Below are 72,089 nucleotides of genomic sequence, written 5' to 3' on the forward strand. Positions count from 1 at the left end.
TCAACCCAACTATTAGCCTAAACCCAACGCATGCACCAATAATTAGCCTTTTTAATTAAATAATTCATTTTATCTAATTAATTCCCCCACCTCCTTTTTCTAAAAAATCCATTTACTAGACACATCACCCTCTTATATAAGACACATTTCCCTCTTATCTCAGCCACATCATCCCCTTTGTTTATGTTTAATTATCTCTCCCAAATCACTTGCACAAATCAAGGCACAATTTAAGAAATCCTAACCCAATCCCAAGTTCACTCTCATGCCCCATCTCCATCTCCCACCTAAGAACACTAAAGTCCCTCTCACACCTCCTTTAGTTAAATATCCATCCACAATTCATATCTCTTTAGACTCATTCTCCTTGTAACACTCGTCACATGGATATGGATTTGAGAAAGAACAATCCATGTGTTGATTCTTCCTTGCATCATATCCCCCCTCACAATTTCTTTACTTTTTACCTTAGTCATCCATTTCCCTTACCCTTGGCCTCTAAATTGAATGTTGTATCCTTCACAAATAATCCACCTTTTGAGAAGAGTTATTATGCTATTTTGAGAGCCCAAAAGCTACCAAAACCCCATTGTTACGCTAGAATTTATATTGATCATCCATCATTACATCTATCATTGAAGCTTGATCACTCTATTGAATACAAATAAACTATCTTTGGACAATATCCAAAGAGTCAATGAGGCTGGAAGGTTTTGTAAAGTTTCTAGTTCTTATATTTGGCTTTCTTTTGGTCTTTTCATAAGTGTTGTTATTGAATCTTTATTTGGGAATGTTTAGGTTTTCTTTATGTTCTTTGGACATTAGTTTTTCATAGCATACATTTTGGCATGATTGATAGGACCCCATGATTGTGTCATTTTTCTATCTAACATTCATTTTGTCTTTAACAAATAAGTAATGAACTATCAGATGTTTTCACATTTAAGTGTTTTTGTTGCAAAAAAAATTAGCTTTTTTAGGTTGCAGGTGTAAGAGAATGCAAGGGTTGTAAGGAAACTTGCAACCAAAAATATTTATGTTTTCACATAACTCATAATAGGTCTAAAATAAATAAGCACTTAAAATCTACATTGAAAAGAACAGACAACATAAGAATAAAATATGACACAAGATATAACCTAGAAAACCCTCATTGAGGGAAAAAACCAACCTTCAAAAGTATCCATCACCATATATTAATCAACAAAAATAACATTACAATACAAAGTTGGAAGCCTTCAAATCTATATCCACACCCAAGTAATCCATGTGAAAAAACATCAATCCACACATCCCATACCATGCTACCAACATTCACAAATGCTACCTCGGCTAACCTATTTCACCTTCTCTTGCTTGAATTTTCTTTATTTTCTAGTCTCTACAACTAACCTTGCAATTTCTTTTATAGTAGCAAGCTCCTACAAAAGCACCAAGTGGTATTATATAAACCATGTGCTAAAACCATGTATTACCAAACTCCTGTTGACCCACATTTAATATTGGGAATTTAATTATTTTCACCAATATTAAATAAGTAAATCAAATATTATCACAATATTACAATAAAACTTATCAATAATATTCCATGTGAATCTCTCCATGTTTCCCATCTATCTAGGTGCTCCTAGGTTCGATATTATATAGTAAAAAAAATGATACAATATAACAATATTATGCACTACATGCAACACAAAAAATCTCAACAATCTCCCACTTGTTTTATACATTTCATAGGGTCAATCCTTAGCCAACATATTGAACATGAAAGATCCCACCTCCTATTATGCCACTAAAACCAGACATACATTGAAACTATCCAAAGAGAAAAGCACCCAACCTTTCATGTAATAATCATAAAATCATGTACCAACTAAAAATATCAAGAACAAATACCTAATCCAAAGATAATCACATGTATCTATAACTATTAAAAAGATCCATAGTTGAAACAACAATTCCTAACCTATCCAACTATCTATACCTCCAAAGGTATACCAAGTGAATCTCACATCACCAACATATCCAATTTGTAACCTGCAATCGCAAGCCTCAAAAATAATACCTACCACACATACACCAAGAAGATCCTACTAAAAAAGATAATGTAAAATCTATAAACAATTCACTCACAACATCTCATAAAAGTGAATAAATTTAGTATCACGGACATTCACAAAATAGAAACTAGAAACCTGCAGGAACAATTCTCATAACAAGTCTCCAACACTCTCCCAAGTTATCCACAGCCAACAAAGGAAAGATATAAATGAATAAACATACCATCTTCCACATGACATACATGAGCACAAACTAGTAATTAGAAGCTGCAACCAATCCAAAATCTAATGTAAGTAAAGATTAACATTCAGGATGATAACCAAGACCAAAGAGAAACCATCCAAATCATAACCCATATCATGTCCTTCTACAAACACCTCTAGATGTAAATTGTGCCAAGTAACATATCCTCCATACAACCTCAATAAAGAAGCCATAACAAAACCCAAACCATACCATATAACTAATCATGGATGTAAGCCTCTCAGAAGAAGATCAAACTCATAAATCATTCCTAAACAAATGAATAATCATTCATAATCCAAGAAATACACCCAACATATACCATCTTTCAAACTCAACCCACATAAAAACTATTGATATTAAGGCCAATTTGTCTATCAATAACTCAACACTTAGTCTATTGGTTACATTGATACCAAGATTTACAATTGCTACTATCGGTTACATTGATACCAAGATTTACAATTGCTACTATCTTATCATTCAATTTTTAGTGTTAAGAAAGTGATTCAATTGTTCCCAAGCCAAGTAGGTAGAATATAGTGTCTACCAATCCCTAGAGTTAGTTTGCAGTGTTTGTAAAGCTACACAGTTCTTACCGAGCTTAAAAAATAAAGTTTAGTGCAAATCAAGTCTAGCAGAGGATACCGAGATATTTATTGGAAGTAAAGAAGATCATAGTCTTAGTCAAGCTCTATATTGTTGATCAAGTTCTACAGTGTCTACCAAGCTCACATTGTTAATAATGTGAATCTAGTATTGACTGAGTCATAAAGTGTCAAGCATGTGATTTTGTAGCTACCGAGTTTCTCAATGTTCACTGAGTCACACAATGTTGAAAGAGTTTGAGCTACTTAGAAGTAATTAGTATGGACCAAGATTCAAGGTCAACTGAGTACCAAAGATTATGAAGTGTTGATCATGTTTTCCATGTATCTAACTATCACCAAGTTCATCTTTAGAACTTGAGTTACACTAGCTAGGTTGACTTTGTAAATTATGATGAAATTGGTATTGTAGTCGACTCAAGTAAGTTGTGATTTGGATTGATATATATGTAATTCATTGTATCATATCCAAATGCATATGTGAAGTAGAATATGATGAGTAGGAGTGTGAATTGAAGAAGGATACAAGTAGTACAAGGGACAACAAATATTTATCTATCACAAACAGGTGATCGTTGTAATTCAAGGAATCTCATTTAGCAAATCAGAGTTGCAAATTAGAGATCAGCCAGTGGTTCATCCTAATATCTGCATCAGTCAAATCCTTTAACAAGGTAGACATAACAATATTTTGTTAAATCTCTTAATTGAGTGCATACTTCATTGTATGTTTGTAAATCCTTTGACAAGGTAGACCTCATAGTCCTTATTGCTCCTAACAGGGAAGATCACTAGAAGTGGTCAATTATAAGCCTTAACAAGCTAACTTTAAACTACAATACTAGCTTGTGGGTATCATCCCCACCCCAATTTTACTTTCTAATTGGAAGTTTTTTGGGTCACCATATCTTGGTTCAAAGTGTTATGAATGTTTTATTTCTTTAATTTTTTCATGCATGCAATTAGATCATAATATTATAGGAAGGATTAACTAGTGAAGTAAGATAAAGTTTTATTGGTTCCTAATTCACCCCTCCCCTCTAAGTAACCTTGCCTATCTTATATTTCCAACAACTAGTATCAGAGCTTTAAGTTCTCACATTAGAGGTTTAACAGCTTGAGATAAGATCAAAGGCAATCGAGGTATACAGGTTAGAAAAGACTATTAACAATAGAAAGTTGGATCTAGAATTGGCCATTCAAAAACTGAAGAAAGCAAAGGAACAACTCTATCAATCATTAAAAAGAAGGAAAGAACTTATAATACAAATGAATGACAATCTATATACTAGAGAAAGAATTGAAGACATATGTCCATAAAGAAATTTAGATGAATTTGATGAAGCAATCAAAGACCTATTAGAAAATAATTCCAATCTTCAAGAAGAAGTCAAAAATTTGAAACAAGAACAAGAAATCCAATCAATTATATTATGTGAAATCATGGAAGAAAAAGACAATGTCAAAGAAGAGATGGAAGAAAAGAAAAATGAAATTTAGAAACTATCCCTTCAACAAACTTAGACTTTATTGATCAACTCAATAATGCAAAAGAAGAGCTTGTGAATCTAAGATGAAATAATGAAAGACTATAGAATGATCTTAGCATTTAAATAAAAACCTATGGAAGAATGATGAAATCTCAGGAAAGCATGAATCAATTGAATGAACAAAGTTAGTATAGACACAAAGGAAAAGTCATCTTAGCGAGGAGCTCAAAAGAATAAAAAACCTACTTGCAATCATTGTGGTAAGATAGGTCATACATCAACCAAATTTTGGAGTAATGGAAAGTGGTATAGTTGCAATAAGCATGGTCATAAAGCAAGTGAATGCATAGATAAACCTAATTTTGAAGGTAAATGTCACAATTGAAAGAAACAAGGATACAAATCTTCAGAGTGCAAAACCAAGAAGCAGAACCCAGAAAAACAAATTGTGAAAGAAATATTTGGATGGGATTACAATACATGGTGTAGATGTCACTACTATGGTGAATTTAGGCACATTGGATAAACTTGTGTGAAACATCACATGAGGAAAAGAGATATTACTAAAAGGTGTTTTATTTGTATAGAACTTGGACATCTTGTCAAGAACTATATGAACATAGGTAGAATTGAAGATGAAAAGAAAGCCAAAGCTAAAAATGTTAGAAAATAAATGAGGTAGAAATGGTTACCAAAATCTCTAGAGAATGCAAATCAAACTCATGAAGTGGATGACACCCAAGGCAATGAGTTGGGTGACTCAATCATTTCAACTTAGTTCCCTATGGAGATCACTAGAACTGTGATTTAGAAAAAGGAACCTAACATCAATTCCAACCAGTAAGAATATAGATCTATATCAAAATTCAAGATGCGTAGGGATTATCAAGCATGATAAGATGTAGGAGACCTTACCGAGCAAGGTTAAGTTACATATTATTTCAAGTTGCAGAAATAGAGTTGGTAGTTCCTACCAAGTGTCAGTAACTCTACCAAGCTATAGATTTCTCTTGAGCATTAAATACTAAACTGAGTGGAGGATAGCTTGTTACCAAATTAATATGAAGTATGAAGCATTAATGGCGATCAAAAAGAGAAAATTTGTTAAAAGGAAGAAATTAAATGCATTTTTCACTATAGATTTTCAAACCTATTTATGAAGAGAAAATTCAAAGCCCTTGAGTGATTTGATCAGTTGTTGTTGAAGATTTCTCATGTTTTCAGAAGCCCTACTGAGAAAATGGCATCACAAAGTAGCAAAGTCAAGAAAGGTTTTGAAATATTGGTTCATGGAGCTGACTACAAGGCACCAAATTTCAAGTTGAGTCCAAGAATTGAAGAAGTTCTTAACCTAGTTGGCATATAGTTTCAAATTCCACCCAAGGTAATACTCATGCATGAAATCTATTCATTCTACCACTATTCTATTCAGGAACTTAGAACCCTAGAGATAAATGAAGTGTTTAATAAATTGTGTGTGGATGGTGTATTGAACCTTGAACATCACCATTTGGAAACCAAGGGTTTGATGCATATTTCTCATATACCAAGAGAATTTCAATTCAAATGGATTAGATTTATTCTAAGTTGTGTTCATAATGGGAAATTATGGTCGGACCAACCCATTTAGATTATTAAGAAAATGATTCACAGAATCACTAGGCTTCCAATTCTAAACAAAGCCAAGACAACCAAAACCATAGCTTAGGTCAAGTGGGCTAAGTGGACTCTTGTTGAGTGGGACAAAAGAGGCATGAAGCTGAGTGGTGTAAAAAACATGGAGCTAAAGTTTGGCATACATGTGAGTGCACAAAATTTATAGTTCTAGTCAATTGAATAGTGTATCATGTGAAGCTATTGATCTTATATACAAGGTAGTAAAGAATAATCTATCCTTTGACCTTGTTGAGTTGTTGTTGAACCAATTCAACAAGAACATGGAGAGCATATGAGTGTCAAAGAATAACCCATGTAAGTTTGGTTCTATTTTTACATGTTTATTCTTCTTTGTTCAAATTTTTTTCCCTTCCAAAGGTTCAGTAGTATGGAGGAAGGATGTTCCTATTTTATATTAGATCAATGAGTATATAGCAGAAATGGGTGAGAATTTTGAGAATATAGCAGATAATTATTTTGAATCATTCAAAGAGAAGATGAAAAATAGGTTTAGGATACCTAGGAGTCTTGTGGAAGAATATGAGCAAGATAATTGTTTCATGGTTTATTGTGACAAAGTATACATTTAAGCAGTCAAACCTAGAGTGGCATGGGTTAAGCCTCTAGAGTATGAGGTTAACATTGATGACACCAAGGATATTATAGAAGTTATATTGAATGAACCTATGGATCCTAAAGCCACCTATCTTAGAACTTATGATGAAGCAAAGGTAAGAATTGAGCTTGAGATCAAGCTACCTCAAGCAGTAAGCAAAGGAAGAAAGAGAATAGAAAATTTAATGAAAAACACAAAGAAAGAAAGTTATACTCTCATGCTAAGAGAAGGAAAAGGTGATGATATAGAAGATGATGATTAAGAGGATGAGGTAGATGAATTTGAATCTGAGAAGGAAGTATCTCCCAAGAAGAAGGGGAAGGTCATCATAACTACACTTGCTAAATCCTCTCCTATTATATTTACTAGAAGGGCAACCAAATCTAAGAAGAAGTTAGGTGAAGACGAAGTGGAGAAGATTATCTTCAAAAGATCTACACCTACACTTCAATAAATATTGAAGAAAATGGTAGAAGGAACTAGCATGGCATGTTTCAAATTTCTCAAGTATGAGACAAGGAATGATGAAGAGAAAAGATAGATTGAGGATACTATTTTGACTAAGTTCAAAAAATAGAAGTATTCACCAAATGATTTTTCACATCAAATTATTGATGAACTTATGAAGGTAGTAAAACCTAGATGGGAAAATGAAAAGAAAATTGCCAAGGACATCTTTGAAAAAACTTTGTGGAAACTCATGTTGAGTCTCAGTGAGAAGAAAGTGGAGAAATCCTTGAAGAAAAATGAGAAGAAGTTCACTCTCAAGTTAAACACTTGCATGATATTGCTTAAGGATATTGAATCTATGGTGAAGATAGCTACAACTACATGGAAGAACATATATCAATTGCATTAACCTAGTGACTTTTTTGTACATTTTGATGACAAGGAAGGTGAAGATGAGGAAGAAGATATAGAAATAAAAGATGATAAGGAAGAAGAATAGGAAGCTACTAGAGGAAGCCTTCTAGAAATACAAAGCATTGAGGAAACTAATGCAGAGAAAATTATAGTACGAGTCATGGCCTCATTTCCTCATTCTTTGAGAAAAGCCTTAATGTAATCAGGCTTTGAGAAAGCTTCTATTGAGTTGGTTGTGGTTGCCACTACTATACCAAGCACCCAACCAAGTTTTGGATTTGTTTTGTTGAGTGTTACATTGACTGAAGTTCCCAACACTTCATCTACCAAACAAAAAGTTCCTCCATCATCAAGCTTGAATAAGAAGCAACAAGGTATTCCTTTTTTTAGTGTCATTTCTACATTTGTTGCTAGTCCATTAGTTTCTACAGTTATTTCTATTCCAAGTGTTTCCATAGCTAGTACAATGATAGTTGAGAACCAGTCTCAACCAAGTATTAAATTCTTAGAGAAGGTTAAACAAATTATTTCCACCATTCTAAAGGAAAATGGTAAAGAAGAAGTAGAAGAAATTGATCTAGATGAGGATATAGTTATTCCAAATTGGGATATGTCTACTCTCACCCCTAATCAAATGGATGCCATGGGTGAACTACTAAAGAAGAGAGATAAGAAGCATAAAATTAGAGAAAAAAAAAAAAAAATCAAGTTCTTGAAGATATAATGAGCATATTTATTGATGCTCTGAGTATTAAGGTTGATGGAAAACAACCCATTCTGAACCAGTTAGTAGAAATTGTCCACAAATATAATGAATACTCGAATGGATAGGATAAACTACTACAAAGAGATAAAATAAAATTTGAAAATAGAGTGATGGAAAAAGTTGCACAAAGAATTGACATAGATCAAGTAGAGTTATCTACTATTCTCAGTTCTCTAGAAACATCTATTAATAATGTTGTTTCATTATTTGTTAAACAAAGTGACACATCTATCTCCAAAAAGGAGATTAACAATAAAATATTCAAGATAGATGAAGATATGAAGGAAAGTGCACACCAATTTTCATTTGACCCAAGTCATAGTTCTGCACATTACTCAAAGATCAAATATCTAACAAATATGCAGGCAGAGTTATTGAAGGAAGAAGCTAGAATTTGGGTGACACTTGCATAAATTTAGGTATGATTCTTCCAAGCATGGATGCATTACAAAAATACATTGCATATGCAAAGACACTCATCCATGATAAAAAATTCTCTATAGATGATCACATGGTGGAATTATCAGTAGAAATTCAAATTGTATTACATGCAAGTAAGGTATTACATTAGAATTGGGACAAGACTATGGTACTTTTTCTTAAGGTACATTATGAATTCTTGTCACATTTTGGGATTAATATATAGATATTATAGACCTTTGGAACTTACGTCAAAAATGGGGAGAAGTAAATATTTTTAAAATGTAGAGAGAGAGAGAGAGAGAGAGAGAGAGAGAGAGAGAGAGAGAGAGAGAGAGAGAGAGAGAGAGAAGTAATATGTAAAGGAGGATAAATATACTATACTCCATTTGTATGTATATAGGAGATATATATATATATATATATATATATATACACACACACAAATATGTATATGTATATGTATATGTATGGGGGTGCAATATAGTAGTATGCAAATACCTATACTAATAAGTAGAAAATATCTTTACAAAAGAAATTTTTAAAAATTAGAAAAACAAAGTATGTTATTAAGCCACAATAGTTGGAAGTCAAAATTGATTTGAAGACATAGAGTGATGATAAATGAAGTTTTGACTTATAGTTTCGAATGATCAAATTTTTTTTTTGATAATTTTTTTTGTCACTAATGTCAAAGGGGGATATTGTTGACATTAAAGTCAATTTTTCTATCAGTGACTCAACACTTAGTCAATTGGTTACATTTCTACCAAGCACTATAGTTTCTACCAAGTTTATCATTTAGTTTTTAGTGTTAACCAAGTGATTAAGTTGTTCCTAAGCCAAGTAGTTAGAATACAGTATCTATCAAGCATCTGAGTCAATTTGCAGTGTTTTCCAAGCTACACAGTGCTTACTAAGCTTTAGAGACAAAGTTCAGTGCAAACTAAGCATAGAAAAGGCTATTGAGCTATTCAATGGAAGTGAAGAAGATCATAGTGTTAACCAAGCTCTATAGTGTTGACCAACTTCTACAGTGTCTACCAAGCTTGTAGTGTTAACAATATGAATCTAGTGTTGACTGAGTCATGCAGTGTCAACCAAGTGATTCAAAAGCTATCGAGTTTCTCAATGTTCACCAAGTCACAGAGTGTTAATCAAGTTTGAGATACTTGTAAGTGATTAGTATGGACTGAGCTTCAAGTTCAATGGAGTTCTAAAGATTTCCAAGTGTTGACAATGTTTGTCATGTATCGGAATATCACCGAGTTTTTGTCCAGAACCCAAGTTATAGTAGTTAGGTTGGCTTTGTGAATTATGATGAAATTGGTATTGTTGCCAACTTTTATAATTTTTAATTTGGATTGGTATATATGTAATGCATCGTATCATATCAAAATGTGTATGTGAAGTAGAATATGATGAGAAGGAGTGTGAATTGAAGAAGGCTACAAGCAGTACAAGGGATAGTAGAGATTTATCTATCACAGTCAAGTGATCATTGTAATTCGAAGAATCTCATCTAGTAAATCATAGTTGAAGATCAAAGATTAGACACTGGTTCATCATAATAGGTGCATCAGTCAAATCCTTTAAAAAGGTAGACTTAATAGTCTTTTGCTAAATCTCTTAACCGAGTGCATACTTCATTTTTATGTTTGTAAATCCTTTAACAAGGTGGACCTCACAATCCTTATTGCTCCTAATAGGGAAAATCACCATAAGTGGTCAATTGTAAGCCTTAATAGGTTAAATTTATACTACAGTACTAAAGCTTGTGGGTATCATCCCCAACCCAGTTTTACTTTCTAATTGGGAGATTTCTAGGTCACCATATCTCATGTCAAAGTGTTATGAATGTTTTATTGCTTTCATTCTTTCATGCATTCAATTAGTTATTCTAATTTGGGATATCTCTACTCTCACCCCTAATCAAATGGATACCATGGGTGAACTACTAAAGAAGAGAGATAAGAAGTAGAAACTTTGAGCAAAAAAGAAGAAAGAAAATCAAGTTCTTGAAGATATAATGAGCATATTTATTGATGCTCTTAGTATTGAGGTTGATGGAAAACAACCCATTCTGGACCAATTAGCAAAAATTGTCCACAAATATAATGAAGACTCAAATGGATAGGATAAACTACTACAAAGAGGTAAAATAAAATTTGAAAATAGAGTGTTGGAACAAGTTGCACAAAGAATTGACATAGATCAAGTAGAGTTATCTACTATTCTTAGTTCTCTACAAACATCTATTAATAATGTTGTTTCATTATTTTTCAAACAAAGTGACACATCTATCTCTAGAAAGGAGATTAATGATAAACTATTCAAGATAGATGAAGATATGAAGGCAAGTGCACACTAGTTGTCATTTGACCCAAGTCATAGTTCTACACATTACTCAAAGATCAGATATCTAACAAATATGCAGTCAAAGTTATTGAAGGAAGAAGCTAGAATTCGAGTCACACTTGCAAAAATTTAGGGCATGATTCTTCCAAACATGGATACATTACAGAAATACATTGCATACGCAAAGAAACTCATCCATGATAAAAAATTCTTTATAGATGATCACATGGTGGAATTATTAGCAAAAATTCAAATTGTATTACATGCAAGTAAGGTATTACATTAGAATTGGGACAAGACTATGGTACTTTTTATAAAGGTACATTCTAAATTCTTGTCACATTTTGGTATTAATATATAGATATTATAGACCTTTGGAACTTATGTCAAAAAGGGGGAAAAGTAAATATTTTTAAAATGTAGAGAGAGAGAGAGAGAGAGAGAGAGAGAGAGAGAGAGAGAGAGAGAGAGAGAGAGAGAGAGAGAGAGAGAGAGAGAGAGAGAGAAGTAATATGTAAAGGAGGAGAAATATACTATACTCCATTTGTATGTATATAGGAGATATATATGTATGGGGGTACAATATAGTAGTATGAAAATACCTATACAGATAAGTAGAAAATATCTTTACAAAAGAAATTTTTAAAAATTAGAAAAATACAGTATGTTACCGAGCCACAATAGTTGGAAGTCAAAATTGACTTGAAGACATAGAGTGATGATAAATGAAGTTTTGACTTATAGTTTCAAATGATCAAATTTTTGTTTTGATAAGTTTTTTTGTCACTAATGCAAAAGGGGGATATTGTTGACTTTAAAGTAAATTTGTCTATCAATGACTCAACACTTAGTCAATTGGTTACATTTCTACCAAGCTCTATAGTTTCTACCAATTTTATCATTTAGTTTGTAGTGTTAACCAAGTGATTCAGTTATTCTTGAGCCAAGTAGTTAGAATACGGTATCTATCAAGCACCTGATTCAATTTGCATTGTTTTCCAAGCTACATAGTGCTTACTAAGCTTTAGAGACAAAGTTCAGTGCAAATTGAGCATAGCAAAGGCTATTGAGCTATTCAATGGAAGTGAAGAAGATCATAGTGTTAACTGAGCTCTATAGTGTTAACCAACTTCTACAGTGTCTACTGAGCTTGCAGTCTTAACAATATGAATCTAGTGTTGACTGAGTCATGTAGTGTTAGCCAAGTGATTCAAAAGCTATCAAGTTTCTCAGTGTTCACCAAGTCATAGAGTGTTAATCAAGTTTGAGCAATTTGTAAGTGATTAGTATGGACTGAGCTTCAAGTTCAATCGAGTGCCAAAGATTTCCAAGTGTTGAAAATGTTTGTCATGTATCAGAATATCATCGAGTTTGTGTCCAGAACCCAAGTTATAGTAGTTGGGTTGGCTTTGTGAATTATGATGAAATTGGTATTGTAACCGACTCTGGTAAGTTGTAATTTGGATTGGTATATATGTAATGCATTGTATCATATCAAAATGTGTATGTGAAGTAGTATATGATGATAAGGAGTGTGAATTGAAGAAGACTACAAGTAGTACAAGGGATAATAGAGATTTATATATCACAGTCAAGTGATCATTGTAATTCAAGGAATCTCATCTAGTAAATCATCGTTGAAGATTAGAGATTAGACATTGGTTCATCATAATAGGTGCATCAGTCAAATCCTCTAAAAAGGTAGACTTAACGGTCTTTTGCTAAATCTCTTAACCGAGTGCATACTTCATTTTTATGTTTGTAAATCCTTTAACAGGGTGGACCTCACAATCCTTATTGCTCCTAATAATGAAAATCACCAGAAGTGGTTAATTGTAAGCCTTAATAGGTTAAATTTATACTACATTACTAAAGCTTGTGGGTATCATCCCCACCCCAGTTTTACTTTCTAATTGGGAGGTTTCAGGGTCACCATATCTCCTGTCAAAGTGTTATGAATGTTTTATGGCTTTCATTCTTTCATGCATTCAATTAGATCAAAATATTATATGAAGGATTAATTGGTGAAGTAAGATAAAGTTTTACATGTACCATATCTCAAGATCCATATCAATGAAACACAAGCATAAATATAATGCACTTGAGATAAATAATGAGTTGAACTTCTCAAGTAGTAAACCACAGAGTAGACCAAGAGTGGGGAATGAGAATGCTCATCAAGATATCCAAGTCTTCACCTAAGACTAATCTAAGAACAATCTCTTCTCAAGTACTTATCAAGTGAATACCACTCAAACTTCCAATTAAAACTATCAACCATCCCAAAAAATACATCTCCAATCACAAGAGGAATCAACAAACACCATCTCTAAGCATCTATGAGCACCTGTAATAAATTGATCCATGCCAAATCCAAATACAACATAGTAATATTATGAAGTATCTATAAAATGATCAATGTACTCAATACAAATAAACTAAACCAAGATCAATGTCAAAGTTCCAACCATAGCCTAAGGAGCATAAACATGACCAGATGAGATAATTGTCTCAACCAAAAGAGATAACATGGCCCATTTGAACATACCATAACATGTTAAAACTCTAAATGTGTATCAAGAGTATACCATGACATAATAATAAAACCATCCTAGCACTAAGGATAACATGTCAAATGAAAACATAAACCACACCTCTATTAAGAACCCCATGATTCCTCAAGATGCAACCATCTCCACACACCATGAAGAACTATCACTAATAAGTGCACCATGCAAATGTCAAAGACACTTCTATAAAAATAGGATCTAAGTCATCCTCCAACATTTGTAAACACTCAATAAATATATAAATACCAAAAAATCCCACTCAATTGTGGTACCAAGTCATGTATTGAATCATAAAATCCATCTCCTATATGAAGATCCTCTAGGTCTACACTCATACAACCAAAGTGTTAGTACCATGTGAAACCAAGATCTCCAAACAAGAAGATACAAAGAAAACTAGAAACTAATCCTACATTGCCACCTCACCACTATTAAAAGCTCTCATTAAAATATGTATACAAGATATCCATGGAATCATGATGAAAAACCATCCTCTAACCTTGATAAGTAACCAGGGCATCAAACCATCAAAGAGCTAAAAGTGCACATCATGAGCTCCTCAAATGAAACCAAATAGCCATGATCCTCAATCAAAAATATGTATTACCATAACCAAATTAGGAATCCAATCTAATGAACACTAATTTATTACATGTATATACAATCATGCCATGCCAAAATTCATGGTAACATGATCACATCCATGAACCAAGCATCTAATTCTCAAATTGTCCAACCTGTTAGCATAAAATAGTCAACCATAATCCTCCAACATGATTGTACTTGGTAACAACATCTCACCCCTTCTAAATCAATACAAATCAATAAATCATTTAATAAAGGGAATGGATAACTCAAATAGAAGCCATAAATATGAATATACATCAATAATAAAAGATCAATGGACAAAGACAACCCATATATAAGCCATAAATACAACCTATAAGTATAGATCACTTACAACACTACACAACTTGTACACCCAAAAAGTCATCATACATATCCAAACCAAACATTGATAATCATATCATCACGAGACCAATCTAAAATATAATCTAAGTATACAATGACATCAAATCTCAAATCTTCAGAAACATATACCATTGTGATGTGAATATCAGGATTTAACTGTGTGATTTTGAGTCAAACTCGATGACCCATGTTTCATGAGTAATGATTCAACATGAATCCATCTCTCATGAGAATAAATGGAACACTTAGCACTCATTGGATCTAGGTAATTCTCATAGGGGTGAAGCACAATTTGACTAGCTTTGGAAATCATCTCCTACTTAACATATACCATGTCATAAACTCACAATGTTACCATAGTCAATAAATATAATAAAATGTTTAGATCAATATATCACCTAATAAGCCATCCCAAACTTGCATCAAATATGAACTAATGTGTAGAGCTCTCCAAGAGCTTTTCATTGACTATTCAAAGTCCAACATTCAACTCCATATGCCCAAGTTATGACCAAGACTATGCTAAAAATAAACAACATGTAACTTTTGTGCTCTTAAAACCTAACAAAATATAAAAATCATAGAATCAATCCTATATCAAATTGTAGTGCTTCGAATTAGCTTTACAATGACTATAAGAAGTCTAAAATCTAGTATCATTAGTGAAACTTATGGTCATTTTACCAAGATAACCTTTACAAATTTGAAAGAGTTTTTTTTTGGCGACGAACATTCTAACAAGATTAAATTTGATGGTCATCAAGACCTAAAATTAAAAAGCTTTGCATTATCTTTCAACATGGCCAAACTAGGGCATATTATATATAAAAATTCATGAAAATGCCAACTTGGATCCAATGGAGAGGCCTATTTTTTTCCAAGAGGTAATTTTTGCAAGCTCCCCCCCTAAAATCCTCATTTAAATGAAACATCTAAAAAACCCTTCTGACCAATAATTTTACATGCCCAAAAAATGCCAACAACTCATTATAACAACAAACCAAAAACCCTTAGATCTACAATAAACAACCTACAAAACCCATCTATCTTTCCCTTTGTTTCATTCTTTTATGTATTCCCACGGATTTGATCTAGGACTACAACAACAAAACCATATCTATGATACCACTTGTAACAAAAAATATTACTATTTTCACATAACCCATAATAGATATGAAATAAATAAGCACTTAATATCCACATGCAAGAGAATCGACAACATACTGACAAAATTTGACACTAGATATACCCTAGGACACCCTTATTGAGGAAAAAACCTATTCTCCAAAAGCATCCATCAGCGTGTATTATTTAGGAAAAACAACATTGCAATACAACCATAGAAGCCTTCAAAGTCATAGCCACAACAACAAAATCCATGTGAACAAGCATGAATCAACACATCTCATGCCATGCTCCCAACCTTCACAAACTCTATCTTAGCTAGCTTATTTCTCCTTGTCTTTCTCAACTTGCCTTTCCTTCCTTGTCTCTAAAACTACCCTTGTGATTGCTTTTATAATAGTAATCTCCCAAAAAACCACCAAGTGGTATTACATAAATTGTGTACTACAAAACCTCCATTGACCCACATTTAATATTAAGAATTTAATTATTTTCCCCAATATTAAATAATTACATCAAATATTATCACAATGTTATAGTACAACTCATCTAGAATATTCCACAAGAATCTCTCCATGTTGTGTGTCCATCTAGGTACTCCTAGGTGCACTATTACATGATAGAGTAAAATAATACAATATAACAATTGTATTCAATGTGTGCAATACCCATAATCTCAAAAAGAATGTCAGCTATACTTCTATCAAAATTCACCCAACAAACTAATTTTTTTGTCAAATTCACAATCCCATGACTACAAGAACATAGACATCTGCCTATGTGAATGTGATTCTGCACCTGTGAGAATGTCATCCATAACCTTTTTTAAAAATAAGATGCACCTTTTCCACTTTTTTGACTTCTAACCATTTCTCTCATTCGTTCCTTCATGGGAATGTGTGTTGACTTAGTGGGAATTCTAGTTGACCTTGGATAATTTCTATATATAAATCTTTAGACACTAGTTAGGATAATTATGAATTCGTGACCATAAGAATGCTTTGTTAGTTTGTAGGAACATACTTTTGTGGGAATTCTCTATCAAAAATTTACAATTGGGTCACCTATTCATTTTTTTGTATGCTATTTTTTACTTTCAACACATTTCTATGGCCTATGAGAATGCAATCCCATGACTATGGGAACGTTTCCTTAAATGTACAAAAACACACAGTTTAGTTTTTCTAATCTATTTCTTAACTTTGTAGGTACAAATTTGAATCTTAAAATTAACTCACGCTTTAGTTTGGATGCTTAAAATGAACATTGTATGCACTCATATCACATTTCTTGAATGCCTTAAAGAGAATAAACAACACTATGATATGATTTTCAATTTATCCTTGAAATGAATTCAAAAAATCTTTAGTTCTTAAAAGTGAATGAACATTTCAAATGAATACTTTTTGGGGGGCTTAAAATGAGAAAAAAATTCTTGAATGATTAAATAATAAAATATTCCTATTCCCTTCATTTGAAAGCTCTCAAAATGTTCTCTTTTCAAGCATACACACTCTTTATTTTCCTTCAAATGAACTTTACATGCTAATCATGAGTGTCTTTTGTCAAAGATAGAAAATACTTAAATCTCAATTTGGAATGAACAAGTGTTTTATGTGTTTGAAGGAGTGTTTCTCAAAACTTCCTTGATCTTTTTTATGTTTTTCAGTAGACCCAATTAGTTAAGTGATGTGTGTACTGAAGAGTTGTTATCAATATTATTCATGATAATTTTAGGAGAACTTCTAGAGAGACCTATATTGACCCTATGGCAAGACATATTGTCAACTAGTGAGAAAACAATTAAGTCATTCAAGAAGGTTGGTTAATACTGCGATTGATCTTTCCTTTAGTCAACATGTTTTAGTGTAGCCTGAGTAACCAAGTATCATAGTTCCCAGTATTAACTGAGAACCATTATATGGGATAGGAATCTCAATGTAAACCAAGTCTGTAGTGTGAATTGAGCTAGCAATGTTCACCAAGTTCTTTGTATGAACCGAGTATCCAGTTCAAGAAAGGCATCAAAGTGTCACCCAAGTACATGGTGTCACCCGAGCATCTAGTATTACCCAGTTTCATGATTTTTCCCAACCATTAGCATAACACCTAAATACACAATGTGACTTGAGCATCAACATAACACCTGAATACATAGTGTGACCCGAGCATCAACATTCAACTGATCTAAAGATATAACTTGATTATTTTTAAGGCACCTCTTGTTCTGAAGTCAACTTAGAATGAAAATATTATTTCATGGATATATAAGAAAGGTGATTTTTTTTTCTAAGAAGGATTAATACATGAGAGGAAGAAAAAGAAAGCAAGTGAAGCAAGTAAATATGGAATACAAGAAGAAGATAGAGAAGATAGATTAGCAAGCTACCAAGAAATATAAAGGGAAAAATAGAGACACATCTATCACAGTCAAGTGATTACAATATTCAAGGGATCTATATCACCAAATCAATTTGTAATCAAGGACCATCCTACTGATTGGATCCTAACAGGTGCATTAGGTAAATCCTCTAACAAGGTGGACCTAGCACTCCTTTTTAAAATCTCATAACAAAGTACATACTTCATTGTATTGTAAAATCCTTTCACAAGGTGGACCTAACAATCCTCCATACTCCTAACAGAGTAGATCACTAGAAGTGATCAATTATAAACCCTAACATGCCAACTATATTACTACAGTAGTGAAGCATTGTGGGTTTCATCCCCACCCTAATTTGACCTCCTCCTTGGAGGGTTTTTGGGTTAGCAAATATTGTGTCAAAGTGTTATAGGGTTTGTTTCTTTATTTCTTTATGTTCCATGCATGAAAATAGATTAGACAATCTAATAAAGTACTTTTCACCCCCCTGCCCCCCTCTCAGTCACCTATATGTCATTACATTTCCAATAATTTGTATCAAAGAAAGGTTCTCCTATTAGAGGATTAAAAACTTAAGAGTAAAAATATGAGGAAATGGAAGTGTATATGTTAGATAAAGCTATTGAGAATGACAAACTAGATCTACATATGACTATGGAACAAGTCAAGAAACTCAAGGAAAAATTCAATCATTCTTTGAAAAGAAGAAAAGAGTTTGCTATGCAAATGAATGACAATCTATATATAGAAGAAAGGATAGAAGACCTCTGTAAAGAATGAAGTTCAAAAGAAGCAGATGGAGCCATAGAAGATCTACTAGGAAGAAATACCATTCTATAAAAAGAAGTAATAAAATTGAAAAGAGAGCAAGAAAGTCACTTAGTCAGGCTATGTGAAGTCATTGAACAAAAAATAAAGCAATGAATGAAAAATAAATGAAAGATGAAGATAAAAGATACTTACAACAAGATTAGAAGAAAAGACCAATTAAATCTAGTAGCTATCACAACATTAAGCAGATATGGAAAATTAGCTAGATGATGCAAATCATGAAATCACCAATCTAAAAATAGAGAATGAAAAACTCAAAAATTATCTAAGAGTTGTAAAGGAATTGAATGAAAGAAGGTTGACATCACAAGAAAGTGTGAATCAATTGTATGAACATACTTTGAATAGACCTAAAGGCACTATTAGGTTAGGGTATACTAATCAAGGAGGATCATCACAACAAGTATCACATAAGAACAAAAGACCCACATGTAATAATAGTGGAAAAATAGTTCATACATCAAACATTTGCTGGAGTAATATTATGCAACCCAAGTTCAAAGGTTATTGCTATGATTTTAACAAGTATGGACACAAGGAAAATGAATGCAAAAGTAGATCAAAATTTGAAAGAAACTATTTCACATGTCACAAGCATGGTCACAAATCTTCTAAGTGCAAATCAAAACAATGGATTACAATTAATAAGCATAAAGGAACCAAAAAAAGAGAGTTTATTGGTTGGGACTACAACACATTGGGAAGATGTCATCTATGTGGAGAATATGACCGCATTAGAGTAAATTGTGTAAGGAGACACTTCAGGAAAAGTCATACTAATGCAAGATGTTATGTATGCAAAAAGGTAGGTCATCTGGCAAGAAATTGTATGAATTGAGCTACAATAAATTCTAGTGAAGAAAACAAAGGAAAAATAAAGGTTGAAGAGATCAAAAATTAGATAAATAGAAATGGGTAAGGAAATCAGAGGAAAACATGAGGCAAGACAATGAAGCTCTTTTCATTCAAACCAATGAGTTGGGTGAAGCATCCACACCCAACTAAGCACTCAAGGAGATGGTTGGAACTATGAATCCAAAGAAGATCCTACATCAATTCTAGATAAGCAAGAAAGAATAGTCCAAATCTTACAACTAAGATTCTCTAAGACAAGTGGAAGAAACTAACTTTTAAACAAGTTAAATTTTAGTTATAACTGAGCTACAAAGCATCATCAAGAAAAGCCAAGTTAGGAACTAGTTCTAATCAAGCTTCATGATGAACAATTCATGTCAAGCTCAAGTTGAAGACCTTGCTGAGTCTTCTTACCTACCAAGTATAGAGCATTTATTAGAACCTAAAAGTTGAAATTTTTATAAAAGATGTAATAAAGAGTTTATTCTTTCACCTTGAATTTAGCAATTAGTTTGAGTAGAGAAATTTTTTAACCCCCAAGCGAACGAGAGAAAATTGTTGTGTTGTTGAGGAAATTTCTAGAAGTACATTTTGGGAAGGTTATCTATCAGTAAAATTCCTCATTTATTGAACAATGGCATCAAACTCTAGTGCAAAGGTGAAGAAAGGTCCTGATATGTTCGTAAAGAATGTGGTCTGTGAGGCACCAAAGTTCAAGATTTATCTTGCAATTGCTGAGCAGAAAGACTCCATGGGAGCTCACTCGATCATCCCTTTGAAGATACTATTGATCCACAATATTATATCATTTTACCATTGCATGACTTAGGAATTGGGTTCTTTTGAGTCAAATAAAGAATTTTGCATAGTGTGTGAGAATGGTGTGTTGAAACCTAAGTATAGACATTTAGAAGTGAAGGGTTTGACTCATGCAATGCATATGCCAAAAAAATTCAAATTAAGTGGATTAGATATTTTTTGAATAAGGTTCATGATACATCATTATGGCTTGAGAAAATAGTTAAGATCATGAAGAAGATGATCAATCAAGTCACGAGTTACCCTATGCTAGATAGACCTAAAAACACCAAAACCCTAGATCGAGGCAAGCTTGCAAAGAAAACCCTAGCTGAATGGGATGGTAGAGGTATGAAGCTAACTAATATCATAGACATGGAAATCAATTTTTGGATCCATTTAATTTCCCATAAGATCTACACCTTGAGAAAACCTAACAATGCACCCTATGAGGTGGTTAACCTAGCATACAAGGTTGTGAAGAATAATCTATCCTTTAACCTAGCCAAATTGTAGTTGAGTCAATAAAGAAAGAACATGGAGAGAATTTAGGAATCAAAGAAAAATAATTATAAGTTTGGCTCCTTACTGGTATGTTTATTTTATTTTTTGCAAAAGTTCTTTCCTTCTAAGGGTAATGTGGTATGGAGCAAGGATAGACCTATCATATACCAAATCAATGATTTAGGAGAAAATTTTGATGGAACTATGGATGAATATTTTGAGAATTTTAAGTAAAAGATGTAGAATAGATATAGGATTCCTCAACACCTAATTGAGCAATATGAATAAGATATTCTCTTCCTAGTTGACTATGATAACATTCATATTCAAGCAGTCATACCTAGGATAGCATAGGAAAAACCTATGGGCTATGAGGTAAATATTGATGATACCAAGGACATCATTGAGGCTCTACTAAATGAGCCATTTGATCCCAAGGCTACTTATTTTGGCACCTATGAAGAGGCCAAAACCAAAATATCTCTAGAAATAGAGATTCTTCAAATTTTGAAGAGGGGAACGAAAAGAATGGAAAATATTTAGAAGAAATTTTACAAGAAGGATGACCCTCTTATTCTCACTAAGGGAAAAGAGGAGGATGAAGAAGGAGAGGAAAAAGATCCTCCAAAGAAGGGAAAAGTGATCAAAACTACACCAAAAAAAGCCAAACCTAAGAAGGTAGCTACCCCTATGATAACAACTGCTAGAAATTCAAGGAGGAAATTGAAGCTTCAGGAGGATGTCAATGAAGAGGAAGAAGAAAATACACCTATCATCCAACTAAAGAAGCTTGCACTATACTTTGAGAAGTAGTTAAAGAGATTGAAGGAAGGAAGTGGCATGGTTGGATTTAAATATATCATATATGAATCCAGGAGCAACAACAGATTAGGATGCCCTAGTTGAGAAGATAGAAAGATGGAAATATGATCCTAATGAGCTAGAAGGCCAAGCTCCATAAACCTTACTTAAGGTAGTAACTCAAAGATTGACAAATGTTGTAAAAAGATAGAGAGACATCAAAGAATAGACTTTGAAAAGTGTTATGTCACACTTTACTAAAGAAGAAATCAAGGAGGCCATGACCAAGTATGAAAACATGTAAACTCCTAGATTCAAACCTTTTCAAATTTTGTCAATCAAAATAGAAGTTGTTCAATCCACACAAAAATTATGGAAAGCTATTTTGAGGAAGAGAATAAGGTAGATAAATATGCAATACCAGATATACAAACCATTGAAGAATAAGATTCAAAGATGATGGAAGTTGTGGTAATAGCCTCTCTACCCACTTCTCCAAGCCAAGGTATTGTTTCATCAAGTGCAAAGAAGGAAGAGATTAAAGAGATAGAGAAAGAAAGTTCTTCATCCACCCAAGTAGCAACCAAGCAGAAAACTCTAACTAGCTCTGGGTCAAGCATAACAGAGGAGAAATGAAATAAGGATGAGGACATAGTTGATAAAGGAAACAAAGAAGAAAGCAAGAGTCAACTGAGTGGTGAAGAGAAGAAGGATGAAGCCAAGAAATTATACCTTCTCCAAGTGCCAAGAGAAAAGAAAAAGAAATGGTTACTAAAAATATTGACCTCAATAAAGATATTGTGATTCCAAATTGGGATCAATCTAATCTCTCTACTAAAAAAATGGATATTTTGAGTGAGCTATGGAGAAAAAGGGCTTATCAGTAGAAACTCAAGGAAGAAAGGGGGAGAGGGAAGGTTCTTGAAGATGTCAAAGACATATTTTGGGATGTGATGCAAGTTGAGGTAAATAATGAAGCCCTCATCATTGAACAATTGATTGAAATTGTACATAAATTCAATAATGATTTAGTTGACTATGATAAACTTCTACAAAGGGCAGAAAGAAAATTTGAGCATAAAGTTTTGGAAAATGTAACCAAGAAGATTGTCATTGATCAAGTGGAATTGTCCACTCTCATTGCTACATTAGAAGGAGTTGTAAATAATATTGTATCTTTATTTAAAAAATTATGTGATACTTAAAATTTCACCAAGGAAATAATGGACAAACTGGCCAAGATTAATGAGGACTTGAAGAATAATGCTATTTAGTTGACCCTTGATCCAAGTACCAACTCCAATCATTTTGTGAAGGTTAGATTTTTGATAGATTTACAGGCTTAAACTACATAGGGAAGAAACCAGGACTAGGGAAACATTAATAGATATTCAGAGTATGATGCTTCTCCACATGGATGTAATGCAAAAACATCTTGCACATGCAAAGACACTAGTACATGTACACAATTTTTAGTTTCAAATCTCATGATGGAGTTATTAGCTAAACTACATATTCGACTACACATTTTAAAGGTATTAAAAGAAAATTGGGATAAAAATTTGTCCCTAATTTTGAAAGTGCATCATGATTTCCTCAATAATTTTTGTATTAAAGATATGTTTATGACATTTGTAAAAAAAACAAGGGGGAAAATATAGAGGAAAATGTATAGGGGGAAACATCTATGTATATGTAGAGGAATATGTACAAGGGGAAATATATATGTATATGTATATGAATATGTATATGTATATGTATATGTATATGTATATGTATATGTATTTAATAAAAAACAATTTTGAAAACCCCAAAATTCATTTTGTTATGACCAAGCCACAATTTTTTTAGTTCAAATTGAGTTGTAGACCCAAGCATATGAAAAGGGAGAGTTTGACTCTAAAAAATCATCAAGATTTTTTGGATTGATGATAGAATTGCACATAATAATTTTTTTCTTCACTAATGCCAAAGGGAGAGATTTTTGACCCTATGGAAAGACATATTGTCAATTAGTGACAAAATACTTAAGTCATTCAAAAAGATTGATTAATACTACACCAAGCTTTCCTTCAGTCAACATGTTTCAATGTAGCCTAAGCAACCAAGTATCCTAGTTTCCAGTACTAATTGAGCACCATCATATGGGAAATTCATCTCAATGTAAACCAAGTTTGTAGTGTGAACCAAGCTAGCAATGTTCGTTGAGTTCTCTGTGTGAATCGAGCATCCAGTTCAAGCAAGGCATAAAAGTGTCACCTGAGTACATAGTATCACTTGAGCATCAAATATTACCTGAGTTCACTATTTTCCCTAAGCACCAGCATAACACTTGAATACACAATGTGACCCAAGAACCAACATAACACCTAAATACACAATGTGAACCGAGCATCAACATTCAACCAACCTAAAGATGTAACTTGATTAATGTAAAGGCACCTCTTGTTTTGAAGCTGAATCAAAATGAAAATATTGTTTGATGGATATATAAGAAAGGTGAATTATTTTGTCTAAGGAGTAATACATGAGAGGAAGAAAAAAAAAGTGAATATAAAATACAAGAAGAGGATAGACTAGATTGATTAGTAGGCTACGAAGTAGTATAAAGGGAAATGTAGAGACACATCTATCACAGTCAAGTGATTACAATCTTCAAGGGATCTATATCAGAAAATCAAGTTGTAATCAAGGACCATCCTACAGATTGCATCCTAATAGGTGCATCAAGTAAATCCTCTAACAAGGTGGACCTAGTAGTCCTTTCTAAAATATCTTAATAGATTACATACTTCATTGTATTGTAAAATTCTTTCATAAGGTGGACCTAAGAGTCCTTCATACTCCTAATAGAGTAGATCACTACCAGTGATCTAATATAATAAAGTAAAGAAAAATTATTCTAAGTGAAAAGTTTTAAGTGGTTCTTGATTCACCCCCCCCTCCCTTAGTCACATGTATGTCATTACATTTCCAATAACTTGTCCTTTGGGAAATGTACATCCCCATTAGAGAAAGAATCTAACTTGATAATTCACTAATTGATATATGAAGACAACACGGTAATCTCTTGTCTATCCCTCAATCTCAAGAGAGTTGTGTTGATTGTATCTCAAGGTAAGTGAATATCCCTATGATTTTAGCATAGTCAAATATTATCTTTAGTGAGTCATAGAAGTAAAAATTCATTAAGAGGATACCATAGATCTTATTTAAAAACCAATTTTATCAAGCCACCCTTTCATCCTTGGTATGCCATTCATGGTACAAGAGAATATAAGGCTTCTCTGAAGATACTTTCCATATGTGTTTTTCCTAGTATACAAATAATTCTACTTGGGCTTCACTTCTAAGAGTCATTAACACCTCAAAAAGGGGGGTTCTATTTGCCATACTTTGAAGGTTCAATGATGTGTAATTTTTTCAATCAACTCTTGTCTCGACTCACCTCTTAGATTGAGAGGGACACAATGTACTAGAACCATAAAACATCAAGATTGGGCTCCTCCTTGCACACTTGTTGAATAACATGTTGAATCCAAACTAACCAAAAGGGTAATATGTTCATGAATTTTCTTTATTGTATATTGACCTCATGGAAAACATTTGTTAAACATACACACTATTGGTTCTATTGAAATCCTTTTTCCAAAAGAGATCACTTTCTTGTCTCCCTTAGAGTTTATTTGTCCTTTGAGGGATTTTTTGTTCACTTGACCTATCTATCAAAAGTTTGCATGTCATCCAACTTAAGTTAAGGTATACTTATCATGGTCAATATCTAATTCTGAAAGTTGTTTTCCAAAAAAGAGTCAAGTTGCAACTTCGTGATAGATCAAAACAAACCAAAGTTCAAGAAAGTTAAACTCAAGCCATCACTAGCCTACATAGAAAGAAAAAAATAAATCAAAAGATTAGAACCTAGAAAAAAACTTCTGAAAGAGCTCCAAAAGTAAAATAAGGTCTATAAGTATCCTTATAAATAGTGTGGGATTATAAAGTCTTGAACATGACCCTTAGATGTGGAGTCCATCATAGGTTTATCAACTACACGAGCTACAACCACTATAATTAGATTCATCTTCATCCTTGCACATTTTACACTAATCTCATTATAGAGTTTTTATTAGTAGTTATCATATAGATCATCATCATTTAAGCATTTTTAAAATTTATCATCCATAGAGAATATTTTAAGAATCCTTTTCTAATCACATCCTAAGTCAAATATTCCATCATATCATATGATTGGTATAATTATCCTAGAAGTCATCTCTCCTACATCCTACATAAACCACATTATCATTAGTATCTCTTTTACTAAACATCCATCTAGTGCAGTTTATCTTGTAACTTGTGTCTCTCATCACCTTGTTATATAGGTTGGGCTCCACATTTTATTATCTCACATCTTTGATAAGGTCATTAGTCTACCCTAGATTGACACATCCACTGTCATCTTAAAGCTTCCACATAGAACAAATCTCATCCATCCTCGATACCAAGAATATCCTTTTGGTCCTATAGACATCATGTCCTTTCAACTAATCCTCCATTATCATACTTTTCACCATCCCTGCATCTTGTCTATTTTGCATTGGTCACCAGCTTCAGATTGTTTAGAGAAACCTTGTATTATAGGTTTTTGCATCATCCTATCATCACTAGAAGATATTAGAATTCATCATATAGTTTTCATCCACCATCATATCATTCTTGCATTTCACACCTACATGTACTATCATTTCATGCCACCAACCACACGTCTCAATAGAAATAAAAGGAAAAATAAAGACATGGATCCAAATCCTAGTAGTGGTTAAACTATTTCATAGCTTGATCCTAAGAATACCATGGTCATGCATGATCCAATCCCTCAAAATATAGGTTATCAAAAACATCACAAGTTCAAGGCATACTACATCTACCAAAGAGGCATTCATAGATCAACCTAGAAGTGCAACATTTGTCAATGCCATCATTGATAGAAACAAAGATACCATCATGGAAAATTTTTAGAGAGAAAAATATTGGAGCATTTAATGCTAGTAGAACACCACCACCTATCACTATCATAGATCCCACTCACCCACTTTACAAAATGCCAACATCATGGGGACCCATAGATCCCAATCATCCTCTTCCCACTTCTGAGGAAAAATCCAACTAGTGATTCAATAGTTTATAGAATTGAATGCAAGATATACCTAACTCAATGCCCCCATCCCTCAAAATAACCTATCATCCATCACACAACCATTGTTTCATTCCATATCACAGTAATCCACCACACTATAAATAGTGTATGTTAGCATTCATATTACTAGAATTGCACAACCCATAGCTACACTACTAAACACTATAGAGCATACCATCATCCAAAAACTTTTCTAGATATTTCCATTACAACCAGAACCCAATTTAAATACCCTAGCTACTAGAAAGGCTACCATCCCATCCATGAAAGGTTCATAATCAAAACCCCACTACACTACATGGATGCCACTTATGGGAAATACTACTCAACTAGTTCCTCCATCTAGTACTACTACCAATCCATTCACAATCACCTAGGATATCCCCACATAATTTCCACTCACACCATGGGGATTTAACCAAACTTGGATATATGTTACAGGCCTCCCAAATTTCATCTCTAATGCACCAACTCAACCACTGATAACTTTTTGTTCACAACAAAAATCACCACCACCACCACTCACTAATTCATTTCCACCCATCAAAAATTATTTGGCCATGTCTCCTCATGGGAGTAGCCAAATTATTGACCCACCACAATAATAACAATCAAGGATGGCCTCCTACATAAACTACTCTATGCCATCCAATAATAAAGTAAGTCCTCATGCGAGAACACACCCATCATATATTGGAAATAATATAGTTTCCCAACCTAATGTGCATCCTCATCCACCATCATAGAAACAACTACAAACATAGTACATGCACAAACCACAACCGCAAAGCTATCCATTTACATAGCAATCACCCAATCAGATAGCATTGTAATATATTTAGAACTCATTCCCACATTAGTTGTATGTCCAACCTTGCCCCAAAAACCAAAAAATCCTCTTCAAGTGGTAGGGAATTCATCTTTCCAACCACCTTAGTTTATGCATCACAATCCTTCATATTCACTTGCTCTATCTGATACATATCATACATTGGGGTACCTAGATTGGGTCAACTTCATGCAACACTTACTAATATAAAATGGGAAGAAATGAGATATGCCATCAAGGTTCTTATTGGGACTCAAAATTCTAGGAGGATTTCAAGTACCATATTTGAAAGCTTTGCAAAAATAACCCCTATGAGAGCTTTTTGTGCATATGTACCCAATTGGCATTTGGAGGATTATTAAATTTTTTAGGTGTTCCACACATTACATTTAGTATATACATGTGTCTCATGATGATAATTTGTAATTCTGAGTCATTTCATGAAGTGTCATTTGGAGCATTTGAGAAATTTGCATTGTTTCCCAAGTGTCAAACAATGTTTGGAAGTCTATTTTGTAATTGAATATATTGCACCTGGTTAAGTTTCATGACCCACCACTTTGGGAGTGCTTAGTGTGCATATGAGAGAGCCTATTTTTTAATTTTTAGGTTATCGTGACATGTCTTGATAGGTCTTGTGTATCCCCAAAGTTATTCATTCATCTCTATCATAATTATACACCATGTTCAGAAATCCAGGAGGCTTTATTTGATTGATAAAAACTTTGTCCCAGTTGACAAAAATGAGAAATTTTCTTACCATTATATTTTAGGGGTTAGAGACATTCTATGTTTCAAATTTGAGCTTATGAAAAATTTGTTTGACTAGATTTCAAACGCGATTCCAAATACAATTTGTAAGGTTTTACTAGTAACCAAATGTGCAGAATGATTGAAAGGCTTGTTCAAGATGTTATAACTTTGAATCCATTATAGGTAAAGCCAAAGTGATTTTCACCCCTGGTTTCTACTCTAAAATTATTTCCAGTGTGCTAGTTTGAAATTCTTGACAAATCCAACTGTATACTTTCCCAGGACCATTTCATTTGAAAAAAATCTTCGATTTGTCAAGGTACCCAATTATGCAATTCCAAGTAACTAACTTTGATGAATTTCCAATTACATGTAGATTATTCACATGAGGCCAAATTGAAGATTTATAATCTCTATATGATAGATAACCTAAGTCCCAAGTTTCAAATTCTCAAGTGGTCGTTTGACTAGTTTTTGAAGTCAAATCCAAATGCACTTTTTTGTTTCTAACATGTTCACTTGCAGGATATTTTTAAATGTGCAACTTCAAAGATCAATATCTTTTGACCTGAATATTATCATGAGACAAGATTTTGTAGACTAAAAGAGTGTATACCAGAGAACATGAATGTAAAGTGTTGGCTCCTGGTCAGGTCTTTTGGTAAATTTTTTAAGCCGACATTAAGGCCTCTCAACACAAAATAAGTAGTTTGTAGATATGATCAAAATGAGTTTAAAATGGTCAAACAATGATCAATTTGAATCCAATCAATATGAGAAGTTCAATGGATCAGCTTGAGGGGTTAGGTGTTTGAGTTTGAATTTTTTTAGCCAAACCCACTTTGGGGCCTAACTTATTCCATCAGATTGACAATATGCTATGGAAATTGAAGGTGTCTCAAAGAGTTTATAATGAGCTTTATCATTGAAATATTTATAGGTGATATGAGTAAATGATAGTTTTTTAAAGACATAAGAATGACATTCTTACCTAGTGCAAGGAGATTTTCACATAATGCACATATCATTATTTGAGGCCAAGAAGATGTGTGGGATTATACACACAATGAATAATAACAAGCAACAAATGAAGCAATTGTATACCCTTAGTTGACTCTACTAAAGCAAGGAGCTTCCACATTACTAAATGTATTCCTGATCTATGCATAGAAGCTAACGGTTGGTTTCACTTTCCACGATTATATTGGTCAAGGCACCCACATAGCCTTTTTGCAAAGTCTACATGGGGATGTGGAGAGATGTTCTGGCATCCAATAGCAAGTAGCCATGTGAAGGATCATAGGCAAGATATGAAGATTTCTTAATTTTGTTATCAATTTGAGACAAAGTGCCACAACCTAGTGCATATATCCAATGAGAATCAAGAAACCCCTATGATTGGTCAAATACCCAATCAAATTTTTGCAAATTGTGATGGTTGTGTGGAGGTCTCACCAACGTTTCATGTTAGCCTTTATAATCTCTGATGTGTGTGCCAAGAAACATAAAATCAATTTCCAAATAGGGATAAGGTGAAAGTTGTAGAGAGTCTTAACAAAGACCTACGCAAATGATAAGAACCTCCATTATACAACAAAATAAATGATTATTTCAATGATCTCCCATCACTAAGGCCAACTACACCATTTTTAAAATTTGGTATGTGGATCATAGGGGCTTGTATATTTCATAAAGATAATGACCTCCACTATTGGGTCTCTTCCAAAACTGCCCACAAAATTCCAAGTGGTTTGTTCCATGTATCCTCCACTATGATTAAGGCAACTCTTCTAGCCTTGTTAGACACTAATGCATTATTTTTCTAGGATTACATGCGGGTGAAAGTAAATGTACTATTTAGGAGAGGAGGATTGAGTAAATTTATAAGGTGCATGAACTATTTTAAAGACCCAGATAAAAGAAAATTTTAGTTGGATTCCATTGCTAATCTGATATGATACTCATGTAGCTCCTGCTAGATTTGGTATGTAGTATGTGAAATGGGTGTTGGTGAGTAAATGCCAAAAAAGGGAGGCTTCATTAGTGTGGAACCAACAATGCAAATAGGATTCCACTCAATCTATGATGAATATAGGATTCGAGACACTATTTCATCTAGCAATAGAAGGGCTTTATTTTAAAATTTTGATGTCAAAATATATTATGCATTGAGGACTTGTGATTATTAAGTTGCCCATGCGAATGTTCAAGTTGAGAAATAGTGATGTGTTTTCGAGAACCAACATTTTGTGTAGATTTATGACTATTTCCATTATCCCACATTCTTCCTACCATTGTTTTTAGTAATTTTATATTGGTGAGCACTCCACTCTTAGATATCTAGAGTATCTTCTCATTATAGAAAAGTGGATGGAGTGGAGGTGGGCCTGAAGTCTCAAGTCAACATTATAGAGAGTTAATTTTGGCCAATGTGGTGCATGTTTGGTGATCATGTGGTGCAATGAAACATGAAGTCTCATGTATTATGATGTGGACAACACATTTGGTGATGATGTGGCAATTTTGACCAATCTATAGGAGAAGGTGCAATGTGGCATGAAGTTTATGATGTGGTTCATGAAGTCTAATGTATTACGATGTGGTAGATGGGTAACATGGGTGACACATGAAAACTATATTATGATGTGGTTGATGGGTGACATGGGTGACACATGTCAAGTTCTCGCAGTGTCAAGTGACAAATTTCCACATCATTTACAACATTGTTTTGAAAATTGTGACATGACATGTAGCACCACATCATTCACAACATTATTTTGATGTAACATATGGCTAAGGGCAGTGACTAGGTGACAATGTGGGGGCTTGTGTAGGCCAATTGTGACTTTACATGTGGTGTAAAGTTTGAGATGGTGATGTGGCAAGGGTTGACAAGTGTCAAGATATCTCTATGTTGGTAATGACATGGAAATTCCATAGGTGGCATCATGAAAATGTGATAATGCACCATGTGGGGCATGTGTGCCCAAGGTTGTAGGTGTATACACTGACCAATAAGAAGGTGTGATGTGGCAATGATGAGGCAAGCACCTGGATGGATGCTAATAGATCAGTATTGTGACAAGTGACAAAGTCTAAGGATCAATGGTACCACATGACACATGTCAAGTTGTCATAGTGTCATGTGACAAATTTCCACATCATTCACAACATTGTTATGAAAATTGTGACGTGACATGTGGCACCACATCATTCACAACATTGTTATGATGCAACACATGGCTAAGGGCGATGACTAGGTGACAATGTCGGGCTTGTGCAGGCCAATTGTGACTTGACAAGTGGCATAGAGTTTGAGATGGTGATGTGGCAAGGGTTGAAAAGTGTCGAGATGTCTCTATGTTGCTAATGACATGGAAATTCCATAGGTGGCATTGTGACAATGTGATAATGCACCATGTGGAGCATGCGTGCCCAAGGTTGTAGGTTTATAGACTGGCCAATAAGAAGGTGTCACGTGGTGGTGATGAGGCAAGTGCTCAGATGGATGTTGATAGAGAAATATTGTGACAAGTGACATAGTCTAAGGACCAGTGGGACTATGACATGTGCTACTTGTGGAGCACATGATGAGGACATATAAGCCAATCACTGAATGGGATGTGGCACTCCCAATTGACCAAGTTTGACCAAAAATAATGGTTTCAAGATAAATATTAAAATAAACCCTCAAAAAATGAATGCATGCACGAAAAATCACATTTGAAGGATATTAAATTCAAAAAGGAATTTGAACGCACATAGCTGCAAATTATTTTAAAAGGGCTCCTATTATAATGTTCAAACTTTGTTGTAGAATGAAATATTTTCAACATTTATAGAGCCTATTAATTTTGCATACCTACAAATTGAGATGATCGTTCAAGGCATAGTTTTGATCCAAACATAGGCTATCATATATTGTCGAAAAGTCTCGAAGTGTAGTTTTCATTTTTATAGTCAAAATAAGTGTATGTGTTAATAGTCAAGACTTATTTCAAGATTTGTAAAGAAAGCGCATTTTCTTAAAGCATTTTTTGTTGGCTCTTTCATAATAGTTCAGTTTCAATTTTTGAAGAAACCATCAAATTGGTTGTCTCCAAATTTGGAGAGGGTCTTTTCACTTGTGATATTTTTCTTTCTAATCCTTTTGGTGGTAATTTTAGCCATGATTTTGTTAGCATGAATGTTGATGGCATTCCTCTGGGGGAGTATCCTAAGCATTGGAGAAGTGGTTAGCATTGTAGTGCCTATCGTGTTTGCATTATATATCTTGTTATATTATGATTCGAGAGAGATTTTGATACTCATGTTGGATGATATCCAAGATGACCTAATGGTTAGATACTATATTTTGATTGCCAGTATCATAGATGATAGACATTATGTTGCTTATTTTGATCATATCTGCATGATGATGTTTATTGTTGTGACATGATGCTTTATGATGTTATCTGGTTATTTTGTATTCAGATATATACTCTATTTGTGATTATATGGTGGACTTATTGGATTTTGGATACTCTAATTTGATGCTACATATATTTACTTCTTTCTTTCCTTGAGATGTATTATGATACAGTGAGTGCTGTAAATAGATTATTTTAATGTAATTAAATAAATGGTTAATTACGTGAGTTAATACATTTATCACTTCAACTATATTATTATATGCAATTGCACTTGACTGTGTTGTTTAATGCACAAGATTTATATCCCTAGCAGTGGCACATTGAGTCAATGATTTGGTTGTTTATACCTAGTAAATGTCATCCCTGTATGGGTGACCTGTCTTGTTTAATTGTTAATTAAACCCTCCGATGATTTAATAAATCAAGATTCATTTGCATTTGTGACCAGACCAATATAATGTCTATGCATTTAGATATTTGTGTTTTTCATAGAAATTATTAGGGAATATTGTGATTTAATGTTTAAAGGGTATTTTGGGATTTGATCTAATTAATTTATTTATCGACATCTTTTCGTAGTTGAATTTCATTTAATTGGAGTTACCCAATTTTGTCTGGGTTGAGTAGGGGTTTAATCTAGTAAGCCAGTTATTTTCCTAAATATATACTACACTTTTAAAGGGAATATATATCCCAAAAAGTGAGTTATTTCTCACTTCTCACTTTTAAATTGGAAATTGAGAGAAAAAATCCAAGAACCCTTTTAAGGAGGATTGTTGTTTTACTCATTGTGGAAGCTACAAGCATGGGATAAGTGTGTGATTGATTTCATTAGATTTGGCTCGAGGAGACCCTGGTTTGTTGAAACTTTGGGCAGTTTTAGTGGAGCGTTTGTATTACCATGAGTGTTCCCAATTTTCCCTTTTGGCTGCTAGGTAGGCCTCTTCCATTTTTATGTCTTAGCTCCATTGTTGAGACTATTTTTGGTACTACTCTATTACAAGGCTAAGAACTAGTGTCCCCCTTTGTTCTTGCATGTTGGCTTTGCCCGATTAGGTAGGTACAAGCATTTGTTTGCCTTTTGGGATGGGGTTTGGGGGTTTTAGACTGTTATGCTGGTTGTTTTTGCATATGGGCTCTGAACCCAAATTTTATTTGATATTTGGCATTTTTATACCCGATTGCAACTAGGGTTTTAATTTTGTTGATTTTTATCAATGTCAATTTTTGGGCATTTTTTACTTTGGCTCGATTTGTCTGCCACCCAGTTTTCTTGGGTGTTTCTTGGCACTAATGACAGTGTAGATTTGGATTATCTATGAGGAATCTTATCTTACCCTAGATGGATTTTTCTTGCCTTAGGATTTGTTTTGAATCCATACTGTTGGCTATGCACTTGGTTGAGTGATTTTATACTTGGTATTTTTTAGTTTTTCTCATCTAGCCTTTGTTGTTTATGATCTTTGTGATGCAGGGGCATCCTAGGCTTTCTTGCAAATCCTACATGTTGGAGGTATTTGGTTTAGAAGTTGTGGTGCTCAGTCACTATTGGGCACGATTTATGACTAGGAGCTCGGCATACTCTAGGAGCTCAACATACATTGTGATGCTCGGCGATGCTTGGGAGCTTGGCATGGTCTTGGAGCTCAGCAAGGTCTTGGAGCTTGGTTATGTCTGTGGAGCTCAATAGTGCTTGTGAATTTGTTGATGTTCAGCTTGGTCTTTCTGGCACTCAGCTTGGTCTTAGTTCCTGTTGGTATCGAGTTGTTTGTGAGCTGATTGTTAGTATTTAATTTGTGTTGTAGCTGACTTGTGGCTCAACATATATTTAATGTAATGGATTTAATTTAGTTTGTAATGAATTGGGCTGACTTGTGGCTTAGTTGAGTATAATTAAAGGATCTTGTAGAGTCTTTAGACATGATCATCTAGTTTGGAGAAGAGGATGAAGAGTAAATGCAAACTTTGAAGAGCTAGTAGTTATGGCTTGAGAACTAGAGGATAGCTTGGTGAACTTAAGGGTACAAGCATGGATTCTTCTTAGTGTTCTTATCCAATTAAGGATATGAACTATCTAAGATTGAAATTGAGATTGTAAGTTGGATCTTGTGGGATCTTGTAGAACTGATATTGTAATTGTTGTTTGTATTTAGGCCTAACCCAAAAGGCCTTACAGTCAGGCATTTTGCATGTAATCAGTAATTTTATGAATAAAGAAGTTTTTTTTGGTATCAAAGCTTGCATTATTGTTATTTGTTGTTGTGTTTCCACTATGTGGTGATTTTTTGGGGGTTTGGACATCTCCTTTGGGAATTCTTCTACTTTGCACTGTGTCAAGTGGTATCAGAGCTTGCATTATTATTATTTATTGTTGTGTTTCCATTGTGTGGTTATTTGTTGGGGGTTTGGACATCTCCTTTAGGTATTCTCTTGCCTTACACTACATTAGGTGGTATCAGAGTGAAGGCTTTCCTGATTGTGTAGATAGATCGTCAAAGGTGTGGAAGTTTGTACTACGATCTTGGGTTGGAGAAGGTTGATGTAGTGAAGCTGATTGATCTTGTAGATTGGTGAATCTATTGCTTAAGGTTTACAAAATTTTGAAAGATTCCTCCAAGAAGATTGGATCCTAGGGAAATTGATGATATTAGTGATGTTGTGGAAGAAAAGATCTCAAAGAGGATTAGAGTAGAATTCAGAACTAAGATTTCATTGATGAAGAGTGACATGATTGTCAAATTTATGAGTTCTTTAGGTGGTGTACCTAGGTATGTGGGTACTGATGATGGTTATGAGGAAGTTGCTGAAGACTTTGAAGTTTTTGGATCTAGTGGTGAGGACAGAACTAATCATGTGGAGAGACCTATTGGAACTAGGGCTGGTCAATTTGTTAGACCTTGATCATAGTTGAAATTAAAGCATAAGATGGAGGTTTCTAATTTCTCAGGAACTTTGACTCCTAAAGACTTGATTGATTGGATTGGTGAATTGGAAGACTACTTTGAGCTTGAGGATATTGAGGATCCACTCAAACTGAGGTTGGTTGAAACTAAGTTGAAAGGACATGTTGCTCTTTGGTAGAAGGAATTGCAAAGGGACAGAGAGGAGGAATGTGGAATTAAGATCACTAGATGGAGGTTGATGGTGACTAAATTGAAGGCTAAGTTCATTATTATTGATTATGAGATTCAATTTTTTAAGAGGTTGCATAATTTGAAGCAGAAAGATATGAATTTGAAATATTATTTTGAGGAGTTCTAAAAGTTGACTATTCAGTCTAGTCATAGAAAATTGTCAAAGGAAAAGATAGCTTGGTACATTAATGGTTTGAGATTCAATATTCAAGATGAGGTTGGTATGTTGAATATTTCTTTAGATGAGGATGTTTATCAATATACTCTGAATATAGAAGATAATTTGAAAAGGAAAATTCAAGGTAACGTTATAGGGAAGGAGAAGCAGGATAGCTCAACACAAGCTAAACTGAGTGCAGAAGGTGAACCAAAACCTACTAATCAGAAAAGGAGGATAGGTAGAGGTGAGTTCAAAGGTAATTGTTTCTGATGTGGTCAAGAAGAGCATAGATCTTTTGAATAACTACATGGTAGGATAATTATTATTTTCAATGAGGTTGCAATCCAAGATAGTCAACCTGAGTAAGGAGAGAATTTATTGGCTTGGTGAGTACTAGTTGGTCAGAGAATACTCAATTCTTGTCAAAGGACTAGTTTATTCAGGAATCATTGTAAGTCTAGTGGTAAAGTATTCAAAGTGATTGTGGATGGTGGTAGTATAGATAACCTTGTTGCTAAGGAGATGGTTCAAAAACTTAGTTTGAAGAGAGTGGGACACCCTTATCCTTATAGGATTGGTTGGTTGCAAGGTGAGCATGCTTTGGAAGTGAGGGAGCAACACCTTGTTGATTTCTAAATTAGGTAGTCTAAGGATCAAGTATTGTGTCATATTGTGGACATGAATAGTTGTCATGTGTTACTTGGTAGACCTTGGCAGTATGATTGTAGATTTATGCATAATTATGTCAAGCATGTGTTTACTATTGAGAAAGATGGTAGGAAATTTTCCCTAATTCCTTTATATAATGATGAGCTCGGTAGGAGGAACCTAAGTATTGGTAGCCAAGTTAAGTCAAAAAAATTTGAGAAGGTTGGAGATCAATATGAACATTAGGCCTATGGCACATTGAGGATGGATATAAAGAAGTAGAAGAAGAACAAGGGAAAGAGTGATCACGTTGAAGACTTGGATGATATGTATGTGAAGAAATAGTTTGAGATTTATGCGTTGAATCCCAGAAGATGTTATTCCAACTACTAGAACATCTTTTTGAACCTGTGGTGTCTGATGTAGGAGCATCCTAGACTTTCTTGCAAATCTTGCATGTTGAGGATATTTGGTTTAGAAGTTGTGGTGCTTGGTTGCTATTGGGTATGGTTTATGCATGGGAGCTCAACATACTCTAGGAGCTTGACATGCACTATGATGCTTGACAATTCTTGGGAGCTTAGTAAGGTCTTGGAGCTTGGTAATGTCTGTGGAGCTCGACAATGATTTTGAATTTGTTCATGCTTAGCTTGGCCTTTTTGGCACTCGGCTTGATCTTGGTTCCTATTGGTGTCGAGTTGTCTATGAGTTGACTATTAGTATTTAATTTATGTATGGGTATTTAACTTATGTTGTAGTTGACTTCTGGCTCAACATATATTTAATGTAAGGGATTTAATTTAGTTTGTAATGAACTAGGCCAACTTGTGGCTTAGTTGGGTATAAGTAAGGGGTTTTGTAGAGTCTTTAGGCATGATCATCTAGTTTGGAGAAGAAGATGAAGGGTATATGCAAAATTTGAAGAGCTAGTAGTTGTGGCTTGAGAACCAGAGGATTGCTTGGTGGACCTAAGGGCACAAGTGCAGATTCTTCTTGGTGTTCTTATCTAGTTGTGGATTTGAAATAGCTAAGATTGGGATTGAGATTGTAAGTTGGATCTTGTGGGATCTTGTAGAATTGATATTGTAATTGTTGTTTGTATTTGGACCTAAACTAGAAGGCCTTATAGCTAGTCATATTTCATGTAATCGGTTATTTTATAAATAAAGAACTTGTTTTTTGGAATCACAGCTTGCATTATTGTTATTTTTTGTTCTATTTCCATTGTGTGGTGATTTGTTGGGGGTTTGGACATCTCCTTTGTGGATTCTCCTTCTTTGCACTAGGTCAAGTGGTATTAGAGCTTGCATTATTGTTATTTTTTGTTGTGTTTCCATTGTGTGGTGGTTTGATGGGGTTTTGGACATCTCCTTTGGGGATTTTCATACCTTGCACTACTTCACTTCATGTATTTGGTGTGCCCATACACAAGCATGTGAGCATGTACTTTTTGGGTTTGTTGGAGACCCAAACTCTGGGTTGCTTTTGGTTGAGTTATGTTCATTTGGTTAGTTTGGGAAACTACATTACATATGGGCACTCATTGTGTGATGAGCATGGATATGTAGGGTACACAAGTCGAGGGGTTTCACTCATTACCCCAGGTTGTGTTTTCAATAAGGTAAATGTGAAGAAGTTTCTAATAAGTGATAACTAAATGAATAATGGGTAATATAACTAAGATAATAAAATGTGAAATACTTGTATGGTCCATCTGAGGGTAGGTGTCTATATAGTCATCTAAGGACACAGTTTGATGGCCTCTCAAGGGAGAGTTTCTACATGATGTTTAGATTGGGCTCCGCAATGCCAAGTGATCTACTCTCTGCTAGAGTCCCTACATAGTAGACCCATAGAGTGTCTTACCAAGACTTGTTATGTTGCATTATTGCATGATCATGGTTTTAGTTCTCTACACTACTTGGTCGGATCACTATCTCCATCAGCATGGTGGTGGTGGGCCTACGAGTTCCACATGATTGGGAAGCGTAGCTATTGGAATATATATATGGGGAAAAAGATCTTGAGAGGGGGGAATGAATCAAGAACTTAAACTTTTGACTTTGAAATCAATCTTATTAAATCATACCTAATTCATTGTTAAAACCATAATGTTGAAAAATAAAATAAGTTCATCACATCCGTAATAGTTCAACACATAACACAATGATTTGGTTACCTAGAAACATTTTAAGATGAAGATAAAACTAGGGTGTGGATGAAACCCACTAATCTTCATTATTAAAACAATAAAGTCAACCTATTAAGGTTACAATATTTGATCATAAGATATGATTTACCTGGTGAGAGGTTTGTCATGTTAAAGACTATTAGGTCTTACCTTGTTAAAGGGCTTAACACTTACAACAAAGTAAGGACTTTGTTATGAGATTTACATAGGCCTGTTAGGACCACTCTATTGAGAGATTTTCTATATCTCAATTATAAAATAACTGATTCAGTACCTGATCCTTGGTGTGCTTAGTAAGCTAATCTTGGGTCTCTTATTTCCCTTGTCTTTGATCTAATTCTCCTAATCTGATAAATCTATCATTTCCTTCATTGCTTTGATTTCTCTCTGTTGGATCTAACTCTTCTACTCCTTCACATGCATATATCCTTCTCACATTTCATCCAACTATGACTAGGGTTAGAATTCTCATTAAATAAGCTTCATGTGAAGCTTCCAGATCTTGATCAATAATTTAAACTTCATCATATTTTTTCATTTATGTCCCTTTTCCTAATTGGTTGAATCGTTTGCCTAGGGCTCATCATCTTCTACTAATGATGCATAAATAGAATCTAATCTTTCTCTATAGATATTAAATTTCATAGCAATATTGGCTAAAATGATTCTCATATAAGTTTATGATACTTACAAACTCATATATCAATATTGTATTTCTCGGCACCTAAGTGCTTTGATGCTTGGTCATGTATGTTATCACTTGACTTCTATAAGTCTATGTACTTGGCACTTGATTACTTCTCAATATGCTCAGTCATCATTATATTATTCATCTCATACTATATTCCAGCTCGCATATCTCATTTGTCTCCACTGAATGTTTGACAATCATTTTTCTGTTTAGTCTTAGTGTAACTCTCTTAGTCTTTACTAGATAACTTGGTCATAGTGATAATCTTGTAATCTTTCCTAGTAAATGACTTGAAAATGACTAAGTTTTTGGTCACTAATTGGAAACATAGGCTTAGAGATCAACAATAGCTACCTATACCACTATTGGGGACTGATGTAAAAAGTTTTCCTTCCTCCATGTTCAATTCTAGAGCTAGATGTTCACATGCTTCTCCATGCCTTTCTAGAGTATGTATTCCATGAGATTGATGTTATTTCATTTCATTGAGATAGTTGATTTATGCACATGTATGTTCACTATGATGTTACATTTCTGCATGAATACACTAGATGTTATGGATTAGATGGTTAGATGTTTGATACTCCTTTATTAGCACATCATTTATATTCCATGTTCTAGAGTGTTTGAGCCTCAACATATGTGTTTCTGGTACTCCCTAGTGTGGAGAATTTATTCTTACTTTACTTCCATTTATGTATTTTATCTTATTGATAGTTGATCTCATGTCAGAGATGTGTTTCCTTGTGTGAGGAAAGAATTCTCTTGTGCAGTGCTTGGTAGATGCTCACGTGAGTGAGTGTACTCTCGTACATCCTAACATTTACTTGTGTGAGCTAATAATAGCTCACACTTAAGGTGTCTACTCACATGGCCAAGAGTTCTCTTGCAAAAGGTGTGATACTTGCATGTGTTCACTTGCACAAGTCTAGCATGTTGTATGTCTTCATGTGGTAAATAGGGAGTGTTTTTATGCACTTTCAGGAAATGAGATTTGGAGTTTTGGATACACTATTAGATTGCACACCTTCCTAGATCTTGATAGTATGATTATAAAATATATCATTTAAGTATAAGTGGCATTCTCTTCTTCCTTCTTCTTTAAGGGAATGCCACTTATACGTAAGATATATTTTATATATATGACAATTCATTTGAGCTAGGTTCCAGACCTCCAAGAGTTAAGATAAAGATTCTAGATCCTAGTGGGTTTTAGGATTTCAAGCTTGATAATTTTTTAGGATTTTAGGCTTAGTCAGATTTTAGGATATCCGATCATTATTTCTTGTATGTTTAACTCATATAATTAGTTAATGAATGTGTTGGTAAGTAGTGATGCTTGGAGATCGTTAGATGCTTGGATTGTTTGGTTTAGTCTTCCATTGTGATCTTGTGATCAGTTGCAAGTTGTTTTTGTTTGAATCAATGCTTAATACCTTAAAAATTTAAAAATGTATTGTCTTTTATTTATCCTTGTTCTAAGGATCTCTAGGTAGGGCATTATAAGCATGATTGACATGTTTCATTCATGACTCTATTTGTCATTGATATCAATATAGTACTATTTATGTGAAGATTGATAGAATAGAAAAGAAAACATGAGGTCATACAAACACTATATTGATAATCAGCTTAGGCACAATTGAGGATTTATTCTACATTATGTCTTGATGAAGTGGACAAGTGTGTGAATAGAGAATCAAAGGCATGCAAAAGTTATTCATGAATTATAGAAAATAGTATGCAGACAGAGTACTTGATAAGTGGTTTCTAATGTTTGTATTGTATCTCTTCATAGAGATAGAATCATGGAAATAATAGTTAGATAGTGATAATAGACAACCTAATGGTGATGTCAATGAGTGTGCAGAGTCATCATTTGCATGTGTGAGAAGTTGTGAAGAATGTGAGCTGATAGTGTTGCATAATTGTAAAATAATTGTAATATCTTAATGAGGGCTTATTATAATTAATTGGGAAAGCATCAAGGCTGACTCAACAAATTATTTTGAAGATATGGTGTAAAGGAAGATTATTTTCCTTGTTTTTAATGGATGTAATTGATGTATGAAGTGTGAATTGCACAAGTGATATGTGAAGTTGGTAAATGTGTGTAAACGATCCAAGGGATTATTGGATGTGAGTTGGAAGATCTAGTATTGAGATCTGAAAGAGGATTGGTCTAGTCAAGAGGGTATAGAAGTTAAAATTATTCATTTCTATTATTCTACAAGGAATAATACATAGATCAATTAGATAGTGATTTTAGTGATCTTGCCCCTAAACTTGTTTGGATAGTGGGTCAATCTACCTTCTACAACTCCTAATAGAGATTTAAAGTATCCTAATAGGGACTAATATGTACTAAATGTATTTCATTTGCTCCTAATAGAGTCCATCCTCTTACAAGGAACTTATATATTACAACATCACTTTGTGTGTACCATCCCCACTAAGGTTTTCCCTCTAATCAAAGGTTTCCCTAGTTAACATATCTGGTGTTATTGTGTATGTGTATCTTCTTATGGTTGCTAATTGTATTGACCATATGGTTAAGGATTAATAAGGTTGATAAATGTTTCAATAGTTGGATAAGTGATTCACCCCCCCCCCCCCCCCAATTATCTTGGTGGACTTTTATTTCTAACAATTGGTATCAAAGCATTAGGTCCGTGAAGAAAAAGCTTAACAGCTTAAGGAGATCAATGGTAGGTCACTTTAGAAAAGAAAGTCCTAAATTAGATGAGTTAACTATGATAGTTAGAAGGAGAAGGTGAAGACCCATTTTCTATGTATGGGTCTAGGGTATTGGTCAATGACAAAGAATGGAAAGAAGATTGTGGAAGAAAGAAAACTTGAGAATGCAGTGAAGCTCAAAGAGATTTGTTCATGTGCAATATGCTTGCCAGAGTAGTATCACTAATACATTTGGTACCAAATTCTAACAGCAATTCTATCATAATTATTGCATCACAACCTTTCATCATCACAATTCTGACAATAAACTACCAAAATTATGACGGTGATAGGTTGCAATGCCATAATTCTAATAGAATTGTGGTCAAAATTTGGTACCATATATATTAGTGTATTATTGTTGGCTCTTCCTAAGAAAAAATAAAGTTAGGTAAAATCCTTAGAAATATCACATGCAATTTGGGAAGCTTTAGAATCTAAATTTGAAAGTTATAGGCATGCTAAAAGAATCATAGTATAGAATTGGATATGTTTGTTTCAAGATGTTAAAATGATGGAGGATGAATCTAGAAGAAGCTATATTGGAAGAATATCAAAAATTGTTGAAAGAATTAAGTCTTATAGTGGATCTAAAGATTAAGATGAGATTATATGGAAAATCTTGAAAACTTTGACACCACCATTCAGATAGACAATGCAGATGATTCATCAAGTGATACCTTGTACTAAGAAGTTTACCAGATATACTCTACTTGGAAGATTAGAAGCAAAAAAAGTGAGCTTAAAGAAATTTGTGTTGAAGTTGATGAAAGATCAACTCCACAACTCCCAAGAGTCATCTACATGCAAACACATGTCACAGAAAGAGAGAAGCAAAAAGCTATGGAGGTGGGAATTCCCAAATCCATAGATGAGACATTCTTGATGAGAAAAGAGATAAATTGTTAATATCAAAAGTAAATCAATGTTTACAATGAGAGATCATCCTTATAAAGGATATCAAAACCCTAAAATGGTCTAACCTAGGTTCTATCATAATAATTAATAAAAGAGTTAATTATTAGATGCCTAAATTTTAGCTTAAGAAAACTAGGGTTAATTAGGAACTATCTAATTACTCTAACACATGATAAACTTAAGGGAGTAGATAAAAACCTAGAAACTACTATAGATAGTAGATTTGGGTCCCAACAAAAAAAGCCTGATGAGTTACCCAAGCACAACCAAATCTTTGAAAAGAGGAGAAATGGAGAAAAACACATGGGAAAACCCTTACTCCAAAAAGAGATAGAAAACATATTGAAAGAAACTAGTGAAGGAATGAAGAAGCTTCAAAACTAGGGAATGTCCCAGAAGATAGGATCAAAAGATAATCATGAAGAGCATGATTGAAGCATGTAGAAGCTGCAAAGCTCTATCAAAAGTAACTACTGATCTAAAGAACCTCCACAAAAATAGAACCTGACTAGGTAGAGAAGATGATAATCTGCATTAAATCAAGAGGCACACAAAGGAAAACAATTGAACTCAAAGATACAAATTTCATAAAACACCAAATCCTAAAGAGCTGATCAATCGAACATGGAAGGCTGCAACCAAAGTAGGAACAAAAAGAAGAGTTTCTATATGGTAAATAATGCATCTCACCAAAATGCATAGGTTCCTAGCCACTACATCTGCCTAGTACATAGGAAAAAATACTAAATACATAGCTCACTCCATCAAACCAAAGAAGCATGAGAAACAATAGAAGAACACCCCCCCCCCCATTAATGCAAACAAGGGTGAGGTGATAGGAAACTTGTAAATTGGGCCAAAAGAATTACATGTCAAGGAACTATGATTAAGATGCACAAAAGAGTACATATGTGCATACTAAGGTGATCAATCTTAGACACATCATGAAGCTAATGTCACGAAAGGAAAACTCACTAGAAAAAGGAAGATGGAAAATAAAGGAAAAACATTAACCCTACATGGAACTTTAATCAGATTAGTGCATGTACAATAAGGCACAAGATATAGTGAATCCCTAGAATACAATAATATATACAAGTGCCTTTAGATGACACCACTTGAATCACAAGGTAGAACAAGGCAAAAAATAATTAAAACAAAAATATAGATAGAATATGGCACTTTATCTTAGTGTGTTTGCAAGAATGTAGACAAATGATGTCTAAATAGACTAGAATAGACATAAGACTGATACAATAGATAGTACAACCCATGATGAATCATCTGAAGCAACAAAATTGATCCTTGGGCTTGAAACAACCAAGATATCTAACAAAATACAAACAATGCAAAAGAGCTTGGAAAGACCTTTCCAATAGTATAAATAATTCCCAAATTGGAGATTGGATGCTCAAGATATATCTTCTAGAGAGCAAAAATGTACCCCTAACTTTGATAGCAGAAAATGCCATCAAAAAAGTATCAAAACTAAAAAATACCTATACTACTATGATGATCTCGGAACCATCTTTTTGAGGATATCTTGTTTACAGAAAATGAAGTCCATATGCCCGAGATATGTGCAAAAAACCAAAGGTAGGTCCAAACAAGGCCTAAAGGGGTGACAAGAATGCTGATTTCATCAAGTGATAAGCATAAATTTGATGGGAAAATTATTGTTGAGGCAAAAAAATTACCCATATAGGAGAAAAATATTTGATCGCCAATAACAAGACAAACAAGTTAGAAAGTTGTCAGTAAAAGAGTCAGTGCCAGAGAAACAAATCTAGTGGCTAAAATAATAAACCATGTGTTTTAAAAAAAAAAATCAATATTACCCAAGAACCCACAAATAATAATGGTGAAATACCAAAGTTTATGTCAAAACTCTTGTGATGTGGCTAATACCAAATAATAGGGGTGGACAATCCAAGGCATAATTACACCCAAATCATCAGTTTATTTGGAGGTTTATACACCCAAAGAAAACATGTGCCAAAAAATCAAAAAAATACCATGCAAAAGGAAATCCATATTTCCCAATATAGCCACCACCTTTTGTTCACCACAAGAACAACTTCTTTCTTGGTAAGAAAAACCCATTTATCTAGGCATGCATAAAGAAAATGGATGCAGTTAGTGAAGTAGGGCACCTCCAAAAAAATCTCCACATAGAAGTCAAAAAAGTGGGTGGGATCCCATGAAGAGTGTGTGAATCAAGGAATAGAAGGTGAAGATGGGCCTTGAGAAGACTACATGGTGGAAAGTAGAGGCCACTATCAGATAGGAGAAGGGACCTATAGAGGCTATTTATTTAAACGTAGAACTTTGACCCCTAAAATTTCCTTGAACACAAGTCCTGATTTCCTTTGATCCAATCACCATGCACAATGAATAATCCTCAAATACTAGATAATGGTATACAATGGCTGATTGGCTTGTGTACCAAGGGAAGCACTTAAAATTAGAATGCTTCCCATCAAATAACAAGACACATACATATTATGGAACAATTGGAGGTAGGTGTTGTCGAGATATTTCAGTGTTGATACAATCCTCCACCTCAAGCATGGGTCCAAAATCAAACTCCCATATAACCTCCAAAATTGCTATTTTGGACAAAGAAGATGGGGGACAAAGCACAAGCCTACAAAGTAGAGGGTACGGTGGAAGTGCTACTCCAATAAACCATAGTCTTCAACCAAACACATTTCCAAACAAGGGAGCATCCACCATGCACTAGTGGCTTCATGGAAAAAACACACGCCAAAGGATTCCCACAAAAGACACGTGAGCAAAGAGTTCCCAAAAATGTACAGAGAATGAGGAGGTCACATTACAAATCACAGTGTATAAAAATAGGGTAGCATAGGGATCGAAGGCTTGTTCTTGTCACTTTGATGAATCAACACCATAAATGAGTCACAGTAAACTTCAAAAGATTTCCAAAATCATTGCACCAATGATAAAAAAATCTTCCTATGAAGCAACAATTTTTTTTTCTTAGAGTGTCATGCCTAATAAAAACATGCAAAAGCCTTTGTAAGCAACATGACTCCAAAAGTCTACAAAAATCATTGCACCAGTGATAAAAAATCTAGCCTACGAAGTAGTGTAAAAAAATTTCTTTGGGTTTTTGTCTAATAAAAACATGTGAAAGCCTTTGCAAGTGTCATGACTCCAAAAGTCTGCCAAAATCATTGCACTGGTGATTAAAAATCTCGCCTACGAAGCAGCATAAAAAAAAATTACTTCAGGTGTTGTGGCCAATAAAAACATGTGAAATCCTTTCTAAGCACCAAACCCAATGCACAAGATAAGTCCAACTTGTCCAACACACACTCTGAGTGGGTCCATATATGCAGTGGGGGAACCAAGTGTGAGCAAAGAGACCAAGATGAGCATAAGGCCCAAAAAAATTTATTCATACAATTTTTTTTAAAAATATAGTAATGTTTTGATAAAATTAGATAATAATAAAATGGATTTAAGATATATATTTTTTAATTAAAAATATATATTTCCACCTTGATTTTTGTGCCAAAGTCAAAATGATTTTGGTGTAAAAAAAATTTGCGTCAAATTTCAACAGCATCTAAACTGGATGTATTTTATATGGAAATGGGAGCTTTTGGGTGCTTTGAGCTCAACGGTGATGTCTATTTGGGATCAAAGTGCTCCAAAAAATAGGTCCTCCCCAAATCTAATACAAAATCCTCTAAAAGCCACATATCTAAAAACCAATGCCAAAAAACTAATGATGTCTATTTTTTTGATGGATTAAAACAAACTTATTGAGTGTTGGATAGTTAATTGATAAAAGTTATCAGTTTAAATTCACAAAGAAGACATGCATTATCAAGGATAAATATGGTAAGTTGATTGGAATTGGCATAAGATCCAAAGGGAATGTGATTCAATTGAACCCCACAAAGATGACTTGTTTGGTTTGTAAAGGTGGATAACAATTGGTTATGGCATAAAATATTTTGTCATATAAACTTTGATAATATTATGAAGTCTAGTAGTACATTTTATGTTAGAGATTTACCTATATTGTGAAGCCTACTAATGTTGTGTACCAAGAATGTGTTATGTACAAGCAGAAGAAAGTTTCCTTTCCTAGAAAAATGTTCACTGCCATAATAAAGTTGGAGATGGTATGTACAGATTTAAGTGGTCCTACCATAACAAGAGGATTATATGGTCAAAGGTACTTTATGATTTTTGTTGATGATTTCACTAGAATGATGTGGGTAGAATTTCTTAAAGAAAAGTATGAGGCATTTGAAAATTTTAAGTTGTTTAAGAACATATTTGAGAATGAATCTAGAGTAAAGATAAAAAATTTAAGATCAAATAGAGGTGGAGAATTTACCTCAAGAGAGTTTAACATCTTTTGTGAAGAAAGTGGAATCAAGAGATAGCTATTAGCACCTAAGACCCCTAAACAAAATGGGATTGTTGAAAAAGAAATAGTTATGCAACAAAAGAAGCAAGAGCAATGATGTTTGAAAATGATGTATCAAAGACATTTTGGAGAGAACCAGTCAATAGGATAGTATACACAATGAACACGGTACAAATCAAAAAAAGGTAAAAATAAGACTCCTTATGAATTATGGTTTGCAAATGTACCCTCAATAAAATACTTCAAAAATTTTTGAAGTAAGTGTTGTATAAAGAGATATGATGATGTTGGTAAGTTTGATGCAAGAAGCAATAAATGTAAGTTCCTTGGTTATTCTTTGAAAAGAAAATCCTATAGATGTTTTAATCAAAGAACTAGGACTATTGTTGAGTGTACAAATGTGAAAGTGGATTGAAAGTTTGGAGTTAAAGAGAGAATGTTGGATTATAATTATGATGAAGAATAAGATAATCCTAAACCTATTTTAGGAAATGTTGAAGTTTTCATTGAGACTAACAATGATTTGTAGAATAATGTTAAAATTGTAGGACAACGAGAAGAACCAAGATTTGAACCTAGCAAAGAAGTAAGAGTTGAATCAATAATGCCTACACCAAACATGAATTTGATAAAGAATCACCCTGCTAATTAGATTATTAGAAGAAAAGACAAAGGAGTTATAAAAATGAATAGAGTGCATGAAGAATTGTGTCTATCTTCTCAAGTTGAACCAAATAGTGAAGATGAGGCATGCAAGGACGATCATTAGATTCAAGAAATGAAGGAAGAACTAGATTAGATTGTGAAGAATGAGACATGGGAATTGGTTCCTATACCTAAAGACAAGAATTTTATAGGAACTAAATGTGTTTTCAAATATAAAATAAGTGAACAAGGGGAAGTTGTCAGGAATAAAGAAATATTTGTAAGAAAAGGATATTCATAGCAAGAAGGCATAGATTATGAAGATACATTTTCCCCTATTGTTAGAATTGAAGTAGAAAGAATGTTCTTAGCTTATACAAGAAGTAAGAAGTTTAGAGTGTATCAGATGGATGTAAAGTCTACATTTCTAAATGAAGAACTTGAAGAAGTCTACATTGAGCATCTTGGAGGATTTCCTTTCACTTGCTAAAAAGATTTGGCGTAAGCCTATTGGTACACCCATAAAGGATATAAGAATATGGTAAAGGAGATAAGAATATGGTAAAGGACATAAGGATAGAATTTTTAGAACCTATTATTATACATTGTGATAACAAAAGTATTGTAAGTATGTCTATGAATCCTATGTTGTATTATAATACTAAGCATATATCTATTAAGTATCATGTTTTGAGAGAGAAAGTTTTAGAGAAAGAGACCAAATTAGAGTATGTGAATACACAAGAGAAAATTGAATATATCTTTAAAAAGCCTTTTCCTAAAGATACATTTGAGTATTTCTAAGGTATGGTTAGCGTTATGCCCCTACTTACTTCTAAGTAGATGATGCATAAAGTGCATCAATCTAGTGGTACAAATCATTGTTGTTTATCTAGATTAAATGTTGATGCTTCATGTATAAGGGAGTATCTATGATGTGAAGAGTTGTCAAGGAATCTTGGTAGTTGGTATTGAATAGTGCCTTTGGACACTTGAGCTAGTTGAAGACTTGGATAAGATGATTGACATAATGAAGCCCTTTTCATTGATGTCAATGGGGTATAGATTGCATGAAAAAAATATCCTATGTATGGGGGAGAAGTTTTGTAGATGGATAATAATCTCTCTAACATAATTTCTATGGGGGGGGGAAGGGGAGGAAATTGTAACAATGGGTGAGAAATACTATTGAAAGTGATTGATGTCAATTAGGAGAAACATTTATGTTTATATCAATGGGGGATGAGTTGTGAATAGTTGATTTCAATCCATGTAAATTTTTGTTGAAAGTTAGAGTGTGAACAATTGATGTTGATCCCAAGAGTGAGAAAAAATAAACAAAGTAGTGTTCTAGTGAGTTTCAAATTTGATTGATGAAGAGCAATTGAAAAGAAGAGAACAAGAACAACAACAACAAAGTTTGATTTGGTATTTTTGGAACCTAGATTCTTTTCATCTATGTTTTCATCAATTCCAAAGGGGGAGATTGTTATCATGAATGTTGATGGTATTCCTTTGGGGAAGTATCCTAAGCATTAGAGAAGTGGTTAGCATGATTGACATGTTGCATTCATGATTGTGTTTGTCATTGATGTCAACATAGTATTGTTTCTATAAAGATTGACAAAGTAGAAGGAAAAAAATGAGGTTGTAAGGATTGTATATTAATAATTAGGTCAAGCACAATTGAGGATGTATTCTACCTTGTGTCCTAATGAAGTAGACAAATGTGAAAATAGAGAATCAAAGACATATAGAAGTTATTCATGAATTACAAAAGATAGTAAGTAGGCAAAGTACCTAATAAGTGGTTTATGATGTTTGGATTGTATCTCATGGTAAGTGAAGTTAAATAGTGACAATAGATAAATTAATGGTGATGTCAACAAGTGCACAAGGTCATAGTTTTCATGTGTGAGAATTTGTGAAGACTGAGAGCTGACAGTGTTGTGTAATTGTAAAATCTAAATTATGAGGTCCTATTATAATCAATTGAAGCCTCAAGGCTGACTCAAGGAATTATTTTGAGGATATGGTATAAAGGAAGGTTATTTTATTTTTTGTGAATGCATGCGATTGATGTATGAAGTGAAAATTATAAAAGTGATATGAGAAGTTGGTAAATATGTGTAAGCAATCCAAGGAATTATTGGATATGAGTTGGAAAATCTGGTATTGAGATTTGCAAGAGGATTGGTTTGGTCAAGAGGACAAGGGAGTTAAATTTATTCATTTCTATTATTCTATAAGGAATAATACATAGATCAGTTGGACAATGAGATTAGTGATCTTTCCCTTGAAGCTATTTGGACAGTGGATCCATTTGCCTTCTACAACTCCTAACAAGGTTGGAAAAACTCCTAATAGGGTTGGAATCTCCTACGAAGGATTCAAAGTCTCATAATAGGGATTGATATTTACTGAATATATTTTATTGACTCCTAACAGAGACCATCCTCTTACAAGGAACTTTTATATTAGTATATCAATTTTTGGGTACCATCTCCACCGAGGTTTTCCCTCTGATCAAGGGTTCCCCTAGTTAACCTATTTGGTGTTATTGTGTATGTGTATCTTCTTATGGTTGCTTATTATATTTTTCACATGGCTAAGGATTAATAATGTTGATAAATATTTTAATTGTTGGATAATTGATTCACCCTTCTCCCTCGCCCCCCAGTTATCTTGGTGGACTTTACTTTCTAACATATTTTGCCACCAGATTGGCACCTTCTCAATAGGGATTTCTCATCATTTTAGATGGATATTTGGAAATTTTTTGGGTCAAATAATGAAATTTTAATTGTTTTTTAGCTAGGGAGAGATGAGAGAGGCTTTGTACCAATAGCAGATGGAAAATGGAGGTGACATTTGGCATCCAAAGATCAAATCTAACCATATTTAATTTTCCTATATCTTCTTCTCTCTCCTCATTGTACAATTTTTGGTCCAACTAATTGAGCAAGTCTCTCTACTATGATTCCACAATTCTTCAACATTTTTTGTGTCTTAAGAAGTATATAGTATAGTTTCTCAAGAACATTAATATTTTCATGTTGAGCCTTTATAGGGTTTCTTACATTTTTTAAGTCATATTTCCTCGTATAGTAGAGATAGAAAGGATTTTCAATGAATGAAATACTATAGTTCAGATCTCTATAGTGTATTACATTATCAAGTTTCAAATGAATGAATCAAGTGTTTATCTCATTTGGTGTCTTATTGTGAGATATGTGTCTCTTTGTTTTAATTTTATTCAATTTATCAACTAAGTTGTTTAATGAGGGAACACATATTGATGAGGTATTTACATGGATTATGATAAGTAGGTTGAATTGTTAGTGCTGATAACGAATTTTGTAAGGCAACATATCTCAGATCTAATGCTATTATTGAAGTTTGGTTATGCAAATAGTATTATGCCTTATATTTAAGGTTCCTAGTGGAGATAAGGCACTGATCTTAGCTTTAGACCTTGCATCTATTTTGTTGTCTCTTTTCCATGGTTCTTGCTAAAATAATTTATAATAAAAAATCCATTTCTATTTTTTGTTTGTACAACTTAAAAGATGGCCCCCACTTAGTTTGTGAATCTCTAGGTTATGTCATTATCTATTGCATACCTATTATATTGTATAAGTGTAGAAGATAAAATGGTTTTATCTTCTTTATATGGATTCAAGAATGTGTTAGCACTAGTCATATTGTAGGAATCCAAGGTCTACCCACTTAGGTTTTGTAGATCTTGAAGTGTAGAAGGAATATAGCCTTATAGTTGACCTAGGTTCTATTCAGATGCATCTATCATAGGAATTAGCTACCCTTAGATGTATTTAGTTTCATCTTCCTAGTAGTTAAAATCCTATCAAATTAGGAGCTAACAAAATAGCAACTCTGTTAGGGACTGTATTGGATTCTACTACTAGAGAAACCTTGAGAATCTAAAAGAGATTCAATACAACATGAAGAAAAGCATGAATTTTTTTTCTATAGAAGTAAGGCTCCAATGTGATTCCCATTTCCTTGCTAAAATATCATGTCTACCAGTGTTGCTTTATTCATGACAACAACAAATTTGAGAGTTGGATGTAAATTGTGTTGTTAAAATTGAAAGTGATTCCATCATCAGTCAATTCACCTACTTGCAAAGTGTTGTTGTAAAATTTGGAATCAAGAAGTGGTCAAGTGTTCTTCTCTTTTCCAAGTGTATAAATCTTCAAGGGTGGTTTGATGATTTGCAAATTTTTCACAAGTTGAAATTCTAGTTCATAATTGTCAAGTAGCAAATTATGTTCAAAATTTCATCTCACAAGTGTGAGTGGACTCTAAGATCTTTGTACTAGTTGTGATTATTTTATATAAAAGATTAAAGTAATTTCAACATTTTATTGGGTGGATTTGAAGCTTTTATGAGTAGTTATTCACAAGAAAAGAGAAGTCATAAATTCTTGACTCATGAATCTAAGTGTTGTATGCATCTATTGGTTATATTGAAATTAAGTGTTGAAAAGAAAATCACAGCTCTAATTTCAGTTGTCCTCTTCAAGAGGTGGCATCTCTACATAGTTTTCATGTATGAAGTGAAAGAATTTCATATCCACAATTATCTCTAATTAGTAGAATAAGTCTCAGCATCAACACTTAAGGTATTATAATTTTCATGTATGTTTCTTTTCATAGAAATTAAGTGATTAAAGATAAGTACCTATGTTTAGTGATTTCAACACTAGGAGTAATACGTGTGAGTTTTTAAATGGGTTTAGATCTCATATCTGAAAAGGATTTACCAAGTAATGAAATTTTTTATAAAGAAAATGTCATGTTGAAATCAGAACTTCATGACTACAGGATCCTTAGGCCGATAAGAATGAGATTAGGAAATCTTGAAGGTCAAAGTGAGATTAAAATTTATATTAGGTTCAAGTTAGAAATCATAGAAACTTCTATTGTATTTGAGACATAAAGAATCTTCATTACTTGTAGTGTTTCCAAATTCCTTCATGTCTATTCATTTAAGTGGCCAACACATTTGAGATTAGAAAAGGTGGTGTACATTAATAAGGTAATGAAGAGTATGGATAGTTATTTTCTTGAAAATGGATATTATATAGGCTCCTTTGATATTGATAGTGAGAACGATAAAATTATTTGTGGATTTGAAGGTATCTCTTATGATGGTATGTCTAATGACCATGAAGAAGAGATATCATAGTTTGATTAAATAGATGAATGCAACCAGCATCTAGAAGATAACCATATGATTGAGTTTTATCCTTATGACATTATGTATGCAAATGAGGGTCAATATAACAATAGTAGAATTTTTACTTGTTGTGATGAGTATATTGAAGTTGATCAGATTGTAAGTGTAATTTCAAGGAGAGAGGAGAAAGTGTATTGTAATAATGTTTTTGATTCCTCAAATTGTGGTACTAATGCCAATGTTAATATACATGTATCTTTGTTGGAAATAACAATGGGAAAGTAAACTCTGAGTTGGGGGGACGGGGTGGTGAATCACTACTTCAAAAATTTAACCATAAAATATTCACCACGCATCCATCTCATGATTTCACATATAAAATAAAATGGCTAACTACATATTGCATCCATAGCAAAAAAAAATTTAACACATAAAACAATAAATTTGGTTACCCAAAAAATCTCCAAGGAGAAGGTAAAATTGGGGTGGGGATGATACCCACAAATCTTCACTACTATAGTTGTAAACTATAGCCAATTATGGTTACAATAAGTCTGATCATAAACTATGATCTACCTTGTGAGGAGTTTTCCTTGCCAAAGGCTACAAAGATTGTTAGGTCTCACCTTGTTAGAGGATTTAGACTCATAATTAAGTAAGCACCCAATTAAGAGATTTGCAACAGCCTGTTAAGGTTACTCTATTAGGAGATTTTCTCTATATCACCTATTAAAATGATTCAACACTGTGATCCTTTGGTTAACACCTTACTACTAGATGTCAAATCTTCTCTTTCCTGATGAATCCTTGATCCTTCTTATCAGATATGTATCATCTTTCATTTCTCTACTCTATTATGTTCTCTCTAACTGATTTTACAATTCATAACATCATCATAACCTCCATAGTCACCATGAATGATCTCTCTACACTTAGTATTTGTCTCTCTCACTCCTTCTCACATCCCACAAACTCTTTTGGGTTTTCCCCCTTAAATAAACATAGGTGGACTAGGGTTATGTTAGAATCAATGGTTGTGGTTGATTCATATTTTCACTTAAAACATCCCTTAATCTGATTGGTTGCATGTACTACATAGGGATTCTCAATATGACTCAATCATTATCTTCTATAATCATAAAATAATGCATTTGTTAGCCCAAAAATGGTTTACATAGTAGTTTGTGTCATTACAAACAACTATGTCATAGACTATCCACTCAGCATCCAAAGGCTCTAATGATTGGCCATCACTATGTTCTAAAGTTGTAACTCAACTTCTAAACAACTTGGCATACACTATATTTTTGGCACCTATATCACTTGGCACACACTAACTTTCTTGACACTCGTTGTTGGCTCTACACCCGAGTGACTCAACATGCATAGACTGCTTAGCACATATAGTTGGAAGTTTTTTCAATGCTTCCCTTAGGATTCGTGACAAGGGTTTAACTACCTCCTATGTACTATAAGTTGAGTGGTTGTATTGGGTAGTGATAGATTAGTCTTTTGGTGTAACAGAAACCCCACTCTAACAAGTGGTTTCAGAGCTTGGTAATAGGTTTGAATCCTTAGACCCTTAGGTAATGCTAAGGGGGGATATTGCTAGAAAAAAATTTAGTGCTACAAGGACTTAACCACCTCCTATGTACTATAAGTTGAGTAATTGTATCAAGCATGTTGGAAATATAGATGGAGTAAATGAGAGGGGGGGTGAATCAGTTACCACAAAAAAAATCCACAGATCCCTTAGATGTCTTATAAACTAGTTACTATTGTCACTCAGTGACCACACAAAAAAATGTTGTAACTTGGTAGATGCAGTGTATGTTATCTTTAATAGAACTTAAGCATTCACAGTGATTAACATCCATGCATAAAGAAATAACATGAACACATGAGACACCAAATTTAACATGGAAACCCAATATGGGAAAAACCACCAAGTAACTAGCTACTAATTTTCACTCTTCTAAAGTGAGCCTTATTAGGAGCTAACCATGTTAAAGGTTAAAAAACAAATTGTTAGGTGTGACCTTGTTAAAGGATTTAATCACCTTGCTAGAGTGGCATTTCTAGAGGACTTTAGAACAATTTAATAGAACTGTCACCTTGCTAGAGGATTTACAAAATGGCTATTAAACCAACTCTGTTAAGAGATTTAGAAATCATTGCCACAATGGTGGGAAAGTAACAATGAGTTGACCTAAATGAGATGCAACTAAATTGTTGATACAAATCTGTATTCTACTTCACTAGATCCTCACTGATCGAATAAATCTTTTTTGCTACTCAAGGATATCTAATCCTTCTTCAAAATCTGCTCACACTTTCCTCTTCACACAACCAGTACACTTGCATGCTCGCTCATTTCAATTTAGAATTTACAACTTGACCTTTTATTTATACCTTAAAAATTTTAAGTTGGCTCATTTACAAGTTACAATTACCAATAATCATTACCTCAGTCGGCTACAAGCATTACATAAAACAATTAAGCTTTATTTCCCAAAACAATGAAATCCTTCATTAGCCAATCCTGCTCGGTAAACATTGCTATAGAAATGATTTCCAATGTTAACCAACTGAAGCTCGGTGAACATTGCAAACTCTATAAAATCCTTCGGAGACTGAGTGAACTTGATAAACAAACTTTCCTTTGCTAACCTTGTGAGCCTAGTTACCACTGACTTCTTTCACAAAATCCTTCAATCCTTGAGTGAGCTCAGTAGACACAGTTTCCACAGAGTAACTTTTAGGAATGCTCAGTAGATTTTGGAATTTTCTTTGATGACCAACTAAGCTCGGTAGACTCTATCTGATAACTAATATGACATTTGTGTAACATCAAAGACAACACACAATTGGACAATTGTATCAACAGAGCATTGATAGATTGGTCTTTTGGTGCAATGGAAACCCCACTCTAACATATACTAGTGCTCGATGCTAACTATCATATTGCTTGACATGTATTGTCTACCAATTGGTGCTTGACATACACTACTCACTCGGTATACACTAAGTTTCTACTAAGTAATGACTTAAGTGTTTTGTCACTACCTTGTCAAAACCAAAATGAGGTCAACAATCTTGTCTTTCAAATTATGCTTGGAGCTAAGAGGAAGTTGCTAATAACAACTCCTTATTAAGTTTTGATGGGATTTTAGCATTATTGGATTATGATTTTAAAGGTTATGCCTCAAAGAGTGATTCAAAATTTTCCTTGTTAGCACATGCAAATCTTGAAAAAGAAACTTGTATTTTAGTATGAGCAAGAAGCCTTCCATGATAAGGATGTGTTTGATAGAATTACTACTATTGCTATGTTAATAGAAAAATCAAATCCAAATGATTCACATGACATTAAAAAAATTTCTACATGTGTTGGATTTGATTTCATTCATGTTGAATTTACTTGCCCAAAGTTTGATGATGAAAGTAATGAAAGACCATACTATTTCCCATCAAATTTTATTGAGGCAAGTGATGGTAATCCATGTTTGTATGCTCTTGGATCTAATTATTCATTTGATAAAGATGAGTGTGCTAAGAGAGATTATGCTTTATATTCTAATTTTTCTTTCTATACTAACGAATCTCATGAAAATGGCTTTGATATGTTCATATTCTTTTCCAATGGGTTATTTGATAAGGATAGTGATGTAAATCAGCTCCTCATGTGTGATCATGTTCATAATGACTCTTACCATTCAGTGACTAATCCATTGTTTGAGTGTGAAGAGGTTTTTGCATGTGGAAAATCTAATTGGATGAGTGATAATCTTGCAAATGAAGTGAAATCAGATTTCATATACTCTTCACATCTAGTTGCACAAAGGGGTTTTCAAGTTCATGGTATGTGTGATTATTTATATCATATAGAATATGGGTCCCTTTTTTTTCCACTTGATAGCATGCTAAATCACATGTTGAAGAAGACTTTCAATTTGGTTTTGATATTCATGGTTATGTTGATTTATACTTCCATAGGGAGCAAGTTGTTTAGAATGATTCTGGTTTGTTTATTCACTATGAAAGTGACAAGAATTATTTTTCTTTGCCTAATGAGCTGATTGTAAATAATGATATAATGGTTGAAACTAACAAGAATGATACTTCCATCTTAGCTCAAGGAGAAATAAATGAAAATCAGGTTTATGGTAGAGGTAAGAAGTTTCCATTTAGTTTTAGTGGCCCAGGACCATCATTTGTACAATTAGAGTAGGTGTTTCTTTCTTTCAATAAAATTTTGTTCAAAGAAAGTTTTTTGGAGTTATCTTTTTCTTCCAAAGATCTGAATTCTTCCCATTCCCATAAGGGGCATGCATCCTGACATAGGGCCATGGTTGGGACTCAAAATTTTAGGACGATTTTGAGTACCTTAGTTGAAAGCTTTGGAAAAACAACCCCCATAAGATCTTTTTGTACATGTGTACCTGATTGTCATTTGGATTTTTATGAAATGCTTCAAGCATTCCACACATTTCTCTTAGTACATGCATGTGTCGCATAATGATAATTTGCAATTTTGAGTCATTTTGTGAAGTGTCATTTGGAGCATTTGAGAAATCTACTTTTTTGCCTAAGTATCAAACAGTGTTTGAAAGCCTATTTTGTACTTGAATATCTTGCACCTGGTTAGGTTTCATGAATTTCCAAATTGGAAGTACTTAGTATGCATATGATAGATCCCATGTTTTAATTTTCAGGTCATTAAAACATGTTGTGATAGGTCATGTGTATCCCCAAAGTTGGTTGTTCATCTCTATAATAATTATGCACTTTGTTCATAATTCTAGGAGGCCCTATTTGACTAACTACAACTTTGACCTAGTTGGGAAAAATGAGCAATTTTGTTCACTACGCTATTCTAGGGGTTAGAGAAATTCAATATTTCAAATTTGAGCTTATGACTAAGTTGTTTGACTAGTTTTCAAACATGATTCCAAATGCAATTTGTAAGGTTTTACTGGTAACCAAATGTGCAAAATGATTGGAAGGCTTGTTTGAGATGTTATAACTTTGAACATGCAATAGATAAAGCTAAACTAATTTCATCCCTAGATTCTACTCTAAAAAATACTTCCAATATTCTAGTTTTTAAATCTTGATGAATCCATCGAAACACTTTCCCAGGGCCATTTTTTTTGCAAAAAAACCTTTCATTTGCCAAGGTACCCAATTTTGCAATCCCAACTAACCAACTTTGACGACTTGCTAGTTATGCCTGAATCATTTTCATGAGGCCAAATTCTAGATTTATAATCTACATATGACATATAACATATGTCCCAAGTTTCAAATTCCCAAGTGGTTGTTTGAATGGCTTTTAAATGCACTTTTTATTTTCTAACATGTTCACTTGTAGGATAGTTTTAAATGTGCAACTTTAGAGGTCAATATATTTTGACTATTGTCATGAGACAAGACTTTATAAACTAAAATAGTGTGCACTAGAGAACATGAATGCAAAGTGTTGGCTTTCAGTCAAGTGTTTTGGTCAATTTGTAAAGCTAGTTTTGAGGTCTCTCAACACAAAATGAACAATTTGCAGATATGATCAAAATCAGCTTAAGACAATCAAATTTGAATCCAATCAGCATGAGAAGTTAAGTGTATCAGTTTGAGGAGTCAAGTGTTTGAGTTTGAAATTTTTGTAGTTGAACCCACTTCGAGGCCTGACTAATTCCATCGAATTGACAATATGTTATGGAAATTGAAGGTGTCTTAAAGAGTTTATAACGAGATTTATTATTGAAATATTTATAGTTAATATGAATAAATGATCATGTTTGTAATACATAAGAATGATATTTTTACAAAGTATGGAGAGATTTTTGCATAATGCACATATCATTATTTGAGCTCAAGTGGATGTGTGGGATGATACAAGCAACAAATGAAGTAATTATATACCCTTAGTTGATTGTGCTAAAAAAATAAACTCCTACATTACTAAACTCATTCCTAATCTATGCATAGAAGCTAATGGTTGGTTTTACTTTCAAATTATATTGGTCAAGGCACCCACATAGCCTCTTTGCAAAGTTTATTTGGGGATTTGGATAGATGTTTAGGCATCCAATAGGAAGTAGGCATGTGGAGGATCACAGGCAAGACATGAAGATTTTTGAGTTTTGTTGTCAATTTAAGATGAAGTTCCACAACCCAGTGCATATATCTAATGAGAATCTAGCAACTTGTATGATTGGCCAAATACCAATCAATTTTTAGAAAACTATGATGGTTGTGTGGAGGTCACACCAAAAATAGATGTCTCCTTCCTAGTGTACTCACAAAATGTAAAAATCAAATGGAATGATATTGCCATTTATGATTGTACAACTTGAAATGCCTGCGTGATCCATCTTGTGCAAAAGCTAAGATGTAGTGTGTGAGGAAACACTGTATTGAATTTTTAATGGAATGAAAATTATGTGGAAGGTAGGTTTCTCATAAATGAAGTTATTATATTAATAACATGTAGGAAGTGAGGCAATATTTGAAGGATATGGTAGTCATGATATGAAGAGATATTGTATTGGCTTCCTGTGCAGGAGTGAATTGGATTGCCAGTCTAAGAAGAATGTTCAAACTAACCCAATGTTGCATGTTAGCCTTTGCAATCTCTGATATGTGTGCCAAGTAACATAAAATAAATTTTCCAAATAGGGATGCAATGAAAGTCGTGGAGAGTCTTAAGAAAGATCTACACAAATGTTAAGAACCTCCATTATTTAGTTCTCTTCCCACTATGCTCATGAGTACACAAGAAAACAAATGATGATTTCAATGATCTCCCATCACTAAGGTTGTGTACGCTATTTTGTGAGTCTAGTATGTGGATTGAAGGGGCTTGTATATTTCACAAAGATAATGGCCTCCACTATTGGGTCTCTTCCAAAATTGCTAACAAAATTCTAAGCGGATTGTTTCACGTATCCTCCACTATGGTTAAGGCAAGCCTGCCAAATTTTTTTGACACCCATGCATTATTTTTCTAGCATTACACACAGGCAAAATTTAATGCATTATTTAGGAGAGGAAGATTGAGGAAATGTATAAGGTGTGTGAACTGTTTCAAAGGCCCAGATCAAGGAGAAATCTAGTTGGATCCCATTGGTAGTTTGATATGATACCTATGCAGCTCTTATTAGATTTGGAATGTAGAATTTGAAAGGGGTGTTGGTGAGTAAATGCCAAAAAAGGAAGCCCCGATTGGTGTGGAGCCAAAAATTCAAAAAAGATCATACCCAGTCTGCAACGAATACAAGTTTTGAGACATTGTTTCATCACCAATGAAAGGGCTTCATTTTCAAATTTTGGGGTCAAAATATATTATGCATTGATGACTTGTGATTATTAAGTTTCCCATGTGAATGTTCAGGTTGACAAAAAATAATGTATTTTCCAAGAACCAAAATTTTGTGTAGAGATATGACTATTTTCATTATCCCACATTTATATTGGTGAGTGCTCACTAGTTGAGTGTCTAAAGAATCTATGCTTTATGGAAAACTGGAAGGAGCGAAGGTGGGCCCAGACTGTCGAGTCAATATGATAGATGGTTAATTTTGATCAAAGTGGTGCATATTTGGTGATGATGTGGAAATTTTTACCAACCTATGGGAAGGTGCCATGTGGCACAAAGTTTTACAATAAATGATGTGGAGAACACTTGGCAAGTGATATGGTGAATAGATGGACCAATAACTGAGTGCCACTTGGCACACAAACCAAGGAGATGACCTAGTCAAAGGTGACATGTGTCAAGTTGTCACAATGTTGCGATGAACATGAAAAATTTCCATGTCATTTGTGACATTGTGATGATGTGACACATGGATGACTATGTGATGATGTGGTAGCTTGTGCAAGCCAATTATGACATTGTGATGATGTGACAAGTGATAGAGTCTGAATACCAAATGGACTGTGACACATGGCATGTGCAAAGAAGATGATGAGGATATATAGGCTAATCACTTGATGACATGCGGCACTCCTAGTTGACCAAGTTTGACCCAAAATTAGAGGGAAAGTTAAATTTAATGGTTTCAAGATAAATATTAAAATAAACCCTCCAAAGTTGAATGCATGCAGGGAAAATCACATTTACAGGAGTATTTAATTCAAAAAGAAATTTAAGCGCAGAGACTTGCAAATTATTTTTAAAGGGCTCCTATTATAAAGTTCAGACTTTGTCATAGAATGAAACATTTTCAACATTTTAAAGGGCTTGTTTATTTTGCAAACCTGCAACTTTAGATGAGCATTTAAGACATGATTTTGATCCAAACATAGGTATATCATATATTGTCAAAAAAGTCTCAAAGCGTAGTTTTCATCTGTAGAGTCAACATAAGTGTAGGTATTAATGGGCAAGAGTTATTCCCATATTTTTAAAGAAAGGGTATTTTCTTAAACTATTTTCTTTTGGCTCTTTCAAAGCAATTTCAGTTTTTGAAGAAACCATCAAGTGGGTTGTCTCCAAATTTGGAGAGGGCCTTGTCAATGGTGATATTTGGATTTCTAATCCTTTCAGTCAGCATTTTAGCCATGATTTTGTGACTAGATTGGCACCTTTATTAGGATTAACCTTAGATAGAAATAATAGTTACATGCAAATATAACCAATATTGAAAAATAGTAGACCGCACATAAGAGAACACAAGACACCAAAATTTAGCATGGTTCACCCAATCCCTAGGCTACATCCACCAACAACAAGTCCAATATTATTATGGTCCAATGATTACAACCTAATTAAAATTTGTAATGCTTACAGCTCAATACCACTGCAAGAACCAATTTTCATATCACACATTATGAAAATCCCTCACCCTAAGCCTTTTTATACAAGCTTTTTGCCACTTACAAAATTAGGGCTAGAATAATAGAAAAATAGTAGTAGATGCCTTTTACAATATAAATTCATTTTTGGCTTCAGGGGTGCTACCCCCAAAAACACCTGTGAGGGTGTTGCCCCTCAACCCCACCTTGTACTGTGATAGGGAGCATACCTGGGGCACTACCCTAGGACCCCACAAGGGTGCTACCCCCATAGAAATAATCTAGAGGGAAATCTTGCCAAATAAACTTTTAAGTCTAATTAGGCTCCACATCACAACCTTTTCAAAAAGGGTTTCTCATCATTTTAGAGGAACATTTGGAAAGTTTGTTTGGCCAAATGATGAGATTTTCTTTACTTTTTAGTTCAGGGGAGATGAGAGAGGCTTTGTACCAGTAGTAGATGGAAAATGAAGATGACATTTGGCATCCAAAGATCAGATCCAACTAGATTCATTTTCCTATGTCTTCTTCTCACTTATCATTGTACAATTGTTGGTTCTAGCTTATTGAGCAAGTTTCTCTATTGTGATTCCACCATTCTTCAACATTTTTCATGTCTTGAGAAGTATATTGTACATTTATTGAGCAGATTAATATTTTCATGTTGAGTCTTTATAGGGTTTCATGCATTTGTTAAGTCATATTTCCTTGTATACTAGAGATAGAAAGGATTTTCAATAAATGAAATACTATGGTTCAGATATGTCCAGTGTATTTCTTTATAAAATTTTAAATGAATGAATCAAAAATTAGCTTATTTGGTGTCTTGTTGTGAGATATGTGTCTCTTTTTTTTACTTTGATTCAATGGATCAACTAAGTTGTTTAATGAGGGAACATAGATTAATGAGGTATTTACATGGATTATGATAAGCAAATTGAATTGTTAGTGCTAATAAAGAATTTTGTAAGGCATCATATCTCAAATCAAATGCTATTGTTGAATTTTTGTTATGAAAATGGTATTATGCCTTATATTTCAGGTGCCCAATGGAGATAAGGCACCGATCTCAACTGGATATTGTGCATCTATTTTGTTGTCTCTTTTTCCATGGTTCTTGCTGAAATGGTTTACAATCAAGAATATATTTCCATTTTCTCTTTATAGAGCTAAAAGGATTACCCCCACATAGCTTGTGAATCTCTAGGCTATGTAATTATTTATGACATACATATTGTATTGCATAAGTGTAGAAGATCAAAGGATTTTTTCTTCTTTATTTGTATTCAAGAATGAGGTAGCACTAGTCATATTGTAGGAATCCAAGGTCTACTCACCTAGGTTATGGAAAGCCTAAAGTATAGAAGTAGTATATCCTTGTAGTTGGCCCAAGTTCTTTTTAGGTGCATCCATCATAGGAATTAGCTACCCTTAGATGCATTTTGTTTCAACTTCCTGGTAGTCAAAATCATCTCAAATTAGGAGCCAATAGAGCTAAAATCTAGCAATGAAACTAAGACTTTTTAAATTGAAAATGTATACCCATATCCTTTTGACATGTCTATCACAAAAATACCCTTTCTAAAGCAGTTTGAGATACTAAAATTTCACAAATTTAAAGGGAAGGGAGATCATATGACACATATAAAAGAATTCTACATGCACAATCAAGAAGTGGCCTATAGTGATATATTCCTTATGTAGTTCCCAAAGAGTCTTGGAGGAGGGGCTATTAAATGGTTTTATTGAATACCTTATGGAACTATCAACACATTTACAAATCTCTCTAAAACCTTCATTGCTCTATGTTCCAACTTGGTTGAGGTTGAGTTATCAATGGTATTTCTAGTTCACACGAAGCAAAAGGGGGTAGAAAAGCCTTTTTGACTTAGTACAAAGGTAGAAGACCTTAACAACCTAAGTGTTATGCAACTTGTCTACAAAGCAGCTTGTTAAAATGTTTATCAACAACTCACATCAAAAATTGGTGAATCACATGTGCTTGAAATTTTTACAAACATACAAGTATATTAGAGAAAAAGGCATGGACCTAAAGCAAGGACTCATTGAAGATGGATTCATATTTAACTATACAAAAAAATACCCAATCCCAAGGTCACTCCTATTAGGATTTAACCATAGACAAAAATAACAATTACATCAAAAAATAATAGATCACACAAAAGAGAAAACAAGACACCAAGATTTAACATGGTTCACCCAGTCCCTGGGCTACGTCCACCAAAGAGCAAGTCCAATATTATTACGATCTAGTGATTACAACTTGATTATGATCTATAATCCCTTACAGCTCAATATTGCTGCAAGAAGCAATTTTTGCATCACATATCATGAAAACTCCTAACACTAAGCTCTTTTATACAAGTACTTGTACTACTTTAGGGTTATAATTAATTATTACATATTAGCCCAAAATCTCAATAAAATTGGGAAGAAAAGAATTATGAATTATGTATAGTACTTCCCTAATCAATCACCACAAACTAACAATCTTCCACTTGGGGACTTATCAGGCTCCACACTAGACAACAATCTCCCACTTGGATATTGATCTTGTAGCTATGTCGCTACTCCATGAGGCTCCCACTGGAGCTAACCACCCTAGACTTCATTTTACTTGTATTTTTCTCAGTCTAGAAGACTAATAGAAGCTAAAGAGGAGTTCAACTTCTCCCTTGTCATTACCTTTGTAAACATATCCATTGGATTGTCATCTATATGTACATTTTCCAACTTTAACCATCCATCATCCAAAACTAATCGAATAAAATGGTACCGCAACTGTATGTGTTGTGTCTTTGAATGTAGAGTTGAATTCTTTGTAAGATGAATGACACTCTGACTAGTTGTAAAAAAATTAATTATCACTCTGAGGGTTCCCAATTATTCTAAGAAGAACTAAAGCCATATCATCTCCTTGGTTGCCTCTGTAGCAACAACATACTTTGCCTCTATACTAGATAAAGCATTAACCTTCTACAAATGAGAAACCCGGCTCACTATTGCCCCACCAACAATATATACATAACCTACTCTACCTGGTATTAATATCCCCTTCCAAATCTAAGTCAACATATCCCTATAAGTTAGTAGTAGAGCCCCCAAAGTGTAAACACTTACTGGATGTACCTCTCAAATATTTGAGAATCTATTTAACTACATTCCAATGCTCAGTTCTTGGATGACTCATATACTTGCTAACAACTCTCTCTCTTCTAGATTGAGACCTCTTCCCTTTGACTTTCCTCTTGATTTCTCATGATTACCATAATTATTTCATCTCGTAGTTGTTCTTCCTCTGCTTTGTGCCTTCAAAGCACTTCCTGATGTAGATCCACCTAAGGTTTTCCTACAAGTTTTCTCACTTGAAATAGCATTGATCACATCATCATATTTTAGGGTATTAGATCTAGAAATAGAATTACACACAACCATTACCAAGCCATTCTAGTTTTTAGGCAAAGAACACAAAATAGAGAGAGCACTAATTTATTTTTCAAAAGTAATACCCATAGAAGATAATTGACTAGTAATAGTATTAAAATCATATAAATTATCTCCAATAGATCCACCTTCTACTATTTTCATATTAAATAAATGCTTCACTAGAAATACCTTATTTGAAGAGGAGGGCTTTTCATATAGTTTTGTTAGGGTTTCCATCAACTCTTCCATTGTCTTTGCTTTTGTAATATTAAATATCACTAATGGTGTCAGGAATAATCAAATGCTTCCAAGTGCCTTTCTATCTAAAAGATCGCAGTTGTCATTTGTCATAGATCCCTAATTCTTGGTTTTTCCTTCCAACAACTTCCATAAATCCTTCTGATAAAGATATTCCTCCATTTGCATCTTTAATAACTAAAAGTTCTACCCATTAAACTTGTCAACCCTTAGCTTACCCTCATCTACCATCGCTCCCACTCAACTGTGAGATTCCCACTCAACTATGAGACTTTCCTATAGAGAATAACTTTTAAAAAATGACCTTGCTTAGATACCAATTGTTAGGATTTAACAATGGATAGAAATAAAAATTACATGCAAATATAAACAATATCAAAAAATAATAGTTCACACAAAAGAGAATACAAGACTCCAAGATTTAACGTAGTTAACCCAATCCTTGGGCTATGCCCACCAAACAACAAGTCCAATATTATTATGATCCATTAATTACAACTTGATTACAATCTGTAATCCCTTGTAGCTCAATACCACTGCAAGAAGCAATTTTTGCATCACATATCATGAAAACCCCTAACCCTAAGCTCTTTTATATAATTATTTTTATCGCTTTAGAGTTATAATTTATAATTACATGTCGGCCCAACATCCCAATAAAATAGGGCCCAAAATTTTTTTAGGGCCAAAGAATTATGAAGTATGTACAGTACTTTCCTAATTAGTCACCACAAACTAACAACTCCAACAATAAATCCTTATATTAAAATTTTAAAAATGTAGTGACTAATGGTGCTACTGACACAAATCATGTCCTTGTGGTGGGAATTGTGTAGAACCCACCAAATCCTTGTTACCAAAAGCAAACACCCCATCCACCAAAAACATCCTACCAACAAAAATTGTATCAACAAAAAACATCATATCAAAAACAACAATATCAACAAAAGGCATATCAACATTAGGTGCAAATAAATTCTCAATAGTGTCACTAAATTAGACCAATTCCATATTTATTCCAGCTAAGAAAAAAAAAAATCCAAAACAACTTGAAATTATTTTACACTCCCCTTGATGAGCCTTGGGATGTTATCTTTGAGAAAATGGTGAAAAAAAATCTCTAGTCTTCCCACAAGCACAAAAACTTGACAAAGGTCAACCTAAACCCATGTAGTAAAAAGAGAATGAATTTTGCACCTATCATCAAGTCAAGGGATGTGTCATAGTCAAATATATGAAACTCAAAGCTTATTTATAGGAACCTATAGATCAAAAGGAAATAATAATAGGTGGACATGCACAAACATCTTCAAATGTGAGATTATAAATTGATCAAAATTTTCTATAGTTGTAAAACAACAATTCAAAGAAGGCACCCTCCAAAAAAACTAACACATCCATCAACAACATTATGAACAATAACAACAATAGTGTAAAATTCAAGCAAGGTGGCTTCCTCAACAAAAAGGATTACATTGCATCCTACATCAACTATTGCAACCTAATCAATTATATAACCCAACATGAACTCTTTGTTAATGTCATACATATCAAAGGAGTGAAGAGTCAATGTTCTATTATGACTTGATAAGGCTATATATCTATCTTTGGTGTACCTATGACTACTTATATAGGAACACAATACAACATTCTAGAACACCTTGGGAATATACCAACCTAGATCTCCATCTTTGATCTTCTACACACTATCCCACTCCATAAAGAAATCCTTAACAACATTGTCCTGGAACCTAGTGTACCCATAGATATCAATACAACCAAATTCATAAACCTCATGGAACATCTATCTATTGAAAATAGATTGATATAACTATGAGAATATGTTTCAATCATTGTTTTTTCATTGATATCAAACCTGCTACTTGCTAATAAGATAATTGCTTAGTTGATTTGAGTACTATCATTTGTTTGGTTGATGAGGAGGTTTTGATCAAATTAGATTTTAAAAAGAACCTAGAGGAAAGGTTGAGTTATGGTATGAAAAAAGAGTACAAAGATCAATTAAGATAGTGATGTTATAGTGCATTGGTTATCTACTTAAGGTTGCAAAGGATGGATACAATGATTAAGTCTAGAAGAATAAGAAAGAAGAGTTGAGTCTGCCAAGCTTGATCGAGTGGATAGTAGGTATCGAGAAAAGTTAGTGCAAGTTGAGTAGAAAATTAGTTGGAGCCAAGTAAAGTTAAAGTTCAGTGTATGTCGAGTGATACAGTATAAGCTTAGTAAAGTTTAGTTGATATTGAGCACCAATAAACTTTAGTGTTTGTCAAGTTATCTAGAAGATGACGAGTGGATGAATAGTTTGGAGGCTGAGTGAGAGCATATTGATGCCAAGTGCTAATATTCATGTTAAATCATAGATTTGACAAATTTGAGCTGACTATTTTATTTTCTTAAATTTTTTGAAGTGTATGGAAGATAACTATGGTGAGTTGGTGACATAAAATTCATGGTAAACCATGTTGACGTGAATTCAATAAGGATTAAAGGAAAAAGTTTCTAGAAGGGACTCAAATGAAAAGATTAGTAGATTCATTGAATCCTACCTAATTCTACCTAACCCTAAAATGGATGATAGAGGATGAATAGAAAAAGATCTTAATTTTCTATTTATAGAGATGGCTGGTTAGAAGTAAGGTTGGTCAATGTTTGAGAACCTAAGCTAGACAAAAGGTCTAAAGTATTTCTTCATTTAGAGACCGAACTAAAGAGACTACTATTGGTAAGAAAAGAAAGAAGGCTTAAGAGTATGAATGCTTGAAGGGTGAACAAGTTATCAAAGCTTAAGTCTATGAAAGCCAAGAAGAATGGAGGAATGAAATAGAGATTTTTAATATGCAAGTAAGTTGTAATTTGTTAGCAAATCAATCCTTACTCTTACTTTCTAATCATTTTACTAGTCTAGGGTAAATCCATTGGATTAAGGTTGACCTAACAGTCATTTTTAAATCCTTTAACCAAGCGACATTCCAATTGAGGGGGCGATTGAAATCCTCTAACTAGGTCACATTTAATAGTGTGTATTGTAACCTTTAACAAGGTTGGCCTTTCACAGAGCATCACTTAAGAAGAGTGAGAATGAGTAGCATGTTACTGGTGGTTTTTCCCAAATTGTGTTTCCACATAATATCCTAGTGTTAAATGTGTGATTGAATCTATCATGTTTCATGTTTCATGTTTACATTTTTGCAAAGTTGTTTTAACCTAAAATAGTAATCTACAAGTTCAAGTGATTGTATGATCTAATGGATGCATGCATGAAAAGTTTGATGAAGCTACACCTTGGAGGTCTTGGAGACTATGTACAATCTATTATTGCCATTGATCATGTTGATCCTACTAGAGCCCTAATTATTGAAGATCTAAAAAAGAAGAAAGAACACAATTAGACAATGTTGAAGATTTCCTCTGCCCTAAGTTATGTTGAGTTTAATAACATCAAGGTTTGTGATAGTGCAAAGAAGATGTGAGATGCTCTTTACACCATCTATGGAGGAGATACAAATGTTTTGAGAGCCAAATCTGAGAGTCTTAGAGGTAAGTTCAATGATATGAGGATAGAAGAAGGTGAGAATGTTGCTCAATATTGCTCTAGGATAAAAGATGTTGTTAATGCTATAAGAGGATTTACTAGTAAGATAGATGATGATACCGTATTAAAAAAAATTTGAGAGCATTGTTTCCCATCTATGTTATTAGAGTTTCTACAATACAAAAACTAAGATGTATACCAGGTTTCAATATGACTCTTGAAGTTCTGGTAGGTAGACTCATTGCTTTTGAGCTATCTAATTTTAAAAACTTCAAATTTGATAATTTTAAATATGCTTTCAAAGCTAAGTTGTCATCAAAGGAACCTAATGAGAAGAAGAAGAAAAAGGTAAAATATGTTTCTAGTGATAGTAATATACATAAGGAGGATGTAGAATAGCTTGAAGCACTGCTAGCAAGGAGATTTCACAGAGGTAAAGGAAAATCCAAAGGTAAGTTACCTATGATGTGTTTTAATTGCAATGAGGTTGGTCATTTTGCTACTAGATGTCTAGAGAAGAAGAACAATAGAGGTTGAGACAAATACAGAAGTAGAAGAGATGAAGATAAAAAAGATTACAAAGACAAAGGCAAGAAGTCTTGCTACATTACAAAAGAGGAAACCAAAGATGGATCTGATGATCATGATGATGAAGTGGTGTATGTTGCAATGAAGGATGAATTTTATGAGGATAAGGAAACTGCACTAGTCTCTTGTGTGAACAAGAATGAAAGATGGATCATTATGTTGGAATTACAATAGGAAAGGTAAACTTCTAGAGGGGGGTTGAATCAGTAGTTTAAACTTGGACCCATAAAACTTTCACCACACATCTATCACATGCATTCATGAATAAACTAAAATAAGATCTAAAACATACAACCATGTAATCATTCACACACATAACACCAGATATGATTACCTAGGAACCCTCCAAGTGAGAAGGTAAAATTGGGGTGGGGATGACACCCACAAATCTTCACTACTATAGTAATAAAGTGTATGCAATGAAGGTTACAATATTTTGACCATGAAACATGATCTACCCTATGAAAGGTATTCCCTATTAAAGACTTACAAAGACTATTAGGTCTTACCTTGTTAGAGGATTTAAACACCATGTTAGAAGTGTGCCTTGTTAGAGTACTTCAACTTACAACTAATTAAGAACACTCTTCAAGGATTTCATAAAGCTTGTTAGGACTACTTTGTTAAGAGATTTGATTGAAATCACCTATTTAAATGTATCAGCATAGATCATGTGCTTTGAACTTGCTTGTCTGATGACAAATCACCTCTAAACAATGTCTTCTTGATCCTTCACAATCAAATGTCCCATTGTTGTATCCTTTTCTGTATCCTCTGTTATTCTCTAACTAATTCTACATTTCACTCTTTCTTAATTACTTCTAAGTCACCATGAATGCTCTGCATGAGAATTATTTTCTTTGCTCATTCAATTCTTATCATACCATTCACTAAAGATTTTAGGGCTTCATCCTCCTTAAGAAGACTTTGGTGGCTTAGGGTTAAGTATTAATCTACAGGTGAGATTCATCCATTTTGTCGCTTAATCCTTCCCATTTTCTGATTGACTGCATGTAATTGCATAGGGAATCCAAAAAGAAATTTGTCCTTATCTCAAAAATATCACAATTTAATCATAAGTTGGCTCAAAAATGGTTTACATAGTTGTTTGTGCCATTACAAACAAATATGTCAAAACTGTGTCACTCAAAATATGAAGTCTTTGATGTTTGGCATGCACTATTCTTTATACTATAACTCAACACCTGCATTAGTCGACATGGTCTAATATTTACATGTTGTGCTTGGCATGTATTACTAGTTTGGCATGAACTAAGTAAATGGCTTAAGTGTGTTTACACTCACTTGTCAAAACCAATCTAAGATCAACAATCTCCCCCTTTGACATGAGTGTCAAAAACACTTGAATATACATTATCATTCTTAATCCCTCGAGCATAACATATCCACGACTCTACTTATATACAAAACTTCAAATTTCCAAAAAAGTTCAATAACTTAGATACCTCAAAATTTGATAGCTTCCCTTAAGTTAATATGTCTATTTTGTATCCAAAATTTGGTACTCCTTTCTGATTAAATGTGTCTCTGCTTATATACTTTGACTTCAATGTTGACTTCCTGTATACTTTCTC

This window comes from Cupressus sempervirens, chromosome 10 (assembly GCF_028749045.1).
Source record: "Cupressus sempervirens isolate cs-2001-9-10 chromosome 10, ASM2874904v1, whole genome shotgun sequence".
Classification (NCBI taxonomy): Eukaryota; Viridiplantae; Streptophyta; class Pinopsida; order Cupressales; family Cupressaceae; genus Cupressus; species Cupressus sempervirens.